Source organism: Salmo salar, chromosome ssa06, assembly GCF_905237065.1.
Source record: "Salmo salar chromosome ssa06, Ssal_v3.1, whole genome shotgun sequence".
NCBI lineage: Eukaryota > Metazoa > Chordata > Actinopteri > Salmoniformes > Salmonidae > Salmo > Salmo salar.
In genome coordinates, this window is record NC_059447.1 from 30,340,251 (window position 1) to 30,411,924 (window position 71,674).

Below are 71,674 nucleotides of genomic sequence, written 5' to 3' on the forward strand. Positions count from 1 at the left end.
ACTACATCTGAGTTTGAATCAGAAATGGCATTATTTGATTATAATACCATGGATTGCTCTTTAAAGGTTCCACCAGAGTACACAGATCATATTAAATTAAGGGACATAAGTGGAGTTGTCTCCAATGTCAGATTGTACAGTGACCATTTCCTGGTAAACCGTGTAAGCTTACAATACACAGTTTCCTGTTCAGAGGAGATTTCACAGTATCAGAAGTGACCCATGTGACCCATAATGCAGTCATTATTGGGCTGTCCTTCCATAAAACAAGATTTTCACTATGATGCTACAAAAACAAGCAGAATCAGACACAAACCCCCTCCCTGTATTACTTAATACCTCTGCCTGGAGATTATCCTGGTTGTATTACCAACGCTTCCTATTACGTCATGATGCCTATGTACAGGGCTTTCTGTCTGTGGATGCAAAGAACAATATTCAATCATTGCAAAACAATAATGTGTGGTAAGTCATGCAAGGAACCCCCCCAAAAATCTGCATGATCAGCTGTTCCCATATATGCCTCAAACTGTAATATGAATTGCAAAAAAAATCTCTTTAACAAGTATCCTACTTTATTCACGCATAAATAAATATTTATTGAGGAAATTGTGACCTGAAAATGATGTCAAAGCTGAAATGAGTTGCCTTGTGGTGTTATTTCCCTCCTGACCAACATAATACCATAGCCTGAGGAAGGAAAGGAAATTGCCTGTCTAATGCAAACATTGAGAAAGAAAGTTATCCTAAAGCTGCTGTTACTGGATCATGGCTCAACAGTTTAAATTTGAGCAGTGAAACCCGCCTTCTCTACCATCCCTCCAATCAAGGTAGAGCAGCACTGAAAGATGCGCACAGCATCTCCAGATGATGGTTAATATAGCAGTGTCAGATGAGCAAGAACATACTATACTAGCTGTGTGTGGAAACATTACACCGTCGTTTATGTCCAAAAAAATATTGTTATTATAGAGAGAAGGAACAATTTATTGCGTTGAAGTGTTTAGAGATCAACAACGTGTCAGTATGGGATGACAAGCGTATTTGGCACTTCGCTTGGAACAGCCGGCGCACCATGTTTTTGGGCATGGAATTATGATTATGTGCTTTTGCTTACAATAATACCATATGTACCGAAAGAAGAGATGTGTTGTTCATAGAATGGCCTCAATTTGTTTGTGGGAGAAGGTATGGCTGGTTCTCATCACCTTCAACAAGACGTTCCGCGATTCCTGCATAAACTTCTCTTCATGTTCTCCCTTGCTGTGGTTTGCGCGTCGCTGTACTTCATTCTCTCCGGCTGCTGTGATTTTATTTTAGTGGATTCTGCGAAACATTTGAAGCAAACCTCTCAACTTTTACCGTTGACTGAGCTGTTTCAAAGGAAGAATGCCTCATTTGAGAAGAGGGCTACAGATGTCGGTGCGCGCTCAGCATCCCCCGTCGGCAGCACAGGTGCGACAGGTGCAGTTGGTGCGCAATCAGCCAATGTTGGTAAGGACTGGACCGCAACAAGGAGACTACCCCAAGCAATCATCATAGGGGTGAAAAAGGGCGGAACACGAGCTCTTTTGGAATTCCTACGACTTCATCCTGACATTCGAGCACTTGGCTCTGAACCCCACTTTTTCGACAGACATTACTCACGTGGGTTGAATTGGTACAGGTATGTACCTACCTACCTATCGATGATGATGATGATGATAATGGTGATGATGATGATGATGATGATTAGAATGATTATGATGATTAAAATGATTAGAATGATAATGCTGAAACACACATTTGTGTTTGGTTGATATTTGTTTATATATATGTGATTGAAAGGAGGGTTTCATTGTTTGCGTTCTGATTATGTTTACAACTTGCAAAAGGTGAAGAATGATGCACATTCCTCCTTGGAATTGCTGCTTGCGCATGGTCAGCCGTGTGTATTGCAAGTTAAAGGGGTTATTTAATGGCTGGGAGAATTTCTCTATGGGCTGTCCTACATTTACTTATTTTTTTTAAATGTATTTAACCTTTATTTAACTAGGCAAGTCAGTTAAGAACAAATTATTATTTACAATGACGGCCTAGCCTCGTAAAACCCTAACCCGGATGACACTGGGCCAATTGTGCACCGCCCTATGGGACCCCCAATCACAGCCGGTTGTGATACAGCCTGGAATCGAACCAGAGTCTGTAGTGACACCTCTAGCACTGAGATGCAGTGCCTTAGACCGCTGCACCACTCGGGAGCCCTACATGGCCCATACATACACTCCGAAGAACAACTGTAAAATCAGTAACACAAATATTATGGAGCAATGTTCTCTATGCCATTATGATTTTATCATTTTGACTGTTCTCCAAAAACAAATAAATGTACCAAACATTCCCCCAACTCCTGAACCTAACATCTACATGATCAATCAATCAAACTTTATTTATATAGCACATTTCTTACAACAAATGCATTTCAAGGTACTTGGGAACAGTGCCCCACAATATGGACCTTGTTTGATGTCTTGTGGTGAGCGGTTATTTTTCGTTTTTTTTTAAACAACTAATTGACCAACTTTGGTTCAATTATTTGAATTCCATTTTGTTCAGTTTTCTTGTGTGCGCTCAATGCGCTCATTGTACAGTTTCTATAGAGATGCATCAGATCCAGCCTCAGCTGTGCGATGTAGTAAGAAGTTGTAGTTTCCAACAGGCCAATATTCTATTGTTTAGTGCGTAAAACGTGAGAATTAACTACAATGACCACAATCCCTTGCGCATCTACTGTCCGGTCTTTGTTTCTTTTACGCCTGCTATGGAAGAGACAGAAGAATGTGCGATCATGAGGTGCTATAGAGCAGCTGTTGCTTCACGAGGGTTTATCTCTACCTGAAAATACTGTACATGATTGATATTTGGCATTCAGCAGTCATAAAAGTATGCCTTATTTACGTTGAAGGACTACAAAATTGTGATTTTGTCAGACTGCATAGACAGCAGCTCAATAGAGATGAGATGATGACTTAGAATTAAATATTAAAGTTATTAAATAAAACATATGTAATATACACAACTGAAATATTTTATTAAAGTAATGTGAATAAATTATGGTTGATAAGGGATAAGCAGTAATGGACAGTCACTACCATCATGTGACTTTTATTAATTGTTTTATTCTGTCTTGTTACAGCATTCAGGCCACACAATGCATAGTGCATTCAATGTTTCAAAAAATTATTGAAACTTGAAATTGAAAACCGTGATTATTTTTTTTATAATCGGACCGAACTGACCTCAAAAAGCACTAATCGTCAAAAACCATTAATCGCTCAGCACTGTTGATGTCTGAAATATCATACTGTCTGTTCCCAAAATGGAAATATTCATCAAGCTGCTTGATCAAAGTATAGCACCACATTGTCTAATGAGAATATGCACTGCAGTATGCATTGTTTCTGCTGAGAGGAAAATAATCAAGGCTCTTTATTGAAACACTACCCATGGAATTGAACTCGATCTTGATAATGGTTAGATAACAGTTCCAAGGGAGAGAAGCTGAGTGCAAATGCCAAGCGAGTCAATGCAACACAAAAGCTACATATTCTGACAGTGCCAAAATCTGTCTCCAAGGAAAATCTAAAGTGGGCTCACTAATGGAGTTTGCTTGTATTTGTGTGCTCCCTCCCTCCTCCTTTCTCCCAGTCTCTCTTTCTTTCTTCCTTCCTTTCTTTCTCTCTTGTCCTTCATTTGGATTTCTATTCTATTCTATTCAGGCAGATAGCCGAGTGTCTCTCCCTGGTAGCACATGCTCTTACAAGGGGTGTGTACGAGTTTCAGTGCCCCTCAGCCCTCGTTTAGTTGAATGGGAGTGTATTAACATCCGGCAGGGAGGAAGAGCTGAGTGAGGCTGGAGAGCACACTGGGGAAAACTATATAACACCATGTAAATTATTAAGAACCAGCAGGCCTGTTGGCTTCATTGGCACAGGATGACATAGAGATCTGTGGGGAGTGAGCATGACCAGATAGGTCATGGTGTTAAGGGATTATTCAATCCCTTTATTTGGCTATAGGATTCAATCAATAGTACCTTGATTGGTTGATGGTTATTCAAAGAATTAACCCTCTCTTCGGTCTAAAACAAATGGATATGGTTATATTCTATTTTGGCTGTATTTTGTGTATTTGATATAAGATTGAACAGCCTCATTGTCCCTCTCAGGAACCTGATGCCCAAAGCTCTGGAGGGCCAGGTGGTCCTGGAGAAGACACCCAGGTACTTTGTGACGGCGGATAGCCCCGGCCGGATCCACGCCATGTCCCAGGAGGTCAAACTGATCGTGGTGGTGCGTGACCCTGTGACCCGCGCCATCTCTGACTACACCCAGATCATATCCAAGACTCCGGGCGTTCCCAGCTTTGAGACCCTGACGTTCCATAACGGGACGGAGGAGGCGTTGAAGGTGGACTCCCTGTGGAGCCCCATCTGGATTGGCCTGTATGCTCTGCACCTGGAGAGGTGGCTGGCCCACTTCCCCTTGGAGCAGATCCACTTTGTCCATGGGGAGAGGCTGGTGAGCGACCCTGCAGGAGAGCTGGGCAGAGTCCAAGACTTTCTGGGACTTCAGAGGATCATCACAGACAAACACTTCTACTTCAACAAGACAAAGGGTTTCCCCTGCCTGAAGAAGCCAGAGGGCAGCAGCAAGCCCCACTGCCTGGGCAGAACCAAGGGCAGGCCACATGCTGACATCCACCCTCAGGTCATCCTCAGGTTACGTCAGTTCTACCAGCCACACAACCTGCGCTTCTACCAGATGACAGGGCAGGACTTTGGCTGGTAGGATGGGAGCCTACAATGAGGTGGAAAATAGATGGTACCATTGTTACCATTCAAAACACAGGCTGCATGAAGAGGATGCAGGACAAAGCTTGAATTGGTGTATTTTGTGACGGTCCTGATGTCATCTGGAGTAACTCAAGTCCTCATGAAACCTGTATTGGCAAACAAATCAAAACAGACACACTTTATTTTGATCCACGGTCGGAAAGCAGGTCCTCAGAACTCATGTGAACTTACCCTTTACTCCACTAGATGGCAGTCCTTCACCAACAGAGGCTTAGACGTATTGTCGAAGTACTGTAAACGACTTGGGAAAATGTGGATATTTAAATATTCCCAAGTTATGAGGGGCATTTAAACCCATTTCCTCAATATTACCAAGAATCATAGGCAGATTCACAGTCTGTATTGTCCTTAATTTCTGACAAAGTTTGTGTTCAATACATTTCCTGTGTATGTTTATGGGTGCTGCCTTTTTCTTCATTACATTCTGAAGCAAATATTAAGATCCAACTTTCTCTCAAACACAAACTTACATACAGAACACATAAACATAAGCACCATATTGTAACCTACTGTACGTGTTGGAAATAGCCGTCTGTACACCAAGCATCCATATGGCAACTAGACTTGGCTGATATTTGCAGCTCCATGCCGAATGTGGCAACAAAACTACTAACATAGCTTGTAAAAACAGCTTTACCATCTGCTCCAGAATAACAGTCATGATAAGAATAGTCATGGCCTTGGCTCTAGAAACATACAGGAGGAAGTTGAGGACAAGTGTTGTTTATTCAGGCAGCTCCATGTTCCTTTAGCCATAATATTAGTAATGATCTTCTCAATGGGATCCATTATGCCCTATATAGTCCAGTGAGTTTGGGATCCTGTATATGAGCGCCAATTTATGGTCATTTTAATGAAGAGGTCACCAAGCCTGGTCCTGTAAAGCCTTATAGATCTCGTAGGCCCTGTTCTGATACTGTGAAAATGCATCCTTTCTTCCTCCCCTTTGTGTTTTGAATTGGAACCTATCCAATCATGTTGGAGCAGTCATAACCTCAATGAAGGGAGGATGGAAGGTACATTCTAACAGTATTGGAATGGGGCCCTGCAGGCCCAGGGTTGGTGACCACTGTCTTAGCAGTAAGCCTCTCCCTGTGGTTCTGTCATGCTGTCCAGGCCCACTACATTGGCTGCTCCAGTGGAGGGGTTGTGCCCATTGACAGGGAGGTCCAGATGCCCAGCATTTCCTTCTCTACTTGCAGGCACAGCCGTCAGGTACATGTCCCACATCTGCTCTTGCAGGTCCATCTCCAGCAGCTTCTGCTTGATCCTCAGCTTCTTCTCAATGTTCCGCCGCTTGTACTTGAACTCTACGATGGTCTTGGTGTACCTGTTCAGTGCTGTCACCGCAGAAGCCATGCAGGTGGCGAAGGAGCCCCATGCTAAGCTGGGGAGGGGGAAGAAGAAGTACAGAGGGTGTGAATAACCTCAGCATACATGCTCTCTCCATCATGACTGTGCTACTATACATGGCCTCAGAATGCTAGCGTCGCTTAAAATTGCACGAGTATCACATAGCTGGGTATTAGAGTTTAATCAGAGACAACTCCTATTGTTCAGCACCTAGTGTAATGGTAAGTGACCTAGTCAGTACATACATGTAGGACCAGCTGTAGTCCCAGGTCTTGGGCCTCCAGTCCTCCGGACCCATAGCCACAGCCAGCTGAAAGGCCGTGGTGAACATCATGTGGGCAACCATCCCCAAAAGGCCTGGATCCCGAGGGACACAACACAATACAAAACGCAAATAAAGTTGGTGAATGAAAACCTGAGATAATATATGAAACTATATATATTTTTTGTATAATGGTTGTACCTTTCAAAAGCACTGGTATAAGTACAGCAAAAAAATTGTATCTGCAATTGATATTAGTAGCCACACATGGCAGTATTGTACACATTATGAATTGAGGGCTATCAGTTTGGATACCTTTCACTTATTTTAAAAACCCTGCATGAGGACAGGTGTTGGTGTGAACAACATTGAGTGCAGTCCATTCATTTTCACCATGATCATGCTTCCTTATTCACTGGATATTCAGTTTATAGTATTACTGGGGAAGCTGATAGATTACATTAATACAGTTGCAGCCATTCCCCTTCATAACAATGACAGATAGAAGAGCGAATGATGAAGAATCAAAGCTCACCACATCACAGTGTTCCCTCTACTCTCGCTTTCTCTGCTGCCTCTTGGCCATCTCTCTGCCAACATTCTGCTCGTCTACAGCTGCTTTACTTGGGATTAATGCCCTAACAACCAGAGGAGGGGGTCAGGGGAAGGTGGGAGGGGAGGGGTGGGGGTATTCCTCTGGGTAGGCCTTGTCTTGGCCCAAAGCCACTGCCCCATCTCCAATCCGATTAGTCCAGAAACCAGCAAATCCCCAGAGGTATTGGATACACAGACCATAGACCACTGCTCTACGCGCTATGTTAGCACTTAGCTAGGCTAGCTTCCCTACAACTGTACCTCCCTGAGCAAGGCTCCCATCCCACCCTGCTACTATTATTGCTCTGCTTTTCTGCTAACAAAATCATATTCATATTCACATTCATATTTGTACCACAGACCCAAGGAGAGTTAGCTGTAGGGATTCCACAAATTCTGTGGTGCTAAACCCCATTTTAAATGTGTATATTCACTCCTACTTACCCCTACAATACAGTTTGACAGATGGATAGCAACACAATAACTATTATTGACAATACAGTGAGTGAATCTAAATGAACATGACTCCTGATTGACATACATTTTCTCAACAACATCTTGATTTCCCTCCTATCAGCTTTGGAAATGGTCTTTGAAAGGATGAAAACTGTAGATTCAGCAGTGCACTGAATATCGTATCTGTAAAATTTAAGTAATCCATTTAGGATATGGACTAGCCACAGTCACTCTGGCCGGTCTCTGCCTGCCTGGGATGGTTAGTGGGTTGCTTGCATGGTATTAGATGATGTAATCCCCTTGGTGGGTAGTGTTACACACAGACACGCTGGCCTCTGCTCTACTGTGGAGCTGGGACTCCCAAAGCCTGTCTACTGTAGGCTTTCTATCGAATTTGACCAGCCCAGTGCCAGCCTTAGTGTGATAGCGTGGCATGGAGGTTGACATGGCCTCTGGTCATTGAGAAACAGAGTCAGGGGATGTCCACTCACTAGTGTGCCCCCTCTGTGAAGCCGACTTCATAGTTAAGGATGCAGGGAGATAATCAACTCCTCAATGGCTGGTGATCAGCTTTGAGTGACTGTATGAAAGTATTCTTTGATGACTTGTTCATTTGACAAATGGTGAACGTCACATTTTTTAAAATAAATATGACTGTGTACATCATTCCCAGGCACAGATGTGTTACCTGACAGTGCGGTGAACATAGCAGCAAAGGCGTTGAGCTTCAGCTTGTTCATGATGCTGAGGCAAGGACACAGCTCTAACCACATGAGCACACCGCCCGTGAACAGCAGGATGAGGTAGAGACACTCAGCTGTGATGCACAGCCACAGGACCCCTGGGAATAGAAGGAAGAGAGGAGTCAGTCAGAGTGAGTACTACTGTCGCCTCTAGAATCCACTTCCCTCTACTAAATAATCCCACCTATAGGAAGGGAGACATCAACTCCACAGACCCAGACAGGAAGAGACCCCTGAGCTCTCTGTAATGAGGTGCGTACTGGCGGCAGAGAAGTCAGGCGCAGGAGAGCGAAAACTGATTTACAACGGTGTCGTTTAATAAACATAAACCACCGTCAACAGAACAATACATGAAAGGGGTCAAACAAAACCCAGTAAACCAGCATATCGTGCACAAGCACTACAAGAAACAATTACAGACAAGGACATGGGAGGGAACAGAGGGTTAAATACACAACATATAATTGATGGAATTGGAACCAGGTGTGATGGAAGACAAGACAAAACCAATGGAAAATGAAAAGTGGATCGGCGATGGCTAGAAGGTTGGTGACGCCGAACGCCGAACGCCGCCCAAACAAGGAGAGGGACCAACTTTGGCAGAAGTTGTGACACTCTCTGTAGGCCTGCTCTGGTGGGACTTGGATAGAGACGACAGGTGCCACTGATAATAAGATGAAAGCTGCTTCTAATGTAAAACTACTACAACAGCTTTACTTTTGTTTTTAGACTGTTGTTGTGGATTTCCTATGGAAGCCCCGATTGCACGGTAGATTATGTTCCAGTAAAAAGCAAGAGTTGACGGACATTCTAAAAAAAGTTGCAGAGGAATAGTACACTTATGAAAAAAATGAAATAAAGTCTATATATACTACCAATAACTTAATGGGTTGTGGGGTAGTGTCGCGTTAACCCATTTAATTATTGGGAGCACATATAGAGTGTATGACTGTCTTTATTTCTTTTCACAGTAGATTATGAACAATTGTTGATGCTTCATATAGATTTTGTTAAGAGAGTGAAAAAGGGGACACTTGCAAATGGCATCATCCTATAAAATCACTGTCTTGATATATTTTTGATGACTGGACTTATATAAAGTTGTGGTCAAGAGGACAATATAGATTTATCAGGGCTTTACACTACTAGACTGAAAGATAATCGTTTTACAAATGGGTTTTACCTACCTTTTTCATGGTCAGGTGCAATGTCTTTAAAGTCTCTGCAGTTAAATCCTGGAAGCAAAGAAGCATTCATTTAGTTCATGTTGTCTTGTTCTTTTTCTTATCTTCTTATGTAAATTGTAGTTGTAGAAATAGGTAATGCAATCAAAACTAATTTTACCCTTCTTCGTTATTTTCTATAGATGAAATATAAATGTGTTAGTATGCACAGAAGCATCAGCTAAATGGTTATGATCAGGATTTTCACCTTCATGTTGTTTGACCGATTACTCCCCAAGATAAATCTCCAGTCCTCATGTCTTCAGTCCTTTTTCTATCCCACTAAGCTGTTTGTAATGTCACACCTCAGGACTGGCTACTGCTGACTCTCACAGCTGTTTGTTCTGTCACACCTCAGGACTGGCTACTGCTGACTCTCACAGCTGTTTGTTCTGTCACACCTCAGGACTGGCTACTGCTGACTCTCACAGCTGTTTGTTCTGTCACACCTCAGGACTGGCTACTGCTGACTCTCACAGCTGTTTGTTCTGCCACACCTCAGGACTGGCTACTGCTGACTCTCACAGCTGTTTGTTCTGTCACACCTCAGGACTGGCTACTGCTGACTCTCACAGCAATCATAGCAAATCAATGTTGGGTCACAGAGTTCTGCAAGCATTTCAATTCTTGCACTCAATGATCTCCATACTGTAAAACTCCTACTAAAACTGATGCATCGTTATAACATCAGTCCATTTCAGTAAAGTCAACACAAGTAACCTGATACCAAATAGAACATTACTTTTTGCTTATTTTATCAAATCTCAAAGACTAAAAAAAGACAAAACAACATGATGATGTAATTGTGCAAGTAAATAGTAGACTGTCAAATCATTTGCATCTTGATCTTATTTTAGTCTCTCCCAATGTACTTCCTCCTTCACTTCCTGTTGTAACGTACCCAAACCACATCAGGTTTAGAGAGCATGGTCACACAGGACCAGCTGCTGAGCGGCCAACATAGTCGCATGTTCTATTTCAACATTTCTGCAAGTTGTACATGAAAGTTATTTACCATTCATGTCAGCAGCCTGCTCACAGGAGAAGAAGATGCCGGTGTGGAACTTCCTCATCAGGAACTTCTCTTCTCCCGACTCCCAGATGTACTGCACCAGCCTGCTGTCATTGATGTTACTGCTGTTGAAGCGAATGCAGTACGACTGCCTGGTCGTCACCGGCCCCGTGCAGAAAGGCTTGACCACCTTCCTGGTCCCCTCGCACCAGAAGCTAGTGGTCACTGCTGACAGGGCACACGTAAATGCTACAATGTTGAGGGTGAGCGCCAGGGACCCCCGCCTACTACACTCTGTCCCCATGCTGGAGGTTGGGCAAAATGAAATAAAATGAAAAAGCAACTAATCCAGGCTTTCGATATGTCGCTGCCGTGTTTCGCCTCTCAAATATATCTCAAATCTTCATAATCTTGTGGCATTTGAGGTTCCTTGAGTGATGCTGTATGTACATCTCTCCTGTGGCTCTAAGGATGTGCTGCCTGCTACCTTTATTGAAGGATTTGTTCTCTTCCTTGCTTGCGCTCCCTTATACTCCAATCCTCCAATCACTCTTTTTGTCTCTCCCTTGTATATTTGAACTCTCTCTCTCTTTTCTCTTCTGCTTGCTGTGGTCTCTTTTTCTCCCATCTTTCTCCACCCACTCACCAAATGCGTAATTTATTACTCAGGACAAATTATATTCTAGACCTCCATTTTATTGTCATATCTAAACCTAGGCATTTTTTTTTAGCATAGTAATAAAAAATATTAATTTGGGCTTACTCTTTAATCTGGAACAAGGCTCTCGCCAATGCAACATTGGACTGGACATGTTCTGGCATAGTTGGGCATTACTGATGCATGTTTTCACAAACTACAGTGAGTGTACAAAACATTAAGGACACCTGCTCTTTCCATGACATAGACTGACCAGGTGAATCCAGGTGAAAGCTATGATTCCTGATTGATGTTACTGGTTAAATCCACTTCAATCAGTGTAGATGAAGGGAAGGAGACAGGTTAAATAAGGATTGTAAAGCCTTGAGACAATTGAGACATGGATTGTGTATGTGTGCCATTCAGAGGGTCAACGGGCAAGACAAAATATTTCAGTGCCTTTGAAAGGGGTATGGTAGTAGATGCCAGGCGCACCGGTTTGACGGTGTCAAGAACTGCAACGCTAATGGGTTTTTTACGCTCAACATTTTCTCGTTTGTATCAAGAATGGTCCACCACCCAAAGGACATCCAGTCAACTTGACACAACTGTGGGATGCATTGGAGTCGACATGGGCCAGAATCCCTGTGGAACGCTTCCGACACCTTGTGGAGTCCATGCACCGACAAGTTGATGCTGTTCTGAGGGCAAAAGGGTGTACAACTCAATATTAGTTTTGTACACTCAGTGTATAATTTCATCATACTGTACCTGCTATCATAAAGGTCAGATCAACTCAAAGTGTGACAGTGACTTTAGGTTGTGAAACACACATTATTGCATGAGGCTGCAGATCAAGCATCAACATGTGTGCATGCAAAGTAAATCTGTTCCTATTTGATAACCTGGTGATTGGCTTATGCAGGATGTTACATGCAAATGTAGGAAAACTGCTTTGGGAAATAGGCTTAAGAGATGACAGATGTTGGGAGAAAGGATCCTGCATTTTCTTCAACTGATTTGTCTTGTCCATAACTACTCTCCACTAGGCCAAGGAATACCAAGAGGGCAGCAAGTGCCACTTCCTTCACTGATCAGCAGTTGTGACCTACCTATTGGAGTTCAGTGCATGGAGCTGACTTGAGTGACACAGAATGGACACAGGGTCACAGGTATCTAAACATCTCCACTGTGTTGGTGAGGTGCAGTAATTCTTGACATGGAGCTAACATCCAACAACACTGAATGATTGTTTCTATTTTGATACTGACATTTGTACTCAGCTTCCTGAGAGACCAAACGTTTCTGCACAGACCGTAAAAACAAAGGACCCAGAAGGATTGTTAGATCAGGGAATGCGGAATGAATTCCTCATGGCAGAAGTTACACACTACACTGTGGATCTACCATGATAATGCTTAGTAATGATATTACATCTTATGTAATACCAAGCTTTAAATGTACTCTCTTGTGACTTAATGTGGCAGTGTCACTTAATAGATCCAACAGAAAACAGAGATGACAGAGATGACTCTGCAGATTCAAGTGGTGGGGAAAACAGGGCAATAAAACGGATGTATAATCAATCAATATTTGACATAATATTGGACACCTATTGGAAAGTAAGGCAAACCCAGTGAGCTGAGAGTATACGATTGAGCACAACAATGTTTTGTCATAAATTCTGTAAACATAATCCATATGTTTGTATATTGCCTTCCATGTGCTATTTGCCTTAAAAAGGCACAAATACCAAAACATTACTTTCAAGTGAGTGGAACCAGACCAAGGGTCTGAGACATTTTTCTTTGTATTCTTGTAGTCATCTTTCAATTCTGTAGTATGTTGAGGGTTGGGTAATATTTTCCCTAGGAAATATAGTCTACCCTTGATTATGGAGCCATCTTAGTTGATTTACAATATTATGTGCAATGATATGCTAATGACCCAATTATTTTGAGTCCATACTGTTTGAGGGGATTTTGATATATAATTTTGGAATGTACACTTGCCAAATGCCCACAGTCTATATCTTCACCAGCTTCAGAGTAGTGCTGAAAAACATTCACCAACAACTATCTACTTCCAATTCCTCCTATTCTTATATAACAACCAATAAAAAAATGAACATGATTTCCCCTCTCAACTATGCCTGTATTGTTTTTGTTTTTTGGCCAGAATCCACAATTTACAGAATCAGAAATGACCAGCAGTAGATGAAACATGCAACCTTAAAACTAAAAGCTTACAAAGGTATTCCAGCAAAAATCATGATTATCCTCAATCTGAATCCTTTCATGTTTGCCAGGCAAACTGAGCACCATTGATGGATGAGGACATTGACCTTGTTCAACCCCATGTAGATACACGCTGCTCTGAACACGTCAGCACGCTCAGCTGTTGTCCAGGCTCCTGGATGTCATGAGAAACATGCATACACTGGGCTGTACAGAAGCAAGAAAACAGAATACAGGAATACATTTGGACCTGATATACTTGTGAGAGTTTAGATGCCAATGTAAGAAATGTTCATTTTGGCATCATGATGGTACTGTAGGCTGCTATGTCCTGAGGCTCTACAGAAAACACCACTCAGTGTGTTGTTATGGATTTAGATGTCCACTTCTTTCTTTTGCTGTAAATAGCCAGGAAGTTATTATAACTGGAACTCAACTTACACTATTATATCCTGACCATTATAAAGATATAAACATCAGTAAAGACTAAAACATCAATCTAATTTCCCACCAACACATTTTTTACAGTAGTATTTCTTAATGCTGCTTACATATATTTGAGATACTGTGATTGGGTTAACTTGCCATCTGATAATGCCCGAGAAATTCCAGATTGATGGCATAGGAGTGCTTTGAGTGCTTAATCCATTAAAATGTTCAGTACATAAATATGAGTTAGGAATCCATCTGGCTGAACATTGTGCTCAGCAGTTATGATTTGCACAACTATGTTTGTGTCCCCTGTGTCACACTGCCATCACGTCAGACATAAGCTGGTTACACTAGCTTCATTCCCTCTATGACGTCAGTTGGTTTTACTAGGTAACACATTAAATCAAGACCTAAGCTGATATGAGCTCTACTGGCGCTGCCAAAACTAAAATGAGATGCAGTTAAATTAATAAAACATTCACACACACCATCCCACCAAAATACCCTGAAAACCCTGAAAGTTATTTAGGTACGGTATAAAGTTCTAAAGATATACGGTATAAAGTTATAAAGATGCTGACATTAACATCAATACCATTTCCCCCATTGTGTCATAGATGATCAGACGTACAGTACTGTAAACGGGTTGCTTAGACTTCACTCTCTTGTAACAAGAGGGCAACGCAAATACCTTGAGCTGAGCTCAGCACAGTGACATCTTAGCCTGGTACCTACACAACATACCACTAACACCATAACACACATAATGCTAATTGTCTCACTATCATTTACAGTTTTTATGCTGTTAATACCATTGCCAGTCATAACAATTTACTTGAAGATGGTATTATAGGCTTCCATATTATTGATCATTCAAATAATAATTCTGAATTTCAAATCAAGTACTCCAGAGAACGCGCTTCCACTGCTCCAGAGTCCAATGGCAGCGAGCTTTACACCACTCCAGCCGACGCTTGGCACTGCGCGTGCTGATCTTAGGCTTGTGTGCAACTGCTCAGCCATGGAAACTCATTTCATGAAGGTCCAGAAGAACAGTTCTTGTGTTGATGTTGCTTCCAGAGGCAGTTTGGAACTCGGTAGTGAGTGTTGCAACTGAGGACATACGATTTTTACGTTCTACGTGCTCCAGCATTCGGCGGTCCCATTCTGTGAGCCGTTGTTGCTCCTAGACGTTTCCACTTCACAATAACAGCACATACAGTTGACCGGGGCAGCTCTAGCAGGGCAGAAATTTGACAAACTGATTTGTTGGAAAGGTGGCATCCTATGACGGTGCCACATTGAAAGTCACAGAGCTCTTCAGTAAGGCCATTCTACTACCAATGTTTTGTCTATAGGGATTGCATGGCTCTGTACTCGATTTTATACACCTGTCAGCAATGGATGTGGCTGAAATAGCTCAATCAACAAATTTGAAAGGGTGTCCAAATACTTTGAGGATGTAGTGTATAACAAAGTTTCCTTGTTTAAATCACTACCTTCTGTAACCAATACTGAAATAAAAATGAAGACTTGCTTTACAACACTACGTAAAAAACTTCACATCTGTCAATGACATGGCAATGTTGACATGGTCTGAGCAGGGTCATCTAATATGGGTGTCAATATTGGCAAAGACTCTGTGGAAACATTCATCATTTTCAGGAATTTAATCTAAATTAGCCAACTTTTCTAATTCCGCTGAGCATAAGCCAGTTCTAGTAGAGGAGTGTATGATGCTGTGACAGAGCTGTCAGAGTAAAGCCATCACTCTCACAGCACAGCACTTACTCAGCTCAATTACTGATTTCATTGAGGTCCAATTACTAAAACAGCAGATGGTCCAGTAATCTGCCATGAGACTGTTACAATGGAGAGACAATTCATCTCATCTCCCTATGCTAGCTACAGGGACAGCCCCGAGCTGCTTCACAGACACGAATACCCTGCTCTACAGGTGGGCTGAAACTTGCACACCTTTCACCCTGCTCATTCACATATCTTGTTAACCACAAACCAGGTAGCCGGCAGGTAGCCTAGTGGTTAGAGCGTTGGACTAGTAACAATAAAGGTTGCAAGATTGAATCCCCAAGCTGACAAGATAAAAATCTGTCGTTCGGCCCCTGAACAAGGCAGTTAACCCACTGTTCCTAGTCTGTCATTGAAAATAAGAATTTGTTCTTAACTGACTTGCCTAGTTAAATAAAGGTAAAATAAAAGTTAAGTCAGTGAACATCACTGTAGTGTCAACTACAATAGGTGAAATAGGACGGTAGTATCAGTATTTTTTTTATGGAAATCATGTAACATCGTTATTTTGGCAACAATGGACATATTACATCCAGAAAGCTCAATCTAATCCTTGGCTAATCTTAAACTGTATCAACCTGTATTATGCAAAGCTTGATGTCATTGTGCCTGTATGATGCACACACTACTACCTCATTGGACCCTAGAAAATATGTCAACCTCGTATGACGTAGTTATCCTCTTTATCTTCAAGACAGCTTGTCTGGTATTTAAGTAGCGATGACCATAATCCTGTTCAGCACATTGTGAAGTGGTCAGGGTGAGAAGGAGAGTCAGACCAAGTCAGGAAGAAGCCAACAGGAGGTTTCCTCCAAGTCAGGTGAGAGAGGTAGTACACACAAAACAAGAAAAATAACAATATTATCCCTTCACCATAGTGTTTCTTTGCAGCATGGGGAATTCTAAGAGTGGGGCACTGTCCAAGGAACTTCTGGAGGACCTGAAGTCCAATACTAAGTACAACGAGGCCGAGCTGTGTGTCTGGTACCAGTCCTTCCTCAAGGAATGCCCCACAGGCAGGATCACCAAGGAGCAATTTGAGGGCATCTATGCCAGCTTCTTCCCTAACGCAGACCCTACTGAGTACGCAAGGCATGTCTTTAGGAGCTTTGATACCAACGCAGATGGTCAACTGGACTTTAAGGAGTACATTGTGGCCCTGCACCTTACCTCCGGAGGCAAGACCCTGCAGAAGCTCGAGTGGGCCTTCGCACTCTACGACGTGGATGGAAACGGAACCATCAGCAAAAATGAGATCCAAGAGATTGTTAAGGTACAAAAACAAACAATTTCTCTGCCTCTAGTGTGTAGACACAGTAGCGGTGGTGGTAGTTACTGAACCACACAGTATACAAAATGGACATAAACAAATATTTTAGTTACAACCAAAAAGTGCAACAAGATGAATCAAATTAAAAGCAGAACATATATTATTTCATACATTTGTGAAATGATAAGGTGAATTGTTTAATATTCTACGTATTCAGTCATCCTGTAAAAATATGATGGGAGAACAATCTTCATGGAGTCTGCATTTCATGAACTGTGCTATTATAGAACATGTGCTGAATTCAGTATTTAATCTACATTTGAAAGTTACATGTTTTTCCTTATTGTTTGATTGCTTTACAGTCAATATTTAACATGATCCCCGAGGAAGACCAAAACGACCTGCCAGAAGATGAGAACACACCTGATAAGAGAGCAGACAAAGTCTGGGACTTTTTTGGAAAGAAAGAAGATGGTAATTTTGATTGTGAAGAATTTTCTAAATCTGATAGGATGAGAAGTTCTGGCATGACAGACTTCTTATGAGTTTTGCACAATTAGACACATTAAATAAACAACCATAATAATGTTGATTCAGTAATGACATTTTCTATGTTTCCTTTCCAGACAAGATTGCAGAGAGGGAATTCATTCAAGGAGTGATGGACAACAAGGACATCCTACGGTTGATTCAGTATGATGAGCCCCAAAAAATCAAGGACAAACTGAAGGAGAAGAAACAATAGCTTTCCGACAAAATCATTCTTTTGAATTCTATAAGACTGTTCAGAGCTTTACTGTTTACAAACCCAACTCTCCTGCCAGACCTGGGCTCTTTGTGCGCTAGACAACATTGGCATACACATTGAAGTACCGCACATTGTGGTGGATGACCTGTTTGTCTATGAGCCACCTGGACTTTTCTTCCCACTCAAATAACTGTTCCGTGCTCTAGAATTATGGGTATTCTTTTCTATTTCGTATTGAAATAATGGTTTCCAAGATTCTGTTGCCTGCTGCTGTGTTCACTTGCGTTCATTAGTTTAATAAAGAGAAAGCCACCAGGAAAGGACCCACTGGGCACACACTGGTTGAATCAATGTTGTTTCCAAGATATTTATATGAAATTATGTCGAACCAACATTGAACTGACATCTGTGCCCAGTGGGGAGCTTCTTATGAAGGGAATTAGGATGAAGTTAACAATCCCTGTCTTACTATCAATCCTATTAGTATGTGAAGGTCAGTTTAGAAACATCCTGGCAGAGGTTTCTTATTAAGGTAATCATGTCTATAGAATGTGTCTTATAATGTGCTTAGCAGGACTGAAACCTCATACAATGTACAGTATTCAACTGGTAGAACAAAGGAAAAGGAGTATTTTTCTTGAATATTGTTGACATTTTGTTGACGCTGTCAGAGACTGCTGGAAACTATAATACAAAACACTGTGAAAAAAGACATTATAAAGCGGTTCTAAAAAACGTTTAAATGAATAAATATATATACTGCTTTGAGTGAACATGCAGATTGGTCACTTCAGGTAGCTATGTTTTTAAAGGGATTTAGGTAGAGAAAACTAGTAAATGTGATATGTAATATTCATTTTTGGTTGAAAGATTCAATGCATTCTAAAAAGAGCAATACAGATGTGCTTTCAAACATTGTCTGCCTGGTCCTGAGGGAATGAGATTTCTCTCTTGTTTGCATTTTTATTGACCTTCAATAAGCGTGTATTTAAGTGTGTAGAGTTGTTACTTTGTTTAGAAATGGTATCATCGTGAATTTGATCATATAAAACACCCTATGTTGGTTTATATTGTTAAAGAGACATACTATAGTATCAAATACAATAACTGTCTTTGTTTACAAGAACAATAGTAAACATAACTAAATTACCATAATTGCAATCTAAGAGAATGGCTCAATAGTGTTAATGAGATTGAGGAGCAGCCTCAAACTATGAGAATAGAAAGGTTCAGAACTTTTAGTGAAAAATATATGGCAAGTAGAAATCAAAACTAGAGCTAGATGGGAGGGACTAAAGGGTAGCTGAAGGGTGGGACTAAAGGAAGAGGGATAACTAAGGTATAATGTACTGTGTCTGTAAAATGTATTGTATAAGCAGGAAGTATAAGTCTAAGTATTGTTGTCCATTAGTTTACTCCAATTAGGAGAGGGGTGGTAGGGTTAGGGGAAAATAATAAAGAAGAAAAAAATATATATTGGATATGATGCAAACAATTACATTGATAGAACCCACAATCTATCTGCAATATTAAAGATGATCTAGATTGAGGAGCAGCCCGCTCCATACATTACACACGTCAAATAATTCATTACAGAACATGTGCTTTAACTCCAATCATGTCATCTTGGCACTGAACTTGTCCAAGCTGTAAGGTCAGAATTACAGGGCTTGACTCGTTCTCTCTCTAAAGCCTGATTTGGCTCCCAGTAATGCATGGCCTGGTTTCATGTCAATATTCCCCCACCTGGCCTATCTCCCTGGATCTCCCTGGCCAATCCACAGACAGTCAGAGGGAAGGGGATTGACTGTAAAAGCCGGAGGCAAAAAACTGAATTTCATCTGCTTATTGGGATGAATCCAATTCATTTAAACATGTCCCAGAACTTGAAGTAAGCCAAACTGTATGTAAGCCAGTATATGATAATGAAGCAAAACCCTTTTAAGTCTTGTCAAATCGTATTTCAAAGGAAATGATTTATTGTAGACACAGCATTCTACAGTATATTGTCTGGACAAAGGTCACCAATGATTTGACATTTCTTTAAAGATTGGAAACATTTCAATTGATGTACATGAGAAATGGAAATCAGTTAACAAAAGGCAATTAAATCAACATTAACATTACTACAAAATGACTGGTTAAGTTAAGTACATTAACTTCTAATGTAAGAACTTTACCATAACGCATATAACATTGACACATACTGTAGCAGGATAACTTATACAATAAGTACAACATTTCAATCTGTATTAGTTTGGGGTAGAATAATGCAAATCATTTCAGTGGTATTTTCATATTTTCTCATCGAGAAACAATGTGGATAAGGCATGTATATACTGAATAGATGTATTCTCTGTATGCATGTCTTGGCATAGTGAATGTATTATCCACATTTGAATATGAAAGGGATGATAGTTTGAGGAGATGGTCCATAAACACAATAAATCCCTGCTTTGTTACACTTCGAGAATAACTAACAGACGGCAAAATACAGACTGACAGACAGACACACAAACATGCAGTATTTTATATTATGTACGCTTGTTTAGGTGGATATGTTGGCTAAAGGCTATGCTATTATCTGTTAATAGGATACTGTATGAAATGTATGGACAAGTACAGGTTCCAGTGCAAGTAACACTGACCACTTTTTCTGATGAGCTTTGCGAGTCATTAAAATGTGACTTGGAGCTTCCAACTGAGCACTCCTCTTGGATATACAAAGTGTACTGTATTTAGGATAAATGCAAAATAGCAATTCCCAACTGTAAGCAATGGTTGACTCACAAAGTGCCCGTGCAAAATAAATGAATGATTTTAGAATCTGTTGACTATTATCCTGTTATAGTTAATTGACAAACAACAAGTTACAAACATTTAGTTGACCGAAAGTGCAAGGCCACAAACAGTTAACAGCAAAATACATCTAGCTTGTATCTACAAATATACACTGATGCAGAATAGAATATATCAAGAACATTCCAGGTACTGTTTATAACCTTGAGGCACTAAAAGGTGTTCATTGTAACATGGATCGTCGTCATCATTGTCTCACCACTGATCCAAAATAGACTGTTCCAATCTGCCACATGAGGTGACTTGTGACAAACATGCTGTTTCACAATCCTAAACATCTTACCCTATTCATCTTTGAGAGGTTGTTGTACATAAATTCATGTTCATGACAAACCTTAATGAGTTGATTCACTCTTGTTCATTGAGTGCAGTAACTTGGAGTATATACTTTCTGTAAACACATCCCATATACATTGTACTACAGTGCCAAGACAGCCATCATACTTCACATATTTCACAAATATGCACTTAACCATATACAGTAAATGTTAGATATTTTCCCAAAACATGCATATCTTGACAGGTAAAATGAATGGGCGTAAATATGAAAATATATCATATTTAATCTAGGATATCACATAATGTTTCATATTCCAGTATCTAAAATAAAGTGAAATGTTAATAATTAGTTGTTCAATTTATATGCCAAAATTCTAAGGTTTTACAATGCATCCAATCTATTCCTCAAATACATACAAATGTATCCTTCTTAATCGTGTAAACTTCTAATTTTACAACAGATAAAAAACAAAATTATTGTTTAAGCTTGTTTAGTGGCATTCATTATACAGAGTAAAACTATCAAACATTGTATTACTGTAACATGCTGGTATTTGGACTGTTGATCTATCTCGTTTTTCCATTGTAGGTTCAAAAGCACTGCATTGGGAATGCTAACTTTTCTCCAGTTATCACAGTGATAACATTGTGCTATTCTGATGTCATCATAGACAGAATGTACAGGCCTCACCTTATCCTGAACATACATGCACCTGTAGCTGTAGTTGGAATGTTCTGTGAGAGGCCTGGGATTCTGACAGTATGGAGGTGGAGGTGTTGCCTCTGGCTGCTTGAGGTACGTCAGTGTAATTGACTATATGTCCATGTCCACAGGGCGGAGCTCCCCGGTCTTGTGCTCCTGCACCCACAGCTCTCGGTCTTTGGCTGGGTCCACACTCTGAAGCAGCTGATCCACTGGCTCCACCGTCTGCCAACACACACACACACACACACACACACACACACACACACACACACACACACACACACACACACACACACACACACACACACACACACACACACACACACACACACACACACACACACACACAGGCTCATATGGACCTTCATCACACATGAAGCCAACACTGACACATCTCATAGACAATGTAAATGCTTAGAGAACTCATAGATGCTCATACAGAACACAGTACAATGAGGGGAGAGACAGACACTTCTATCCATAGTGGACAGGGTTAAGCTTACTATTTTTGGAGACACATCAAGCTGCCTTCTGCTAATACAACTGGAGGCAAAGAAGTGTGCCAGCAGGTATCAGCTGAGCTTGTTCTAGTGGCCTTCTAAAGGACAACCTCCTTATTAGGCTGATCAGTAGTGTGCCACCTGTAATTGGCCTTCACCATCACCCAAAGTGGCACTACCCTTGGTACGGGACCCTAAACGTCTCGTTAGATCTGCAGGTGTTCGCACCTCCTAAATGAGGAGAGCACCTGGGTTCATTCTCCCTGTTCAAGTATGGCCCAGTGAAGCAGCCAGCAGGGGATGAGAACAGCTGGTGAAGGGGTGACAGAGGTATGGTGATCGAGTTTGGAGGCGGTGAAATCCTTTTAACTGTTTGTCCAGCATTTTCACAACAAACATGCTTGCCAAAACGTTGATCTGAGTATATTGCACAAATCCTTTGTATTGGGATACTTGATCTAGAATTGTTTACTAAAAGGATCTGCTTTAAAAAGACAAATCAACATACACCACACACTCCAAATGACCTATTTCACTGATGACCAATTTGTTTTACTGTAGCACTATGCTCTCCAAAAGAAGGTCATCATCACAAAGTGCAACCTATGTTGTATATTTCATTATTTAACATAACAGTTAAAAACTGCTCATCAATTAACTAGGCTGACCATGGCCAGGCTGGTCTTACAGACTAGACGTAACATAGTAAATGTAAATACGGGACACTCAAATGAGTATGATATGTTACGTTTGGCATGGTTACATAAGACAGAAGGTTAAGGGTATAACGCGAACGTCTAGCAATCCAAAGTTTGCGTAATCGAATCTCATCACAGACAACATTAGCAACTTTGCAACTACTTACTACTTTTGAGATACTTTGAAACGACTAAGCACAGGGGTCTCCAACAATTCTGAAAGTACATGCATTTTTCACGTTCCACCGCAAACTGAGAAACAAATCTCACAAGTATCAGAGACCGCAAGCTCCCAACTACAATCTAATCAACGCAGCATTGACATTATCCCACCATTGGTTAGCCACTATTCGCTTAAAAAGCCAAACCTAACACGATATCTGCCAATGAATTTCTTACCTGACAGAAGTACTCTATATGATGAGTAAGTATATCATTTGTGTCTATTATTTGCAAACGTTACCATTAAATAAGCATCAGTAGTACAGAACCATTGCTAGACCGGCAAAATCGATGTCACATTGCCTCACTCTCTAGATGCGCAATTAAAGGGCCAGATGCACAATTAAAGGGGAATTATACTCAAAAATCTAAACGTGTAGTTTTCTTCCAGACCAAAAAAATGAGTCTTCTGATGTGATTTAAGCATTGACATGGACTCAGAACATCCAATGTCGTTGTTTCTCTATGAACAAGTGTCATTTTGAAATTAAAAAACCAAAACAATCTTAAACCAGGAAAAATAAAACTGAAAAAACATAATTTGGGAAAATATAAAACAATTAGGATTTTATAGAGCCCCCCCCCCCCTTTAGATTTGTTTATTAACCATTTTTTTTACCAGGTTTATTGACAGAAAACATAATGCACTACTTTCTCCTGTACACTAAGGTCCCAGGGAAGAGCTGGAGGGGAGAGAAAAATAGCTGAAAATAGGATTTTATTACCGGCATAAGGCTTGTTTTTTTTTTTGAGGCAAGGAAGGAGCTGGTACGATGTACATTACTGTCGGTTTTAGATTTTAGTGATGTTATATATATGCAGGCCTCAGCCACTACCCTGAGAGCACTTGATTCAGTGTATCATGCAGCCCTCAGGTTCATTACAAATCAGAAACGTCTAACACATCATTGTGATCTCTACAGCGCTGTTGGCTGGTCGTCATTGACCTTGCGTAGGCTTAAACACTGGTATACACTGATTTATAAGGCCATATTGGGTAAAATGCTATTTTATCTCTGTTCTTTTTTAGTCAGGTCAGTAAATAAGTATCAATTACGGTCCCATTCTGATTTGCTTCTAACAGTACCAAAAATTAGAACAGGTCATGGTAGAAATAGTTTTAGTTACTTAGCACCGTGGTCCTGGAATTCTCTTTTGAACATTTTAAAATGTGATGATCTAGTTTCGTTGGCGGAGTTCAAACACTTGATCGATGTATATATTATAGAAGAGTGTAATTGTTTTTAGGCCAGCTGTTTTTAGTCAAGATGTTTGTGTTTTTAAATGTAATATGTTTTTGTTGTACTGTATGTGTGTTTATAGTTTTGTTTAATGTTGTGTGAGTGTATGTCATTTGGTTTGTGTGAAACGTTGTTCCCCTTGCTGCTATTGGACCAGATCTCTCTTGGAAAAGTGATATTTATCTCAATGAGAATAAACCTGTATAAATAAAGGTAAAATAAAATAATAAAAAAGGAGAAGAGAAGAAAGTGACTATTTTAAAGCTAGAAAAAAATGAGTAGCTCGTGACATGTTTCATTTTTTAAAAGTAGTTCTCATGTCAGAAAATGTTGGAGACCCCTGATTTAGCATGTTAGCTAAACCTTCCCCTAACCTTAATCTAACCCTTAACCTAACTCCTAAAACTAACCTTAACCATAACCTTAAGCCCTAACCCTAACCCCTAGCCTTAGCCACCTAGCTCACATTACAATTCATAATTCGTAACATATCATACGTTTGGCAAATTCGTAACATATTGTACAAATTGCAATTCATCACATATTATACGAATTGTAATTTGTAACATATCATACAAAATAGATGATGGACATCTACAAATTAACACATACCATACGAAACGTTACATTTCATGCTAATTGGGGTGTCCCAGATGTACTTTTACTATGTTACGTCTAGGTCTGTTACGGTGACCGTATTCTACCCTTGAGTCCAGGCTGTCATGACTGACAGATTGGTTGTCTGACTCCAGCAAACAGCTACATGTTCTGTAAAGCTGACTCAAGGGAACAGCCACTTGTACTGTAAGTGAAATGGACACATGGCTCACACTTTGGTTGAACATGTCAGTTTCATGTCGCAGCGTTGTGTACTGGCGTAAATTTTGTTGTATCATCTCCACCCTCTCAACCTCAAGTCTCTCCAGCTCCTGAAGAACAGAGGGAAATAAATAGACAAGGAATCAACCTCACTGTCAAAACAAAGATAACAATGAACATGATCAGCTTTTATTGTTTGTTATCAACAATGAGACTATGAAGAGTTAGTTCAATTGTTTTACCAGGCTTGTGGTGACCATCTCCTCAAACCACTTGGACTGGGCCCGGTTGTACAGGTCCACATTGTGCATGAGGTCATCACCTGTAGAGAACAGATTCAGTGTGGTCATTCAACACAGTGTATTTGACAAGGAGGTAATACTCAACAAATCAACATTAAGTTTCTGGTATACCTGTGCAGTTAAATTGAGGTAGTTAAAGATGAAGTACTACGGCTTTGAAGTATTTACTACATTAAATGTAGGCCCTAAATTAACTTATGCATGAGGAAAAGTGTGCATGAACTCAGTCCCTATGTCTCCAGCAAAGGTCACTCAGTAACCATGCCTGTTGCAGTGTGGGACATCTCTATCAATGCAACGTAATGCAAAGGCTAACCTCTGATGCTAACCTCCAATGCTAACTTCAGAAGCTAACCTCCGAAGCTAACCTCCGAAGCTAACTTCCGATGCTAACCTCCGATGCTAACCTCCGATGCTAACCTCCGATGCTAAGTCTATAAAAGCTTGGTTCAATAGGGTTGAAGAAAAGTGCAGAGCAAATGTGACCTAGAAACGTTCTTCTACATTTCAGCCTAATTTATTGGACATATATTACAAAGGCCTACTGTAGAAAGGGTGTAAGAAACAACCTAAAACAAAACTACAGAGGAAGTTATTTTACAATCCAGCCTCTCCAATAATAGCACATCTCAATCTATATGGAAATGAGGCCATGGTTTTTAATGATATTTGCCCCTGGAAAAAGTGAAAGACACAAGGCAGACATCATCTAAAGCGTGCCTAACGGGATCTATTGATTAGAGCTGTGAACTGAGACTAATTACCTGAGTGGAGAGAGAATGAACAAGATGCCGGCTTTTATTTATTTATTTTTTCGTGCTGGCTTTTTCCTCTAAAGTGTCTGCATAGATATGTAAGGAAAAAGCAATTACGTGGCACCAGAACTATTTGTACCAACATACTATCTGGAATACAGAGAAATGGGAGCCCCAGGCATTGTACTGCATGGCTGATCATAGGCTCATGTTATCTGAATTAAGCATATTCACTATGATTCCACATTCAAATATAAATGCAAAGCAAGATGTGTTTGTCTCCTAAGCACATGATAATGCAATGTTTTTGAGATCCACAGTACAACACAAAACACTGGAAAATAGACTTGCAGTATAACAGATGGTTTTAAGTATAAATGAAGAGACATTGCTCAATATTTTGACTAAGCTAATTGCTTAGTATCATTACATTACTATTGGCTGCTGTTGGCAGTGAGCTTTAGTGTTGTCGGCCTCCTGTCTGAGCTCTCAAACCCCATCCATGTCTGACTGAACTCCCCCAAATTCCCTATCTGACTGCAGCACAGCCCCACCTCACCCCCTCTGCCTCCTGCTGGGGAAAACATAGTCTTCTTAGGCAACACAGTCTGGGAATCCACCCCCAAGTCTGAACCCTGAGCGTGTGAAACATATCTGCACTGTCCGCACCCTTGTCTCTGCTCCATTTACACAACAGGCCTGGCCATGTGATCCATGTTGCCAGATCTGACTGTTTGGGATGCCTGGCTGGTCTGGATGGGACAAGTCCTCCATTGATACCCTTGTTCACTGCGACCAAAAGATTAGCCCTGGGGATTGTGGGTAATGGTCCTCTCCCAGCCGACTTATTATCCCACCACAAAAATAGATCATTAAACTTGTTTCCATGTTGAAATACTACTGGCTCTCTTTTGCAATGTTTTCTGGTGTTGTGCCAGGGGGTGCTTCCCTCAACAGAGTTCTCACTCTGTCGGCTATGCCTCTTGCTGTTGAAAACACCACCACAACTTTACACAATGGCAGCACAACATCACAAGGTTAGGCAATTTGCGTGCAACGCAAGAGTGGCCTCAAAAGCGGCTAACGCAAAATAAAAGTGGCTGCTCAGCGATACAGGGCTGATTTATCAAGAAACACAGCTGTGGGTGAATTGAACGGCTCAGATTTGAAAGGAGGCAATTTGTCGCGTTTAGAAGTACACTGTGGTAAGATGCAGCATGCTTTGGGTGCATGTTCTCTCTTCTCTGGGGGTAGAATCGGCACTGCTATGCTGGTGTTTTATGGAACTGTGACGTGCGGCTGCTCTACACATACACATACACATACACATACACATACACATACACATACACATACACTGTGTGTTTAACCCCTGACCTGCTTGTGTGGATTTCCGCCGGGCCTTCTTGATGTCCTCCTCGTGTTTGTTCATGTGCTTGATGTCCAGCTGCTGGGTCTTCACCTCCAGATCTTTCTGCCGGTCTGCCAGGGCTTTACGGGCCTACAGCAACCCAAGTAGCAGTGTGAATACAGAAACAATATGAGTAATTTCATGCTAATCCCCAGATCTACTGAACCTACAGCTATTACCACAGCCATTGCAGCCCTTTCATGTCGGCTACCTATTTCCCCACTCAAATCCCGCCCTCAGCCCTTAATCTATTCTTATTTCACGTCACAGGATCTTCCTTCATCTTCGTCTGTTGAGGCAATTCTCCAATGTCATGATGTAACACTGTTGGAAATGTAAACACAGCACTTGGCAGGCACGAACCGTAAACCCACAAAATCTCCTGTGTTTAATGGATGCCAACTAAAATAAAACGAACAGGACGTTATGATCGTATGAAGTCAATCGATTGATTAATCTAGTCTATATGATTACGATGGGGAGAAAGATAGGCAACAAAAAGCAACAGTTTTTTCCTGAGCAAAAAAACAGTTCATCTTATAATAGGTTGAATGGTTTCCATAGTCCAACAGAATAATGCTGTGGTGTAGTCAGATCATCCCTAAAGCACTTCTTCTGACATACACTTTGGATCGTTTAAAGCTTCTCTGGGAAAACCTGAATTGTAGGACAAGGATTATAGGATGCTTTGGTTTAGAATGGTCCATACCTTCTCCACACCTGCATAGCGGCTGGCCAGCTGCTTCCTGAGGTCTATGATGTGGTGATCGTACTTCTTCAACTCCTTCTTGAAGTTGTCTCTGAATGTCAGCAGGGGCTTCTCCACCTCACACTGGAGCTGAAGAGGTACAGTCATTACAGTTGTAATTGATATGTAATCATGTGTAACTACACTGTACCTGCCTATCTAACTACTATATAAATACACCGATTTAGAGTCCTGGTAGGCCTATACAGGATATATGTGACCTAGCTGCATAAAGCATGGATACAAATAGTCATGAAAAGTGCCCTTAGGCCACTATATTTTCAAGAGGATTTCTCACTCTTCCGCACGTTACCTAACCCCATCCCATCAGCCGGGGTGTCTCCGAGCTCAGAGGAGAGAGGATCATGGCGTGCTGCATGTCCGCAGCCTGGGGCTCATCAGAAGACACCACTAATTAGTCAGACAATGGAGGCTATATAAAGCTTCAAGCCTACCTCTGCTTTATTTTAAGCATTCTGAAGACCCAGTAGAGTTTTTTCTTCTCTGGTAATTGCTGCTGTAAGCTCCCCCCCCTTTGTTCTTTGCCCATGTCAGAGCAGAGTGAGGTAAACAAACACCCCAGGACGTGGCCATAGAGACCTTGGATTGACCAAAGGAACACATAAATAAACTGATTGCCAACTAAGCCTTCTCTAAGGGCTCATAGAAAATACATCTTATAATGTTATTGAGGGTATGAGTGAAGCAAGGATGTTGTCCACTTCTGTCGGGTTCACATCGAGATTTTAGAATTTTCTTGGTCTGTTACAGTACATGCAATCTATAACATCCACAGTATCTTCTAGCAAGACAGTAGGCTACCTTGTTGGAGAACTTGAGGTGGACTTCAGCCTCGTCATGACAACTCCTCTTCAGCTGGGCCCAAGCTTCCCCAAGGGTTCTGGAATGGGCTCAAACAAGAGACATCAACCAAACTGGATAGAATGGATGGGAAAACACCCAGGTAGCAAACAGGTATATGGTGAAGAATATAGAACCAATAGAAATCTATTCTGTTAACTCACTCACCCTTCCTCCTGAGCAGCCAAGGGGCTCTGGGAGAGCTTGGAGAGGTTCTTAGAGTATTCATCTTCAATCTTTATCCTGCAACAGACAAAGACAGCCATGGGGCTCGAAAGTATGGGACTCCAGGGAAGACCAATAGAGGATAATTTTTTAAAAAGCTGACAGAGTTTCAGAGGAGCATTGGGGCATGGAGACACTGTCCTCCAGTATATCACCGACACCCAAAGACATAGTGGCACTGTGGCCACTATGATGTTCAAAGGCAGAAGCGTATTATTCTGTGCTGAGAAGATATCAAACAATATCCTGTGACAACAGCCTGGATATGAGTTAATGCACTTTCCTGTGGAAAGGCCAGAGATGGGCATGATGTGAGGCTATTTACTCATTGCCACCCTGAGGGCGACTCAGAAAGGCCAGCCATATTTCTGTGACATTCAATTATCCCACAAATACCCATTAACCATACACATCTGAGTAAACCTGTCCTCTACGGGAGGTCACTAAGGCCATTCCAAAGAAATGGATATGGCCAGAATCTGACATCAGGTCAGCTGTCTCACTGAACCAATGAAGAAAGGTCAGCCCTGAATTAGAATGTTGGGGAATTGGGGCCTTTAAATGAATTGTGTGAATACAGTCAGGGGAAAAAGTGAAAGTCCACTTAATTCTCAATTCTATTGAGTCAATGGGAACTTTTGTTGTGGGCGCAAAATGGGGCCTCTTGCTACGCTGAAGCCTATGAAAGCATATGTTTAGGATGTCCACTTTATGTACGTCTACAACTTAACGTTATAAATCTAGTACGGTACAACACATTTATCTGAATTCAAATGTGCATGGGGATGATATACCTGGGGCGGCAGCTAGCCTGGCGGTCAAGAGTGTTAGGCCAGTCCCCAAGTCGACTAGGTGAAAAATCTGTCGATGTGCCCTTGAGCAAGGCACTTTGTAACGGCCGTCGTCGCAATGAGACCAAGGTGCAGCGGAGGATGTGTATTCATATTCAAGATTTAATAAACCGAAATAGAACACTATACAAATAAACCAAAATGACAGCCGACAGTTCTGTCAGGTACTCACAACGAAACAGAAAGCAATCACCCACAAACCCCAAAGGAAAAACAGGCTGCCTATGTATGACTCTCAATCAGCAACAACGAACTACAGCTGTTCCTGATTGAGAGCCATACACGGCCGAAAACAAAGAAAACCACCAACATAGAAAAAGAAACCTAGAACGCCCACCCATGTCACACCCTGGCCTAACCAAAAATAGATAACAAAAACCCCTCTCTATGGCCAGGGCGTTACACACTTAACCCTAATTGCTCCTGCAAGTCGCACCGGAGAAGAGCGTCTGCTAAATAAATATAATGTAAATATATGAATAGATTCTATAGAGTGGAGCCAAGTTGTCAAGGACAAAATAACTCATGCTCTACAATAACATAATGATAAAGACTAGAGAACCCTGTTTCACCCTGATAAGACACGACAAACAGTCCAAATAAGATTACGATCAAAAAGATGCGATAAAGAAAATCAATAACATTTCCCAACACACAAAATACACAGTACCACTGACCCCTTCCAAGCTGACTATGTTGTGTTACCTCTCCCGGACGAACTCAGCCATCTCTTTCTGCATCTGTTTGCCCTTGAGCTGTTTCTGCAACAGCACCTCAAAGCCGCCCACAGAGGGGGTCCCCTGGGGGTCCTTCTTGTCAGTCTGAGGGAGAGGATGGAGCATCAATCACACACGCAGACCAATACAGCCACAGACTTCATTTCATGGAGAAAATGACATTGTTTACATTGAGTGTGTGTGAGTGGTTAGGGGTGTTTGGGAGTGTGTGTGTGTGTGTGTGTGGATGAGTGTATGAGTCAGAGAACTACAAATGTATGTGTCAAGACGTGCATGCGCACATGGGTGTGTTCGTCATTTGCCTGTGTGTGTGTGTGTGTGTGTGTGTGTGTGTGTGTGTGTGTGTGTGTGTGTGTGTGTGTGTGTGTGTGTGTGTGTGTGTGTGTGTGTGTGTGTGTGTGTGTGCTGTGTGTGTGTGTGTGTGTGTCTGCTGTCTGTCTGTCTGTCTGTCTGTCTGTCTGTCTAAGGGTTGAACAAGGAGCAGCACATCCCACTATGTGAAACAGGATGTGGATAGGACAGGGAGTGATGTGGTAGCCCCACGTGAACCAGAGGTGACAGATTCATTTCACACAATGGGCTTGAGCTTTGGCTGAGTGGAGCACATAATGCCACAGAAATACAGACAGCCACTGAGAACATGACTCAGTGGAACAAGAACAACCATCCAAATCACAGTTCAGTGAAAAGAGGGTTCTGTTACAATCATGTTTGTAGACACATGAGTTGGCGTTAATATGACAGACAAAATCTACCCTATTGGATTCAAAGTCATATGTAACAGGGCTGAGATTCCTATAAACATAGGAAGTAGGGATCTTATTCTATGAGCTGGATAGTGGTTTAGAGGTGTCAGGCGCTATCTTACCCAGAAGTAGTCACAGTAGCTCCACTCATTGGGCTTCAGTAGCTGCTGCTCTGGCTGATCTGGCGTCACACTGGGCAGCGGGAAGGTGACGCAGTTGATCTGAATGCAAAAAAATAGTGAGACGAATTCAAGAGAGTGAGAGACAAGTGAGAGAGGTTTCTGTGAGACATCAGAGGGAGAGGAAGAAAGAAAGGAGGAGGAGGAGGATAAGAGACTAATTGCCTTCAACTCTCAGGAATTAATGTGGGAGAAAAGCGATGGTTAGAGCAGACATCAAAGGTGTCATTTGTGGGAGATGTGCATAGAAGCTTCTCATTTGGAGACGGGACATGGAGGCTCGGTTTGTGTCTGTCATGAGGATGGGAGTAAAGGTCAGGAATGAGTAAATACTCTCAGGGGGTGTTGGTCATCAAGATGATGATCCAGAGAACCCTCGGTGGTGGAGATGGAGGGAGAGGGAGGGGAGAAATGGAGGGGACAGATAGAGGGGAGAGGGACAGAGAAAGAGGGAGAGAAAAGAGGGGGGGGAAGAGAGAGCACAAACTGTCCAGTCCTGGCCTTATGATCCTTACACTTATTTGTGATAAACTAAAACAACATCATAACGTAGAGAAAGACCTACAATTAGTGATACAGAGGAAACAACCAACAACAACCCAAACCACTGTAGAGTGGAGTCACAGCTAAACACACCCAGCACTCAGACTGAATACACACTCTGGTCCACAGCGTCTTCAATTACCCTTAGAAGACTGCAATTATGTAATGTTCACCATCTGTAACCTCTCCCTGCTGGCACAACAACCTGTCCTCTATCTATGCCATACTGCCAATGATGTCCCAGAAGACTACATGAACATCCAGACATGCTGAATCTCAGATGCACAAATATGTATTACATGTTCACTGCTTGGCTAAAGCACACGACGAGGAAAAACACACCGCAGATTTCTACTAGCTGATTACCATATTTGCTTATGTAACTATGACATTGTTTGAAGCTTTGTGTTGCAAATCATTGAGCCTATTGGGAGTTGAAACTATTTCGAATTAGGGAGAGATTTAGAGAAGTCAAACAGTGGAAGCAAGCCCTTAAAGCTATTCTGTAATAAATATTAACACGAGCTCCATTCTTTCCTAAAGGCAACCAGCCGTCTGCAGAGATCTCCAACTCCTGCTTGAAACCAGTTCTATCAATGACCCCTGGACATCTAATATGTACACACTAACACCCACATAGAGACAGGCAAGAGAAAGGAGGTGCATCAATCACACACACACACACACACACACACACACACACACACACACACACACACACACACACACACACACACACACACACACACACACACACACACACACACACACACACACACACACACACACACACACACACACACACACACGTCTGCATAATATGCATGCTTCCACACACCACATGAGATGCAGTAGTAGAAACACACACATAGAAGTGTCGTAGACTCTTTCTAACACTACGCAACCGGATTTACATAGTTGGTGGAGCCCAGTCACTATGTTCATTTTCTGCCTGAGAGATCAGACTGATTGTCACGGACACCAGATTTTCCATCACACTGACCCGCCATCTATCACTGCTGTTGTTTATCTCCTGCTCACATCCTCCAGAAAATGAGACCATTTATCTGCAGCATGGCTGTCTCTATAGCTCACTACTCTTTTATGGGCTCTTAGTGGGGTGCTACACTGTTAGGACTCAGAGAATCATATTCATTACCTCTGGGAAAATCAGGGAGAATTGTATGGCACTGTTGGCACTCTGTGTGGTTTAGAGTAGTTTATGTTTTTGGACAGTCAGCAAATCAAGGGTGTTATGGTTCAGCCTGACAGTGTTATAGAGATTCTAAGAGAGGCAGGCAGGGTCATAGCTTATGAATGATTCACATGATGTATGGTCATTCCTGTAGTTTAGAACAGACTAATTACACTTACCCCCAACAGCAGACAGTGTTGACAAGTGCCAGTTTGCCTAGTTAACCAGAGGGACATTCTGTCCTCTGCCTGCATTCATTATACAGTCATTTCTACCCTAAATGCTGAGGCAAATGTAGAAAGGTTCATTTATTACCTGGACGTTTAAAAATTGTGAGCTGGACCTCACACATTGGAATGGTTTAGCTCTGCTGAATAGACACAAATATCACTAACAGCATGGAAAATAACCCATGCTTAAAGACATAAAACACAGAAAATAACCCATGCTTAACCTGTCTGGGATAGGGGGCAGTATTTTCACGGCCGGATAAAAAACGTACCCGATTTAAACTGGTTACTACTCTTGCCCAGAAACAAGAATATGCATATTATTAGTAGATTTGGGTAGAAAACACTCTAAAGTTTCTAAAACTGTTTGAATGGTGTCTGTGAGTATAACAGAACTCATATGGCAGGCAAAAACCTGAGAAGATTCCAAGCAGGAAGTGGCGTGTCTGCGAATTTGTAGTCCTTCTGTTGCTTCTCTATCGAAACTACAGTATCTGAGCTGTTTCGTGACACTTTGTAAGGCTTCCATTGGCTCTCTAAAGCCTTCAGAAACCGGATTGAGGCGTCTCCTGTCTATGGGCAGATAATAGCAGCTCAGTTTGTGGACTGCCTGGTGACAAAGAGATTGGAGATGCGCGTTCACGAGACCTCGCCATTTTTTCTCTTCCTTTTTGAATGAATTCAGCATTGTCCGGTTGGAATATTATCGCTATTTTACGAGAAAAATAGCATAAAAATAGATTTTAAACAGCGTTTGACATGCTTCTAAGTACGGTAATGGAACATTTTGAATTTTTTTATCTGGAAATGCGCTCGCGCGTTACCCTTTGGATAGTAACCTGAACGCACAAACAAAACGGGGGTATTTGGACATAACTATAGTTTATTTGGAACAAAAACGACATTTGTTGTGGAAGTAGCAGTCCTGGGAGTGCATTCTGACGAAGAACAGCAAAGGTAATATGCCCCGAAGTTGGCGGGTGTCTGAATCGCTAGACTGTGATGGCTGAGCTATGTACTCCAAATTTTGAAAAATCTGCTTTCGCCGAAAAGCTATTTTAAAATCTGACATAGCGATTGCATAAAGGAGTTCTGTATCTATAATTCTTAAAATAATTGTTATGTATTTTGTCAACGTTTATGATGAGTAATTTAGTAAATTCACTGGAAGTTTTGGGTGGGAATGCTAGTTCTGAACATCACATGCTAATGTAAAAAGCTGTTTTTTGATATAAATATGAACTTGATTGAACAAAACATGCATGTATTGTATAACATAATGTCCTAGGAGTGTCATCTGATGAAGATCATCAAAGGTTAGTGCTGCATTTAGCTGTGTTTTGGGTTTTTGTGACATATATGCTTGCTTTGAAAATGGCTGTGTGATTATTTTTGGCTGTGTACTCTCCTAACATAATCTAATGTTTTGCTTTCGCTGTAAAGCCTTTTTGAAATCGGACAATGTGGTTGGATTAACGAGAGTCTTATCTTTCAAATAGTGTAAAATAGTCGTATGGTTGAAAAATTGAAATTATTGCATTTTTGAGGTATTTGTATTTCGCGCCACGTTCTTCCATTGGATATTTGGCGAGGCGTTCCGCTAGCGGAACGTCTAGATGCAAGAGGTTTTAAAGACATAAAACACATAAATATAACCCATGCTTAATGTCACGACTTCTGCCGAAGTCAGTCCCTCTCCTTGTTCGGGCGGTGTTCAGCGGTCGACGTCACCGGCCTTCTAGCCATCGCCGATCCACTTTTCATTTTCCATTTGTTTTGTCCTTCCTTGTTTTACACACCTGGTTTCAATCCCCCAATTACTTGTTCATTATTTAACCCTCTGTTCCCCCATGGTTGTTTGTGAGTGATTGTTTGTTTGTAATGGTCTGTTATTGTGGGCTCGATTTATTGTGTTGTATTTGTGAATATTTGAGTAAATTACGTTTATTACTCATAGCCAGCTACACCAGCTACACACAGGCCCTCTTACACTTAAAGACATAAAACACAGAATATAACTCATGCTTAAAGACATAAAACACAGAAAATAACCCATGCTTAAAGACATAAAATACAGAAAATAACCCATGCTTAAAGACATAAAACACAGAAAATAACCCATGCTTAAAGACATACACAGGGTGTCAACACATAAATCTCTTGCCACCTTAGCTAACCCTATCAGAAAATAACTCTTCCCCCGGCACGCACACACACACACACACACACACACACACACACACACACACACACACACACACACACACACACACACACACACACACACACACACTGAGACTGTAGGGTGCTCAGCCACTGTTGCTAAGCGACAAATTACTTTTGCTGTAAAGGCACAATCCCCATAATGTCTCTAATGGAGGGGCCATGATCCATCCCATATGGGATCTGAGACATGCTCCAGTGGTGGACGTTAAAGTTGTTCATCTGTCCATGACAGCTGGAAGACAGGACGCGTGACGCAACATGCACCATGGCACAACAGAAAAACACCCTCCTGGACTGGCACCATGATGAACACCATATTCAGCATCAACGACTACAACCTCCCATTATTCCATCAGGCTACCTGGGGCGGCAGGTAGCCTAGTGGTTAGAGCGTTGGACTAGTAACCGAAAGTATGCAAGATCAAATCCCCGAGCTGACAAGGTAAAAATCTGTTGTTCTGCCCCTGAACAAGTCAGTTAACCCACTGTTCCTAGGGTGTCATTGAAAATAAGAATTTGTTCTTAACTGACTTGCCTAGTTAAATAAAGGTAATAAATAATAATTACACAACATCACTTCTTCTATGCAACAAATGAGTCACTGAACAAAGCCATGCATATCAATTATCACAGACCAATTACCCATTCATGCGATTTCTCTTTACACCGCAAAGTATAAAACTGCATTATAATGGAATGAATGTAGCCTAATCTAGTGGTCTCCTTTTCTGAGATATTCAGTGCTTCATCCATTCATATTTCAACAGAAGACATGACATCATGGTTAAATGTTGAGGATGTGTACAGACTAGTAAAGCACAGTAACCATCATGGCTTATGTAGGATTGGATAGTACACTGAGGATTGAGGTGAACAACAGCAGATCTACATATAAAAAAAAAAAATGTTTTCTATTTTTCCACAATATCAATTCAATTCGTTTTCTGAATGGCTCCAGTGTTTCCTATGGCAGTGTTTTCCATTTCAGCACCATTAATCAGTGTGCTATTGCTTTTGTAACCATGGAAACTGGCCTTGCTGCATCTCTCTGTGCAGGTTGGTGGGGCTTCACAATAGGCAGACTGACGGCTCCCGTGGCTGGAGCAGGTCAGCGAGCCCACCGAGCAGAACCAACACTGGGCACACACAGAACTGTCTGTCAGCCCTCAGCCCAGCACTCACCATCTCCTCCTACATTCCTCATTATAGACCCATAGGTTACATAACCACGAGGTCCAGTGTCAGAACAACTTAAACACTCTGAGGGATGTTTTATATAAATCTGGTTACATGTGGTCCACACAAATCCCTAATTTGCTAGAAATGAGTTTATATATTTCTGAGTATAATGACTTTAATGAATGCTAGTTATGGATACGTGGGAGTAGGAATTCAAGCTGCTTGTGTGATGTAAATGTTTTCATTAGCTGTTGTTGATGGAGAGTAGAACGGAATTATAATCATGGCTGTAATGTGGAAGTGCTGATGTTGTGTTCTGGTGAATGCAGTCCTGGGTGAACGGTATTGTCTTGCAGCTAGATGTCGGGTCCATTGGGGGATGGGAGGGATGCAGCATTACGCTCATATAATATATTTCTATGTCTTCTAGAGAAGAAGACTCAGAGGGCTCGTCAGATTCTGGACCTGTCAGAGAGAAATATACTCTAAATATACCCAGAGATGTCAACTGCCAGCTACAAAGGTCTTGTGCTTTTCAAGAGAAAATCAAAGCCCATCATACATTTAAAGAGTATGATAAAATAAAAAAAATACTTTGCTGCATGGGATACCTATTCTTACTCAAAGTCTGCGGCAGCTTCTGTGAACTGAGAGAAATCTGAAACTCTTCATTTCTTGAGGACGCATCTCCTGTGTGTAAATGCAGCTTGTGCAAGCCTCAGTCCCAAACACACAAGACTGATAGAAGGGAGTAGACACAGTACAGTCCATGAGAAAAAGATTAGCAGTTGACCTGTGGAAACCCCACTGATTAAGACTGATGTTCTATCCAATAGGCTGTTTGGTGTGGTGGCAGTGTTCCTGCACTGTGGGTTCCCCCATTACTCCACAGAGATCTGCAGCCAAACACAGAGACTACACTGCTACACGGACACACTGTAGCATAGTGGGTAGATGCAGTACATTTTAACGTTGGCCGATGGTCGGATGAAATACACAAACATCTAGCCTATTGTCAGGTAAAACATTATCTTCTTTCTTCTGTTCAATTATCTCGAAAGGGAATAATCCTAGCTAAAAATAAACATTCTGTCACGTCTGCTGTTTCTCCCTGGTGATATTGGTGCACAAGATCTGTATCCTAAACACAGTCTGAGGCTTCTGCTGCTCTGGGAAAGAAAGGAAACAATAGAGACAGACAGAGAGAGAGAGAGAGAGAAACAGAGAGAGATAGAGAGTGAGAACAACACAGAGAGAAAGAGAGAGTGAGGGAGACACAGAGAGAGATGGGTAGTGAGATGGAGAGGTTCTGGGTTTGGAGCTCCAGGGTACTCACTGTTATCTTGGTCTCCTTGATCTCCTTGTTCTGCCTCTTGGCTGGTGAATTGTTCCCCGGGTTCTGTTGGGAGAGACAGGAGGCATCGTCAACGTCAAAGCTCTCCTCGGTGTCAAAGCTGGCCGCCTCCATCATCACACAACACCTCTTCTCCTCCTGCTCCTCTCTCTGCTCCTCACGGGGAAACCCTGCTCCTGCAACTGAGGCTGCCTCTCACAGCCTGCCTGACGTGGTGAGTCGAGTGGAGACGCGTCACGGGGGTGGGGGGTGAGTAGGGGGCTGGGGAGAACGGAGGGGGAGGTGTGGAGTGGGGGGAGGGGGTGGAGGCAGTTGGTCGTAGTCCTAGCAGCGTGACGAGGCTAGCCTCCGGTTAAACTGCTGTCACCCGAGTCTGGAGGTTGACGGCAGGGGGAGGATGCAGCGAGGAGCCGTGTGTCTCCTTACTGTCCATACTGAAAACTACTGAGACAACACATGGATGGAGCCAGCGGAAGACAGCGAGAGAGCAATGTCAACATATGTTCCCCATGCCAATAAAGCCCCCTTGAATTCAGTTGAGAGATGGAAGACTGAAGGAGAGGTGGGGATTTATTTACACATTCGATCACCATTCCTCCCTCTTCCCTCTTCAGAGATAGAAAGAGACAGAGAGAGAGAGGGAGGTTGAGAGAGAGAGAGAGAGAGGGAGAGAAAGAGGGTTTTGAATGAGGGAGGAGAGGATAAAGAGAGAGGAGAGGGGGCAGGGTCTGAGGGAAATGGCTTAGTAATGATAACTAGAAGGCTAATTATTATTAGGAGGAAAGTTGGAGGAAAAGAAGAGGAGGAGGGAGAAAAACACAACCAATGAACAGCCTCTCTAGCCCCACATGTGTGTTTATGAGCTTTAGAGCTTTGGTCTGTGTGTGTGTGTGTGTGTGTGTGTGTGTGTGTGTGTGTGTGTGTGTGTGTGTGTGTGTGTGTGTGTGTGTGTGTGTGTGTGTGTTAGCGTAATGACAATTCAGAGCGGTGTGGGTACAGGATAATAGTGTGTGGGTACAGGATGTCTGATAATAGTGTGTGGGTACAGGATGTCTGATAATAGTGTGTGGGTACAGGATGTCTGATAATAGTGTGTGGGTACAGGATGTCTGATAATAGTGTGTGGGTACAGGATGTCTGATAATAGTGTGTGGGTACAGGATGTCTGATAATAGTGTGTGGGTACAGGACGTCTGATAATAGTGTGTGGGTACAGGATGTCTGATAATAGTGTGTGGGTACAGGACGTCTGATAATAGTGTGTGGGTACAGGATGTCTGATAATAGTGTGTGGGTACAGGATGTCTGATAATAGTGTGTGGGTACAGGATGTCTGATAATAGTGTGTGGGTACAGGATGTCTGATAATAGTGTGTGGGTACAGGATGTCTGATAATAGTGTGTGGGTACAGGATGTCTGATAATAGTGTGTGGGTACAGGATGTCTGATAATAGTGTGTGGGTACAGGATGTCTGATAATAGTGTGTGGGTACAGGGTGTCTGATAATAGTGTGTTGGTACAGGGTGTCTGATAATAGTGTGTGGGTACAGGATGTCTGATAATAGTGTGTGGGTACAGGGTGTCTGATAATAGTGTGTTGGTACAGGGTGTCTGATAATAGTGTGTGGGTACAGGATGTCTGATAATAGTGTGTGGGTACAGGGTGCCTGATAATAGTGTGTGGGTGTTTGTGGAGGTGTGTTCGGCAGGTGTGTTTGTGGAGGGCTGATGCATCTTTGGATGTTTTTCAGGGGTTGGGGTCCAGAGGGTGGATGAGTGGAAGAATTGATGTACACATGTGTGAGTGCATCGTATGTGAGTGCGGAGGGAGCCGAAGGGTGGGTGTGTGTTTACCCACGCGCGTGTGGTGGTGTTATCTGTGTGGGCAGGGCTGTAGCCACACTTATCCTCTCTCTCTCTCTCTCTCCTCTCTCTCTCTCTCTCTCTCTCTCTCTCTCTCTCTCTCTCTCTCTCTCTCTTTCTCTAATGATAGCGTTCCACCAGAGGCAGCAGCATGTTTGCAGCAAAAAGCAGAGCTGCCACCATATGTACACGTGATCGCCCCGAGGACACCACCCCACTGTGTCCTCCTCTCCACCCCTGCTTATAACACCCCCCTGCAGAGGCCAACACAACAACACAGTCAGCTGTAGTAACCCAGTGAAAGCCTCATGCTTCGCATCGACGCACTCTCACCTTCCTCCTCCGAAACATGGCGCCGTTGACCAGCACCTACCGATGTGTCCGGGCTGCTCAGAGCGCGGCGATCCAGCCAGCGGACTTTCCCAGAAACCCAGGACGCCCAGTTCTCCCAGTTTGAGCTATAAAGATTCTCTTGCTGGTGTCCTTTCAAAAGCTGACAACAAACCCTGCGGCGTGGTCCAAATCTCAGCTGCCCATATGGCCCAAATCTGTCCATCTATTCTCCCGTTAGCTGATGACGGGCTACTCACTAACGGTGAGTAATTAGTCACGTGGGTTGGCGTGTAACACTTCTTGGCCCGGGTTCATAGCTGCTCAAAGCAGGACCATAGAGGACAATTTTGTCCTGAAGAATGTTTGATGTGTGCAATGGATTTCAAGCATACCATATCAAGAATAAACAGTGAATTATTGCATTCAAATAGTAAAAGTGTTAATTAGCTTGCCTGCAACATGTTATAGGTGTTACAGGAACCATTATTGAGTTTGAGCTGCTTAATGTTGATGTGAAATCAAAATCAGACAACTATTTCACTCCGATCAATATGTTGAGCTGATTGCAATGTTCCAACCGTAATAGACTTAACGGGTTGGACAAAATATAGGTGTATCAGGTGAAGTCCCTTTTAAAAAGGGTATTGCAGACTGCAGGGCTGAGTTGAAAGTCTCACCTGTTTGTCCATAGTGGCTCTCCGTAGGGGCACGCCAGGGGGGTCCGTGGGATGCATAGCACTTCCTGTGGTGTAACGTGTTCCATTGACTACAGGGGAAAAGATCATAAATGTCATTGAGATGATTGACAGATTAAACCCGCTCATTACTGAATCAGTTCAGAACGATAAACAGATGAGGGAACATACAACTCCTTCATGTGAAGGACTGTGTATCAATCCATTATAGTAAAACGGTCAGGTTTTGCTTGTCTTAAAGTGGCATCTTAATGTTATGGAGTCGTTTGCATCCTAACAGTAGGGAATAATACATCCCCATTCATCATCCAGACAGAAAGCAGTTTGCACTCCCTTATATCCCTCCTTTGTCCCAGCTCCAGTCCATCTCACTGGGCTACGGCTCAGTACACAGCATATCTCATAGGTGTTTTTATCTTCTTCTCCCTCTGGCCCATAAGAAAACAATGGCCTTAAAATAATGCCAACAGCCTAAAGGGAGATGCTCCTGTGTGTCTGTACGTGTGTGTGTGTGTGTGTCTGGGTTTGTGTGTATCACAGCCCTGCATACGTCTATGGTAATTTCCCTACTCACATCCTCCAGGGTTCTAATGGTTCCTCATCAGCCGTGATTCATGGCCTGTCGCTGCATATCAAGGCAGCCCATCTCAAAATGAGCTAGAGTATTATTACAGTTGAAGTCGGAAGTTTACATACACCTTAGCCAAATACATTTAAACTCAGTGTTTCACAATTCCTGACATTTAATCCTAGTACAAATTCCCTGTCTTAGGTCAGTAAGGATCACCACTTTATTTTAAGAATGTGACATGTCAGAATAATAGTAGAGAGAATGATTTATTTCAGCTTTTATTTCTTTCATCACATTCCCAGCGGGTCAGAAGTTTACATACACTCAATTAGTATTTGGTAGCATTGCCTTGAAATTGTTTAACTTGGGTCAAATGTTTCAGGTAGCCTTCCACAATAAGTTGGGTGGATTTTGGCCCATTCCTCCTGACAGAGCTGGTGTAACTGAGTCAGGTGTGTAGGCATCCTTGCTCACACACGCTTTTTCAGTTCTGCCCACAAATGTTCTATGGGATTGAGGTCAGGGCTTTGTGATGGCCACTAAAATACCTTGACTTTGTTGTCCTGTTCTATTTTTGTTTCATCAGACCAGAGGACATTTCTCCAAAAAGTACGATCTTCGTCACCATGTGCAGTTACAAACTGTAGTCTGGCTTTTTTATGGCGGTTTTGGAGCAGTGGCTTCTTCCTTGCTGAGCGGCCTTTCAGGTTATGTTGATATAGGACTCGTTTTACTGTGGATATAGTTACTTTTGTACCTGTTTCCTCCAGCATCTTCACAAGGTCCTTTGCTGTTGTTCTGGGATTGATTTGCACTTTTCGCACCAAAGTACGTTCATCTCTAGGAGACAGAACGCATCTCCTTCCTGAGCGGTATGACGGCTGCGTGGTCCCATGGTGTTTATACTTGCGTACTATTGTTTGTACAGATGAACGGGGTACCTTCAGGCATTTGGAAATTGCTCCCAAGGATGAACCAGACTTTTGGAGGTCTACCATTTTTTTCTGAGGTCTTGGCTGATTTCTTTTGATTTTCCCATGACGTCAAGCAAAGAGGCACTGAGTTTGAAGGTAGGCCTTGAAATACATCCACAGGTACACCTCCAATTGACTCAAATGATGTCAATTAGCCTATCAGAAGCTTCTAAAGCCATGACATCATTTTCTGGAATTTTTCAAGCTGTTTAAAGGCACAGTCAAGTTAGTGTATGTAAACTTCTGACCCACTGGAATTGTGATGCAGTGAATTATAAGTGAAATAATCTGTCTGTAAACAATTGTTGGAAAAATGACTTGTGTCATGCACAAAGTAGATGTCCTAACCGACTTCCCAAAACTATAGTTTGTTAACAAGAAATTTGTGAAGTGGTTGAAAAACGAGTTTTAATGACGCCAACCTAAGTGTATGTAAACTACCGACTTCAACTGTACATCAGCATGACTCCTGAGGGAAGCTGAGCACCACAGCCATGTAAAGACCCAACATAATGGCCCCTGAGGGAGGCTGAGCACCACAGCCATGTAAAGACCCAACATAATGGCCCCTGAGGGAGGCTGAGCACCACAGCCATGTAAAGACCAAACATAATGATCCCTGAGGGAGGCTGAGCACCACAGCCATGTAAAGACCCAACATAATGACCCCTGAGGGAGGCTGAGCACCACAGCCATGTAAAGACCCAACATAATGGCCCCTGAGGGAGGCTGAGCACCACAGCCATGTAAAGACCCAACATAATGGCCCCTGAGGGAGGCTGAGCACCACAGCCATGTAAAGACCCAACATAATGGCCCCTGAGGGAGGCTGAGCACCACAGCCATGTAAAGACCCAACATAATGACCCCTGAGGGAGGCTGAGCACCACAGCCATATAAAGACATGACATAATGACCCAGCTCTCACACATAATGGAGCAGAGACCAGGCGAATAGGGATCAGAGGGGGATGGATACTCTGTTAGAGAGACATATACCGAAATATATAGGGATCAAGCTATTTTACGAGGTCTCAGAACAACAGTGTGCTGAAATGTAACGGTATGAAGTCTCACTAGGTGGGTATCTGCTGTTTCATCAACAGAATGCTCTTCCACAGATAGGGAGCCCATGGCGGTGCCGTCATACTTATTCTAGAGCCCATGGCTGTCTCCATGAATGCTTTGCATTATCCAAGCAGACTGAGTTATGGACTCAGATACAGGCAGTGCAATCTGAGCCCACTTCCTGTTCAACACTACTTCACCCTCTCTAACCTTACCCCCAATCCACCCAATCCCTAACTTCCTAGGGCTCATCTCCAGTGCCGAGCCGGGGCATCCGGAGCCCAGGGAGGATCCGGGCTGGACTAGCCAGGCAGAGAGATCCCTCAACCTGGGCTTCATTACTGCCTGCCTCCCCTGGGAGGATTAGCCTTGTCTGGTCTGACAAATCCCTACAGCTGGCTGTTCTCTCCCTGGTTGTTCTCCCAGTGTGTGGAGAGAACATGCCAGCAGTGGAATACCATCTACTGGCCTGGGATGGTGTTCCTCAGACATACAGTAATGAGAGGCAAAACCTGAAATGCCCCTAAATAAGCCAACAAGGGTTTCAGCTAGCCAGGTCAAGTTAGATTGCTAATGCTTCAGTTGTACAGCTACTACACAGTGAAGAAGAGGAATTGCTATATCGATGCAAGCAACACTTTTAACACTTATTTAACTCAATAGATATGGTAGATTTGTCAGAAGAGGCTTGATGTTACCTTCTGGTAAGGAGTTCCTTTGTGCCGGTGGTCCAACTGGGGTTCCATAAGCAGCGGAGGGCCGTTCCCATGTTGTTTCTGGAAGGGCACATAAATGGTTAAAGCCAAATGAGGAGTAAGGCACAATGGACACACAGTTCCACAGTTTCCCTGAACGCTGAATGAAACTCTAAAGAACACAGGTGGAGAGCACAACCATTCAGAAATGTTGAAAAAGTATTGTCGAGGACATGGTCACACAGGACTAAAGCGGGCGACTACAGTGTTCTGATAATCAGTGTTCTCTTTCAGTTGAGAACAGAGAAACAGGAAGAGAATACTTGAAATGAAAAGTATTCAAATGAATGATTCACTTGCAGAAAAAACTATTGAGATTCTTGACATTCTCTCAGAATGTTCCTGGGGCATCAAACAAAAATCATTCCAGTTAGTGGAGCAAGAAGTCCTTTGTCATCTGGACAGTGTTAGAGATGCTCTCTGACTATCAGGCAGAGACACTGTATATACAATGATCTGATAACGTCGGTACTTTACAGCCTCTTGAGTAATAAAAGTGTTAGATTTGCTTGAAAATACAACTGAGTGCCCATTAAAAATAGCATCTATAATCAGTGTAATTCAAAAACACATTCTAATCATTATGCAGTTGAATTAAAGTGCATAATAGAATTCAGTATAATAATGAGTGTTACAGCATATGGTTTTATGAAATAGCCCCTGGGTCTTTATCTCTACTACAGTGTGTGGTGTGCCAAGGTGCAGTGTTCTGCCAGGGTATTGGAGCTGCCGTGGGTGAAGCCTGGCTTTGTCCTGTGGGAAACAGTCTTTTTCTCTGTCTCCTATTCCATTCACACACACACACACACACTCACACACACACACACACACACACACACACACACACACACACACACACACACACACACACACACACACACACACACACACACACACACACACACACACACACACACACACACACACACACACACACACACACACACACACACACACACAGGGGTTGTTTAAATGTCATTACACAGGACGGCTTTGTGGAACACATGGGTTGAGCTGCTGAGGTACCTGCAGCAGTGGCTGCCATCACCACACATTTGGGCTAATCAGATGAAAGTGGATGAGATGTTAAGCCCTCCTTCAGATGAATGGGATGGAGAGATGTTGATGATGGGGAATGGTAATGAGCTCTCTGAGACGGCAGCATTTCACAGCAGAATTGGAAACTATGGTTACCAAACAAACACTGACAAATGGAATGGTTTCTGATTTAAAAAGATGTGAACCTACACACTGGAGAAGGCTGTTAAGGAAACATTTGTGTTTGCTAACCTGACGCAGTAAAAAAATGCCCCAAAAAATGAAGTAAGCTTTATGTGTGTGGACGCATCCCACTTTTTTGGCTCGTGAAATGATGAAATATGTATTGGTTCCAGCATAATCGGGCAGATTATATAGCTACAGTAATAATGCAGATATATACATTACAGTGAGGGGAAAAAGTATTTGACCCCCTGCTGATTTTGTATGTTTGCCCACTGACAAAGAAATTATCAGTCTATAATTTTAATGGTAGGTTTATTTGAACAGTGAGACAACAAAAAAATCCAGAAAAATGCATGTCAAAATTTTTTATAAATTGATTTGAATTTTAATGAGGGAAATAAGTATTTAACCCCCTCTCAATTAGAAAGATTTCTGGCTCCCAGGTGTCTTTTATACAGGTAACGAGCTGAGATTAGGAGTACACTCTTAAAGGGAGACACCTGTCCACAGAAGCAATCAATCAATCAAATTCCAAACTCTCCACCATGGCCAAGACCGAAGAGCTCTCCAAGGATGTCAGAGACAAGATTGTAGACCTACACAATGCTGGAATGGGCTACAAGACTATCGCCAAGCAGCTTGGTGAGAAGGTGACAACAGTTGGTGCGATTATTCGCAAATGGAAGAAACACAAAAGAACTGTCAATCTCTCTCGGCCTGGGGCTCCATACAAGATCTCACCTCGTGGAGTTGCAATGATCATGAGAACAGTGAGGAATCAGCCCAGAACTACACAGGAGGATCTTGTCAATGATCTCAAGGCAGCTGGGACCATAGTCACCAAGAAAACAATTGTTAACACACTACGCCGTGAAGGACTGAAATCCTGCAGCGCCCGCAATGTCCCCCTGCTCAAGAAAACACATATACATGCCCGTCTGAAGTTTGCCAATGAACATCTGAATGATTCAGAGGACAACTGGGTGAAAGTGTTGTGGTCAGATGAGACCAAAATGGAGCTCTTTGGCATCAACTCAACTCACTGTGTTTGGAGTGGGAGGAATGCTGCCTATGGCCCCAAGAACACCATCCCCACCGTCAAACATGAAGGTGGAAACATTATGCTTTGGGGGTGTTTTTCTGCTAAGGGGACAGGACAACTTCACCGCATCAAAGGGACGATGGACGGGGCCATGTACCATCAAATCTTGGGTGAGAACCTCCTTCCCTCAGCCAGGGCATTGAAAATGGGTCGTGGATGGGTATTCCAGCATGCCAATGACCCAAAACACACGGCCAAGGCAACAAAGGAGTGGCTCAGGAAGAAGCACATTAAGGTCCTGGAGTGGCCTAGCCAGTCTCCAGACCTTAATCCCATAGAAAATCTGTGGAGTGAGCTGAAGGTTCGAGTTGCCAAACGTCAGCCTCGAAACCTTAATGACTTGGAGAAGATCTGCAAAGAGGAGTGGGACAAAATCCCTCCTGAGATGTGTGCAAACCTGGTGGCCAACTACAAGAAACGTCTGACCTCTGTGATTGCCAACAAGGGTTTTGCCAGCAAGTACTAAGTCATGTTTTGACATGCGTTTTTCTGGATTTTTTGTTGTTGTTATTCTGTCTCTCACTGTTCAAATAAACCTACCATTAAAATTATAGACTGATAATTTCTTTGTCAGTGGGCAAATGTACAAAATCAGCAGGGGATCAAATACTTTTTTCCCTCACTGTATATATACATAGTCAGAGGGGTATTGTAGAAATCTATGGCGCTGTGAATCACAGCCAATAGGAATGGAGGATCTGCCAGATTTCTTCCACCCTCCTCATAATATTGATCCTCCTCTCACATGAGTGAGCATGTCAGTAGGGTTGTGGTGGAGCTGTGTGCCTGGCTTACCTTTGCTGCCGGTGTTGACGTAGTACCTGCATCCCTCGGGTGACATGTAACATCTCCAGCCTTGGGGAAGAGGGACACTCTTGGTCTCATCCCCCGGTGCAGGGCTGGTGGCCGCTGGCTTCTGTTACAAACATACCACTCGTTTCACTACCAGATAGTTCATATAAGCTGGGACTGTTTCCCAGTCTTGCTCATATAAATGGTGAGTACAAATATTAACTATTCATTGACAAATGTTGATTTTGTTCTGTTTTTTTTTTACTGTAATTGATTTGCGCACTTGATTAATATACATAATATTCCATACTACGTATCTGCATATCAAGGAGGGGTTGCATCAGCCTCTAATGTTCCCAATTAGCAGTGTCTGCTAATTTCTACCCAGTTACAGTACAAAGTACTCCCACATTTCTAAAGCAGGCTGATTGCAGGCGCAGACACAGTTGTGTATGAAAGATCTGTTTTAATTAGGAACAATGTCATTAATAATGATTCATTCAGGAAATATTGAACTGTGGCAAGGACTGGGAAAGCTTGTTTGATTGTTGGAAGGGTGTTCTTTTCTTTGAACCCTTCATGTGGTTGATGGTAAACTGAGAAGACCCCACTGCTGAAAGAGACAAAAGAAGGCCCCATTGCACTCTGAAACCCCCACCTAAACCAGCCTAATGGAACATAATTAGAGCTCTTTGACAACACAGATCAGCCTTATGTTTATCGATGAGCAAATGAAGCAAACAAAGAAAAGAACACCCTCCCTACAATTAAACATGGGCAGGTTTGATAATGCTGTGGATTTGCTTTGCTGCCTCTGGTACTGGGGGCTTTGAACGTGTGCAAGACATCATGAAATCAGCAGACTATCAAGATGTTCTGGAGTGCAATGTTCAACCCAGTGTCCAAAAACTGTGTCTCTGTCAGTGATGTAAAGTACTTAAGTAAAAATATTTTAAAGTACTATTTAAGTCGTTTTTTAGGGCATCTGTACTTTACTTTACTATTTATATTTGTGACAACTTTTACTTCACTACATTCCTAAAGAAAATTATGTACTTTTTCTCCATAAATTTTCCCTGACATAGTACTCATTACATTTTGAATGCTGAAGCAGGACAGAAAATGGTCCAATTCACACACTTATCAAGAGAACATCCCTGGTCATCTCTACTGCCTCTGATCTGGCGGACTCAGTAAACACAAATGCTTTGTTTGTAAAGGATGTCTGAGTGTTGAAGTGTGACCCTTGCTATCCGTAAATAAAAAAAAACAGAAAATTGTATCATATGGTTTGCTTAATATAAGGAGTTTGAAATTATTCATACTTTTACTTTTGATACTTAAGTATATTTAAAACCAAATACTTTTAGACTTTTACTCAAGTAGTATTTTACTGGGTGACTTTCACTTTTACTTTTTTCTATTAAGGTATCTTCACTTTTACTCCAGTATGACAATTGGGTACTTTTTCCTCCACTGGTCTCTGTTGAAGGTTGTGGGGCTTCCAGCAGAACAACAACCCAAACACACATGAGAAAGCACCCAGGAATGGTTCAAGAATAAACACTGGACTCTTCTGCAGTGGCCAGCAATGAGTCCAGATCTGAATCCCATCATAAACCTATGGTGAGATCAGAAAACAGCAGTTGGTGAAAGGCATCACTCAAACATGGAAAAATTGGAACAGTTTGCAGCTGAAAAATGGGCCAAATTCCCATGTGCAGCAACCCCATTGATGATTACAATAAGTGTTTTTTTGCAGTTATGTTCGCCAAAGGCTGTTTAACCAAGTATTAGCTCCTGGGTGCCATTTATTTTGTCCATGCCATTTGTTGAAATTTTCTTAAATAACATTGTAAACTTAAGTGTCCCCCCCAAAAAATGGTTCTGCAATGTTGACAATCCAATAAAAGAATGGTTCCATTTGAACTTATTTCAGAAGTTCAAAGGGTCCAATATATTTGTCCACCACTGTACATGTTTCCTTGAAATGTGCAAACAACATCCGTTCCGATGTGCTGTTATTATTTAGAAGCTATTCTTTTCGGCTCACAGTGCTTTCTTCAGGGCTTTCACAGTGCTTTCCCTTGGTTAGAGGGTGTTATTCACAATGATCCACTATCTGGATAAATAACAATAACAGCTTCTTGGACCTTATCAGCAGTTCCCAGAAGGCTCATACACACCCATAAAGCTCCTGGTCACATTGCGACTACAGAATTTACTGCAGTGTACTTTACAAGGCAAAAGTCCTCTTTAATCTACAGGGATGGCCTTACCGACGATTCATTGTCATTAGCAACAGTGTGTTGCTGTCACGACTTCCGCCGGAGTCGGTCCCTCTCCTTGTTCGGGCGGCGTTCGGCGGTTGACGTCACCGGCTTTCTAGCCACCACCGATCCACTTTTCATTTTCCATTTGTTCTGTCTTTTCCATTTGTTCTGTCTTTCATTTCCTGAGTTTTCCCCGCATTCCCAGCATAAGGCGCTAGTAGATTCAGGCGCAGCTGGGAATTTTATTGACCGTTCATTTGCTCATAGTTTAGGGATTCCCCTTGTTCCTGTGGATATGCCCTTCCCTGTGCATGCCTTAGATAGTCGACCATTAGGGTCAGGGCTGATTAGGGAGGCCACCGCTCCACTGGACATGGTTACGCAGGAGGGTCATGAGGAGAGAATCAGTCTCTTCCTTATTGATTCTCCTGCGTTTCCTGTGGTGCTGGGCTTACCCTGGTTGGCCTGTCATGACCCCACTATTTCATGGCAACAGATGGCTCTCAAGGGCTGGTCACGAGAGTGCTCAGGGAGGTGTGTGGGGGTTTCCATCAGTGCGACTACGGTGGAAAGTCCAGACCAGGTCTCCACCATGCGCATTCCTTCAGAATATGCCGATTTGGCTCTCGTCTTCTGTAAGAAGAGGGCGACTAAATTACCACCTCATCGACGGGGGACTGTGCGATAAATCTCCTGGTAGACGCAGCACTTCCCAGGAGTCACATGTGTCCTCTGTCACAGGAGGAGACGGTGGCTATGGAAACATATGTCTCAGAATCCCTGGGGCAGGGATACATTCGGCCCTCCACTTCACCTGCCTCCTTGACTTTCTTTTTTGTGAAGAAGAAGGATGGGGGTCTGCACCCATGTATTAAGTATCGAGGGAACAATCAGATCACTGTGAGGTACAGCTACCCGCTGCCTCTCATCGCCAGTGCGATCGAGTCAATGCACGGGGCGTGCTTCTTCACAAAATTGGATCTCAGGAGCGCTTACAACCTGGTGCGTATCCGGGAGGGGGACAAGTGGAAGACGGCATTTAGTACCACCTCAGGGCACTATGAGTACCTCGTCATGCCGTACGGGTTGATGAATGCTCCATCAGTCTTCCAGGCTTTGGTTGACGACATTTTCCGGGACCTGCACGAGCAGGGTGTAGTGGTGTATATCGACGACATTCTGATATACTCCGCTACACGCGCCGAGCATGTGTCCCTGGTGTGCAGTTGCTTGGTCGACTGTTGGAGCATGACCTGTACGTCAAGGCTGAGAAATGTCTGTTCTTCCAACAGTCCGTCTCCTTCCTAGGGTACCGCATTTCCACGTCAGGGGTGGAGATGGAGAGTGACAGCATTTCAGCCGTATGTAATTGGCCGACTCCCACCACGGTAAAGGAAGTGCAGCGGTTTCTGGGGTTTGCCAACTACTACCGGAGGTTTATCCAGGGTTTTGGTCAGGTAGCAGCTCCCATTACCTCACTGCTGAAGGGGGGACCAGTGCGGCTGTAGTGGTCGGCTGAGGAGGACAGGGCTTTCGGTTATCTGAAGGCTCTGTTTACCTCGGCTCCCGTGCTGGCTCATCCGGATCCCTCTTTGGCGTTCATAGGGGAGGTGGATGCGTCCGAGGCTGGGATAGGAGCCGTGCTCTCTCAGCGCTCGGTCATGCCACCGAAGCTCCGCCCCTGTGCTTTCTTTTCAGAGAAGCTCAGCACGGCGGAGTGAAACTATGATGTGGGGGACCAGGAGCTGTTGGCTGTTGTCAAGGCTCTGAAGGCGTGGAGACATTGGCTAGAGGGGGCTAAACACCCTTTTCTCATCTGGACTGACCACCGCAATCTGGAGTACATCCGGGCAGCGAGGAGACTGAACCCTCGCCAGGCAAGGTGGGCTATGTTCTTTACCCGTTTTGTTTTCACTCTATCCTACAGACCAGGTTCCCAGATCGCTAAGGCAGACGCACCGTCCCGGATGTATGACACAGAGCGGTCCATGGATCACACTCCCATACTTCCGGCCTCTGGTGGCACCGGTGGTGTGGGAGCTGGATGCGGACATCGAGCGGATGTTACGCACAGAGCCCACTCCCCCCCAGTATCCAGCTGGGCGTTCCGTCTGCTGTCCGCGACCGTCTGGTCTATTGGGCCCATATGTCACCCTCCTCTGGTCATCCTGGCATCGGTCGGACGGTGCATTGCCTTAGTGGGAAGTACTGGTGGCCCACCTTGGCCAAGGACATGAGGGTTTATGTTTCCTCCTGCTCGGTGTCCGCCCAGTGCAAGTCTCCCAGGCACCTACACAGAGGGAAATTACAACCCCTACTTGTTCCACAACGGCCGTGGTCGCACCTGTCGGTGGACTTCCTGGCGGATCTTCCTCCCTCACAGGGCAACACCACAATCCTGGTCGTTGTGGATCAGTTTTCTAAGTCCTGCTGTCTCCTCCCTTTGCCCAGTCTCCCTACGGCCCTACAGACTGTGAAGGCCCTGTTCACTCACGTCTTCCGGCACTACGGGGTGCCTGAGGACATAGTCTCTGATCGGGGTCCCCAGTTCACGTCCAGGGTCTGGAGAGTGTTCATGGAACGTCTGGGGGTCTCGGTCAGCCTTACCTCAGGTTTTCACCCCGAGAGTAACGGGCAGGTGGAGAGAGTAAATCAGGATGTGGGTAGGTTTCTGAGGTCATATTGCCAGGACTGGCCGGGTGAGTAGGCGACGTTCATCCCCTGGGCAGAGATGGCCCAAAACTCACTCCGCCACTCCTCCACTAACCTCTCTCCTTTCCAGTGCGTACTGGGGTATCAGCCGGTTCTGGCACCTTGGCATCAGAGCCAGATCGAGGCTCCTGCGGTGGACAAATGGTTCAAGCGCTCGGAGGAGACCTGGGACGCCGCCCATGTGCACCTACAACGGGCCGTGAGGCGGCAAAAAGCGAGCGCCGACCGTCACCGCAGCAAGGCCCCGGTGTTCGCACCGGGGAACAGGGTCTGGCTCTTGACCCGAAACCTACCCCTCCGCCTGCCCTGCCGGAAGCTGGGTCCGCGGTTTGTGGGGCCATTTAAAGTCCTGAGGAGACTGAACGAGGTATGCTATAGATTACAGCTTCCCCCAGATTATCGCATTAATCCCTCGTTCCATGTGTCTCTCCTCAGGCCGGTGTTGGCTGGTCCACTCCAGGAAGCTGAGGTGCGGGATGTTCCTCCGCCCCCTTTGGACATCGAGGGGGCCCCGGCGTATGCTGTTCGAGCCATCCTGGACTCGAGGCGTCGGGCGAGGGGCCTTCAGTACCTCGTGGACTGGGAGGGGTACGGTCCGGAGGAGAGATGCTGGGTGCCGGTGGATGACGTCCTGGACCCTTCGTTGCTGCGGGATTTCCACCGTCTCCATCCAGATCACCCTGCGCCTCGTCCTCCGGGTCGTCCCCGAGGTCGGTGTCGGCGCGCCGCTGGAGCCGCGCATCAAGGGGGGGTACAGTCATGACTTCCGCCGAAGTCGGTCCCTCTCCTTGTTCGGGCGGCGTTCGGCGTTCGGCAGTCGACGTCACCGGCTTTCTAGCCACTGCCGATCCACTTTTCATTTTCCATTTGTTCTGTCTTTGTCTTATCACACCTGGCTTCACTCAACAATCACTTGTTTATTATTTAACCCTCTGTTCCCCATGTTGCATTTGTGAGTGACTGTTATTTGTTACGTGGATTATTTATCAGGCGTTGCACTTTTGTTTTAGACCGTGTTTTGGCACTTGTATGTGTTATGTGCTGTCATTTGGTAACCGGTATTAAAGTGCGCCTGGTTATTATACTCCGCTCTCCTGCACTTAACTTCGCCTCCCATATACACGCATTACAGTTGCCAAAGCTGTCTGCTGTATCCGACAGAGGGCCTGCTGAAGTCTGCCTGTACCTCTTCTAACATGGTGACTGGCTGCTAGTCACGACCCTACCCCAGATCCACTGAGGAGTGTGGGGACAGAGGGGGAGGAGAGGGGGAAAGGGAGGAGAAGAAGGGAAGGATATTAATGGAATGATAAAGCAGAGAGATCCTGCGGATATCTACATTTACATTTAAGTCATTTAGCAGACGCTCTTATCCAGAGCGACTTACAAATTGGTGCATTCACCTTATGATATCCAGTGGAACAACCACTTTACAATAGTGCATCTAAATCTTTTTGGGGGGGGGGGGGGTTAGAAGGATTACTTTATCCTATCCTAGGTATTCCTTAAAGAGGTGGGGTTTCAGGTGTCTCCGGAAGGTGGTGATTGACTCCGCTGTCCTGGCGTCGTGAGGGAGCTTGTTCCACCATTGGGGTGCCAGAGCAGCGAACAGTTTTGACTGGGCTGAGCGGGAACTGTGCTTCCTCAGAGGTAGGGAGGCGAGCAGGCCAGAAGTGGATGAACGCAGTGGATGAACGCAGTGCCCTTGTTTGGGTGTAGGGCCTGATCAGAGCCTGAAGGTACGGTGGTGCCGTTCCCCTCTCAGCTCCGTAGGCAAGCACCATGGTCTTGTAGCAGATGCGAGCTTCAACTGGAAGCCAGTGGAGAGAGCGGAGGAGCGGGGTGACGTGAGAGAACTTGGGAACTCGTTTGATGTACAAGATAAAAGAGATTCCTTTCTGTCTCTCTTTCTGATATAAAGCACTGGGCTTACAGTGAGCAGTTTGCAGTGAGTACAATACAAAACGCCTCGTCTTCATTGACGAGCCATGCTGTGCTGCAGGAAACTGTCCTCAGTCATTTATCATGAGCTCATAAAATGCATTATCCTTCCTCAAGCTCCCAATAAGGACATACTGTATGTGATTACACTATGTCAGACAAATCATGAACATACTGTATCACCAAGGAGCACAATGTCCATTAGCTTAACGTAAATCAGACGGCAGCATACAATCCTCTGAACCATGGAATAGTAGTGAACTGTTACTTTTTGCCAGAGACATGAATCGTTAACTAATTAATCCTCCCAGAGAGATGTAAATGACAGATTCTTATCTTGAGATTTGTATCATTTGTGATTTATCTCACTTCCCTGAGCTGTAGCGATTTCACATGTCCCCTGGCAAAAAACTGTTGAATAAAGCGTAACGGCGTCCAAGCTTTCAAAGAATTTAAAAGGACAAAATCCTCTGATATCTCCTGCCAAATCCCACAATCCTCTGGGGTGGTGCTCCCACTGCAACCCCTGGGAGGAGACTCTTTATAGAGTATACTCCCCTCCAGTTTCCTCAGTTCCCATTGAATACCAACAAATCAACAGGACAGGCCCTCTCCCATCACTACAGAGGAGAGTCTGGGCTCTTGCTGTTAGCATGCCCTTCTGTGGCTTCATTGGTATGACTGGGAATGAATGAGAGCATTAACCCCACTTTGTGCTACCTGCAATAGGGGGATTATTATAGTGCAGCACCTGAAGCTGGTTGGAGACAGGGGTACTAAATGAAGAGCCTGGCCTAGTGTTAAATCCTCACCGCTGACTGATTTTCTCTACACTCGGCTCTGCATGTCAATGTATCTCTCTGCCTATTGTATCCTACTTAGGGCCTATCTCGCTCACTCAGTGGTGTGGCCCGGTGGGCAAAGCCCTTTCACTGTCACTCCAGGAAGTCTTGGTGGTGCACCGAGTGCCAGAGTAACAGTTTTAAACTCCAAATTGCTTTCAACAGCAAATTACCATTCGCTAAGCTCTGCCCCAGAATTTTTAGCAACCAATCGCAGTGCAACAACTGTCGAGTCCGACACATTGGACAAGCTCACTTTTCAATTGCATTTGCCAGTGAGGGCTATGGCCCCAAACAATAAAAAAAAAAAAAAATGAAATAGCTTAATAATTGAACAGTGCAAAGGGAGTACTGTGATTCCTGAAGTGCAGAGTCTGTTGATGGAGTATTTTTCGATTCCGAAATTATACTTTGTTACATTGTATAACTTGTTTTCAAAAAATGTATGTTAGCTAGCTACGTTAGCAATGTTATGAATACAACTCTCATCTGCTGTCGACATCAGGATACGATTTGAGAGCACTAGTTAGCTCCAGAAGTGGATATTATAGCTTTGACTGCATGCTGAGTGAATTCAGCACCATTCAGTGGTTAGCTACACTACAAACATTACCAGGTTCCCTTGAAGCAATTGAAATGACAGTCCACCACAACATAACCAAGAGTTAGTAAGGCGTAGTCTGTGTAAGGCGGAGTCTGTGTTTAACCCACTGAGGTAGGGTTTAATTTCATTATATATTATAAACAGTTTGAGATCATTGGGAAATGTTCCAGAGTACGAGAGTGGGAGGAACAGATGAAATCCCACTGCAAATGTGGTACTTGTGCTAGCTTTGAGTCATCAGTCAATCGAGTTGATTGTCATTGTATGACCCTTTGTTTAGAATGTCTACATACTGAGGTGATTTCAAAAACACTGCATCTGCATTGATTCAACCTGCTACCTCAGGTTCTGCTATGCACATAATATCTTCCATTCTGTCCAATCAAATCAATTAAAATGAAGGCACTGTGGTGCTTGTTGTCAGTCACCCACATTTGTGTACATGTCAAATAATATATTGCAACAAAATGTTGCAAGTTCAGTAAGGTAAGTGACTCTTTATCTGAAACACTCACAAAACAGTAGACTAAATGTAATTCATTTTTACATGATTTTCTCTGTGGCTCCAGGGCATGTACAGTACTAACTGTACTGTAAGTTTCAGTAATTATGAGAAAAGTCTTGTAAAACAACATACTGTAACTCCACACATGATAATGATAAAAAGGGGCGAACATGGACAAATCAGTGAGCCCTGTTTCTTACACAGGCCAATGAACGTGACAATAAACATTCCAGACTTCATTTAACAGGTTCTGTTTTTATCTTTCAAGGGAAACAGAGCCTTCCTGAAGACACAGAAGAAGAGGGACTTTGACTGAGCTAGGAGAGCAGGGTGGCTGAGGGACAGTTAAAACCAACAGTGAAGATCAAAGTGTTTTGGCAGGCCCCGCCACAGGGCACACATTGTGCCGCAGAAGAAGCGGGATATGAGAGCTATATCTGGACAGAGACAGACAGACCATGTCTTAGCAGAATAAACATCCACCAAACTCAAAAGGATGAGAAATAAAATACAACTACATCCGACACAAAGGCTTGAACAGAGCCAATGAATCTCCTGTACCCATTCTGTCTGACTACCACAATTGTTCCACTGAAGCAACTCCCAATTCTGTCAAAAAATGTAACACCACACATAAAGTACTGTCAAAAATGTCATTGATAACAGAGACTGATAATAATAGCATTAAAAACAAAGCCTTACCATGTTGGGCTGAGACTACGTCGTAAGGAAGCAAACAGCCAAATGAGAGAAGTGTCCGTTAACTAGTCACAGTGAACATTGAGTGGGACAAGGCTCTTTTAGAACCAGGAGGAGGAAACATTTGTCACACATATGGGTTCTCATTACTGGCCAGAGTGACCCGGCACCCAGGGTCAAAGCTAAGACATGGAAGGAATGGACAGACACTAAACATCTTTCTACTCCGCCTCTTTTCTTTATTTACAAGACAAAGAATAAAACGGTCCAGGAAGAACCATCTTGTGGTATGAGACGTTTTCTATGAGTCTTTGTTAGTGTCCAGCAGATGTAAGGGTCTGGAAGCCCGGTCTCAGATGCAGCCAGGGGCCTGCTCCATGGCAGGCCACACAATGGCCAACACTGTGAGACAGAGCTGTGAGGCACTCGCAGGCAACAAGGCCCGTTTTGTGTTGGTCCGTCCCTCCATTTCTTATAAATCAAATTGACCCTGTGTGAAGTGTGTTCGAGCTGCCACACTCCCCTCTGATACAGACTGATTGTGACTGACTATCTCTAAGAAGGCATGCAGCCGGCCAGGCTACATCATCTGGCAGCTGGCTAGACAGAGATCTAAATGAAAAAGCGATAAGAACCAGTGAAGACAGCAGACACATTTTCAATCTTTAGAAACCCAACTTTCAAGCGAAGTCGTCCTGTTCAACATCAAGTTAATTTACAGCCAGGATGTCTGACATGTCCTTAAGAACTCATCAAGGCCATGGGGGACTATTTGTGTGGAATATGTTTATATGGCCTATTTATTTTGTCCTTCTCACAATCACTCAGCTTAATGCAAATCAGAACAAAGGCTTACATTACCTATAAGACACTGAACTCGTACTCAGCATTAAGTTATCAAAGCCTGTTACAGTAGTATATCTGGTACGCAATGTGGACTATAGGGACGGCTTCATGATGAGATTCTTGAGATGTTGATGATTGACAACACATGATAATGTCTGAAATGAACACGTTGTCCTCTTGCGTTTTGAATATGAGTTAGAAGAACACATAAGCTCACACTAAACGTTCCATAAATGAGGACACAGTGTTTCTTGTTGACTGAACTTGTTGACAAGTGGCAAAGCACCGTTTATTAGCTCCAGAGCATACTGGAGCATCATTGACCGACTTCAATGGAGTATTTCATGTTAGCAAACAATCTTCACTGAAGGAGCAGCAAGAATTCAATGTTGGTTCTCTCGTCTGATATGAGGAGTATAAAAGACAAACATGCGCCTACAGCAGCTGTGGAGTATCTGTATCTGATCAGTTAATGAGTGGATCAGACTGATCAGTTAATGAGTTCATGAGTTGATCAGACTGCAGAGCATAATAGTCCCTTTTCAGATTGCTCAACTTTCAAATACACTTCATATACTGTACCTTTGATCACTATTGTAAAGTGTACTGTATATACATATAGGTACAGCGTGTGTGTGTGTGTGTCTGTGTGTGTGCATGCATGCTATTACTGTGCATTATGACATGAAAGATGACAGGTTTGAAAGGCTTGCTTATTGTCATCGATATCTTGTACTAGAAAAGCTTTTCACACCAGAACGTGATTGATGTAGCTACGTTAAGAACAAGGAGTTGCTTAAGCTCAGTAAGTAAGCACCCTCTTATGGAAGATAACGGTGAAACAAGCAGTGTGATGCTTTCACTCATACAGAATGAAAAGGAATAGCCTTTAGAATATTTGATTTGACAATTTAAAATCCATAAAATGTTACACCAAGCAACAGATACATAAATAAACACAGTATCTGACATCTCAATACATGATCTGTAATTCTTCAAATTGAATTACGTTTGTCACCCCAATGCACAATATTCAGTGTCCAACAACTTGAACTACAATGTCTTATTTGATCGTTCTCAGTTTATGTATGTATTTATTCATTTGTTATCCCATCCATTCATTGTGTAAGGACACCTTGTGTGTGAATATTACGTTCCAAGCCCTTGCAGACTAGGCTATCCTGCTGTCCATGACATATCAAATGTTCAATCAAAGTGAAATACAAATCCTGCTTTGTAAATTTCTAGTTGGCATACACTTGGATGTCACTATGTGAGTACACTGTCCTATCGCTCACCATGCTGTGACATTGCACTCTACAGTCACATGGTATAATAACGTTCTGATAAAGCCTTGTCTTAAAGGGGACTTCCCCAGAGTGAGATGAACTTGTGGACACCAAATGTATGTCTCTGCATGCAGTTTGAATGAAGTTGCTAACAAGTGCAATTGCAAACTAGCGTTAGCTCAATGACTAGCAGTCTATGAATATCTGCTAGCATGCTAGTAGATACCCATAGACTTCCAGTCAGGGGCGGCAGGTAGCCTATTGGTTAGCGCTTTGGGCCAGTAATGGAAAGGTTGCTGGATCGAATCCCTGAGCTGACAAGGTAAAAATCTGTTGTTCTGCCCCTGAGCAAGGCAGTTAACCCACTGTTCCCCAGGTGCCATGGATGATGATTATGGCATCCACAAATTCATTTGACTCTGGGGAAGTAGATAAAATCCCGAAGTATCCCCTTAACAATGAACAAAAGGTCACATGAATATGATTAACTTTACTTCTTTGTGAATATTATGGTCAGTAGAGTGGACATATAAGTTATGCCGGTTAATTCTGCCATTCTGATGAACAGGAGAAGAACAGGGTTCATACTGTAACTGCTGTTTGGATTGGACTGTGGCCATGTACTTATTGTTAAAACAGCTGTATCCAAGTCCGGGGCTATGTTCGCCAGTATTTTAATCCCAATTAACCTGAATTATCCTTTAAAAAGAAGGGAAACAATCCTTGTCAAATCTGCTTGAACGTGTCTGAGTAATCATGCTACTTTTCTACAATCACTGAAATAGCAACCACACTAAGACAGTCATTAAACAAGCTGCTGGTTGTCAGATGTCTCTGTTATATCACATTTCCTGGGGTAGAGGAAAAAGGGACAAATCTATTAGCCCATAATTTATATAGTTTGCTCATACTGTAACTATGGTACGTAAAGTTGTCTTTGGCCAATGTTAAGTCTGATATGGAATATTTAGTAGAGTACCCCTACTTTATTTTAAATGTAGCCGAGTCTATGAAATTGGATCTTGATTAATGCAACAACCTGGATGAATGAATAGGGAGTGTGTCCAAAGTGCCTACTAAGCACAACTCATATTTATAGCTTTGGGGTCATTTTCAAATGCTCTTCTCAACAACAGCAGATGAATGCTTTGACAGATATTACTGGCGCAAATGTTTCCCCCCTATCGTTTGGCTTGCATTGTTACTATATCATCTTTATATGTAAGTTACAGTATTTCAGCTAGTTTTTCATCTGTGAAATATTGGGAGTATCATGTAATATTGTCATTACTATCCATGGCTCTATATATTATTATATGTATGTATAGAGAGAGAAACTTATGACCAGATCACTGAGCATAGAGCTAAACAGTCACAGTTCGTTGCAATTGATGTCAGGTTCTTTATTGAATGGAAATGTGACATATTATAGTGTGCGAATGGTAGGCCTAAATATAACCATAGAGTACCTTGTGCTTAATGGAGTTATCTATGGGCAACAGGTTCAGCAGCTCAAACAATGCATGCCCATGTAAAGGAAGGAGGATTCTCACCAAGGACAATAGCCCAGTATAAAAGAGGCTTCTGCAGCAGGCTATGCTTACCCCCTAGCATCAGCAACAAGGTAAGTCTCCCCCCCGCTTGACAAGAATAGCTGAATTCTTTTAACTTCATGTTAAAAAGCAGATTTCCATGTTATGTGGTTGCATTCTCAGACAGGCTTCTGGACCGTTCAAGCGCACAGCTTTTTTGGTGTCAAGGGATTCAGTGATTGCAGTAAGCTGCAAGAAATAGGTAGGTAGAATGACAAATTCCAATTTAATCTTTGACTTTCAAGGAAGAAAAAGCCTGAGATTAAATGTGTTATGTTATACTGTATTCTTAGAGGTCAAAATGAGCGGGGATGGAGAAATGTCCATCTTCGGGCCAGCTTCCCAGTACCTGAGGAAGTCAGAGAAGGAGAGGATCGAGGCTCAGTCTACGCCCTTTGACGCCAAAACAGCCTGTTACGTCAGTGATAACAAAGAGCTCTATGTGAAGGGGCTCGTCCAGAACAAAGACGGAGACAAAGTTACCGTCCAGACCCTGGATGACAGAGTAGGTCCACGGTGGAACCAATGTTGTAGCAGTCAGTGGCAACATGGGCTCATTTCCATTCAATGTGCCAGATTGGAGGCTTGCCTTCAGCAGCTTTCAGAACCCTGCTGTATTTTGTTTCTATTTTCCAGACTGTAACAGTCAAGGAGGACCAAGTCTTTCCAATGAACCCTCCCAAGTTCGATAAAATGAAGGACATGGTTATGATGACCCACCTCAATGAGCCCTCTGTGCTGTATAACCTCAAAGAGCGTTACGCAGCATGGATGATCTATGCAAGTCTTTTACACTGATACACATTTTTTTAAATTGATAATCTCATTGTTAAATGTATCTAACAAGGGCATATATGTTTCTTTTGTATTGACAGACCTACTCTGGGCTGTTCTGTGTGACTGTGAACCCCTATACGTGGCTCCCGGTCTACAACCCAGAGGTGGTGAGTGCCTACAGAGGGAAGAAGAGGATGGAGGTCCCACATCACATCTTCGCCCTCTCTGATAATGCCTATCAGCTCATGCTAACGGGTATGTCACCCACTGCTTTAAATGTCTTTTCATTACATATTGTGATTTTGAACATCCAACCTATTGTGCTTATTTTTCTTTAGATCGGGAACATCAGTCTATCCTAATCACGTGAGTATCATGTGTTTTTCTTTTTTTAATTGATGCAGCTATAGTAGTTGCCAATTAAGTGTATTCGAATTACACAATAATCTGATATTTTTCTTCAACAGGGGAGAATCCGGTGCAGGCAAGACTGTAAACACCAAACGTGTCATCCAGTACTTTGCAACAATTGCAGTGTCTGCGGACCAGAAAAAAGAACCAGTCAGCAAGATGAAGGTAAGTTTATACCTTTTGTAGTGCAGTGGCTTTGACCGGTGCTGTACAGAAATGGGCTTTAACTGGTGCTGGTCAGGAATGGGCTTTGACTGGTGCTGTACAGGAATGGGCTTTGACTGGTGATGTACAGGAATGGATGTCAGATACATTTCCTTTCTTGTGGCAGGGAACCCTGGAGGATCAAATCATCCAGGCCAATCCTCTGCTGGAGGCTTTTGGGAATGCCAAGACAGTGAGGAACGACAACTCCTCTCGCTTTGTGAGTGAAACCAGAATCCAACAGAATAGTTTTTTTTACGCAGAAGCGTAGCAATAAGAGCTGAACAATGTTAAACTTACAGTAAAACATTTTTTTTTTTCTCAAAAAGGGCAAATTCATTAGAATACACTTTGGTACAACGGGTAAACTGGCCTCAGCAGATATTGAAGTGTGTAAGTACAACATTTGTTTTGTTGCTAAAATGCATTTCCTGACTTTATCCATATACTGTATGAGTGATGTTGAATTAATTCTGCTTTGTTACTGAAAGATCTGCTGGAAAAATCTCGAGTGACATTTCAATTGGATGCTGAGAGGAGCTACCATATATTCTACCAGCTTACTTTCAACAAAAAGCCAGAGCTTATTGGTACATAGAATCTTGACATACTGCAGTATCTCTCTTACTAAGCCTCTCTCTCTCTCTCTCTCTCACACACACACACACACACACACACACACACACACACACACACACACTAGCAAATAATATGGGACCCCCATCATATGTGACCCCCATCAAGTGTGACCCCCATCATATGTGACCCCCATCATACGGAACCCCCATCATACGGGACCCCCATCATACGGAACCCCCATCATACGGGACCCCCATCATACGGGACCCCCATCATACGGAACCCCCATCATACGGAACCCCCATCATACGTTAGCATGTCTTGTCATCAGGTGAATCATAACTCCAACACATTTTTGCTAAGAGCAGCTTTTATATACAGTATATATATTTCACACTCCATGGTGACATCATTTATTCATTAATAAACCAATAAGAAAGAGAGTTCCAAACCTCTCTGCCAATAACAGCAAATTTTCCATTTTCCCCTCCCCACTCAGACATCTCCCAGACAGTCCTAGCAAAATTCTTGCTTGAGAAATTGCTCTTTGCAAAGAAGCTATTTTTGTTTCTTTTTGACCATTTTAATTGAAAACAAATAACGGTAAGGTACTTAATTGTTACATAGAAATTATTTGATATTGAGATAAAAATGCACAGGTACACTGTTTGTGGGTGCTTTTTCAAAGTCTACATATGTCAGATACTCCAGTTAGTGTAACTGGCTCCGGTGAGTGTAATTTGCTCAATATTAGGAGTTGAGAAATAAAGTTAGAATGAAGATATTGTCCTCTTTTCTACTGTAGGTACTGTATGTCATTCTAAACTTGTCTATTCTGTTGCTGCTAGCGATATTCATAAAAACATTGGGAAAAATTTACTTAAAAACAAAATAAAAAATTGGGGACCCCAGTCTAATTGAATTTCCCCCTTTCAGATATGCTTCTCATCACCACCAACCCCTATGACTTTGCCTTTATAAGTCAAGGAGAAATCACTGTGAAGAGCATAGACGATGCAGATGAATTGATAGCTACTGATGTGTTGAGTTAAGGGGATCAAATATGCATGGTTTCTTTTCAGATAGCTTTCATTTGATGTCCCTCTTTTATGGCACAGGAAGATATTGATATCCTGGGTTTTACTGCTGATGAAAAGGTTGGCATCTACAAGCTGACTGGAGCCATCAATGGGAACATGAAGTTCAAGCAGAAGCAGCGTGAGGAACAGGCAGAACCTGATGGCACCGAGGGTGAGGTGGGAACACTCTAAAAACCCTTCATCACACGATTGTGTATATCATAACTGAATCAAATACAATTAATCAGGTAGTCATCAATCTTTGTCATAGAGAACAGGTATTAACAAAACAAAAGTTGTAATGTCATAAATTGACGGTTGTCTGCTCTGTTTGTAAAGTATTGTTGTGTTCTCTATACAGAAGCTGATAAAGCAGCTTACCTGATGGGCTTGAACTCTGCTGACCTGCTCAAAAATCTCTGCTATCCCAGAGTAAAGGTTGGGAATGAGTATGTCACCAAAGTACAAAGCGTTCAGCAAGTAAGGCAATAAGACATGGACAATATGTGTCCTTAGACTAAGCAATGGTCAACTAAGAGGATATTTTCTATACATTATAGGTGTACAACTCCATTGGAGCCCTTGCCAAATCAGTCTATGAGAAGATGTTCTTTTGGATGGTCTTAAGGATCAACCAACAACTGGATACAAAGCAGTCCAGACAACATTTCATTGGTGTTCTGGATATTGCTGGATTTGAGATCTTTGAAGTATGGTTCCAACATATTGATATCTTTCATTACTAATGTTTTGTGAAATGAAACAAGCATACATTGATCCTCAGGCATTCATTTGCATGATACGTTCATATTCCCTCAGTACAACACACTGGAACAGCTCTGCATCTTCTTCACTAATGAGAAACTGCATCAGTTTTTCAATCACCACATGTTTGTGTTGGAACAAGAGGAATACAAGAAGGAAGGAATAGACTGGGAGTTCATTGACTTTGGTATGGACTTGGCTGCCTGCATTGAACTTATTGAGAAGGTATTGTCAAAAACCATATACATTGATTTAATCATGTTGAATGCCCTGCATTTGACTAGTTATTCTCAGTAATTAATAATCTCTTGTCCACCAGCCAATGGGCATCTTCTCCATCCTTGAAGAGGAGTGTATGTTTCCTAAGTCAACAGACACTTCTTTCAAGAACAAACTCTACGACCAACATCTTGGAAAGAACCAAGCTTTCCAAAAGCCAAAGTTTGTCAAAGGCAAACCTGAGGCCCATTTCTCCCTGGTGCACTATGCTGGTACTGTGGACTACAGTAGCACTGGCTGGCTAGAGAAGAACAAGGACCCGTTGAATGAGTGTGTTCTGCAGCTGTACCAGAAGTCATCTGTCAAAATACTGTGTATGCTTTATGCAACCTTCTCTGCAACAGACGGTAACCATGCATTTTTTGTTTATATTACCTGATCAAATTAGATCAACTGACCACGAAGACCATCTTAATTCATCTCACATAGCTAAAATAACAGGCCATGCAGTATTGATAATTATTTCAACATTGTTTCTTCAGAGCCTGCGGCAGGTGGTGCGGCCAAGAAAGTTGCTAAGAAGAAGGGAGCATCGTTCCAAACAGTTTCCGCTCTGTTCAGAGTAAGGTGTTGATCAACGTGCAGAGCTGCATAGACAAAATAAGACATAATTCTCTCCCCACATGAGCTATTGTATATAGTCTATATACCTACACTTCCTGATACATTTTTACGTTACATATTTTCAGGAGAACCTTGGCAAGCTCATGACAAACTTGAGAACAACCCATCCTCACTTTGTGCGGTGTTTGATTCCAAATGAGACCAAAACACCAGGTACTCAGGATAATCTGCTCAATTTCAACTCCATTGAACTTTACTGCCTTGAGATACTGCTAAATGTCATTTTATGCTTTCATCATAGGTACAATGGAAAACCAATTGGTTATCCACCAGCTGCGCTGCAATGGTGTGTTGGAGGGTATCAGAATCTGCAGGAAGAGATTCCCAAGCAGAATCCTTTATGGGGACTTCAAGCAGAGGTAAATTGGGGGACACATGTTAATGTAACGGAGTTAAGAACGTGCCTTAAGCTCACTCCACAGCTGGCTTGAAATGTCGCCGATGGAGCTATTCAATTGGTACCTTTTGTATAGCTCAAATGGTTGGTAAGTTGTCAAGGAGGGACGGCTGTGTATTTGTGAGCAGAGGATCACTGGTTCGAGATCGGTATGGGGACAGGGACAGTGGAGGAAGCTAAACTGTCAGCAGCACACTGACATCGGTTTCATTAGGGACTACTTGATATGCGGTTTCTAGTGTATTCAGTACTAATGCTTGGTCCCATGTGTTTCAGGTACAGGATCCTGAATGCCAGTGCTATCCCAGAGGGACAGTTCATGGACAACAAGAAGGCTGTGGAGAAACTGCTAGGCTCCATTGATGTGGATCATACTCAGTACAAGTTCGGCCACACCAAGGTGCACTTTTCACACTGCATACAACATTCACACTGTAATAGTAATGCACAAACCCTATATTGATAGTAAACCAAACTCCTCTTTTTCAGGTGTTTTTTAAAGCTGGTCTCCTGGGTGCTCTGGAAGAGATGAGAGATGAGCGCCTAGCCCATGTTGTGACATCCACTCAGGCACTGTGTCGAGGAAATGTTGTCAGACTGGAGTACCAGAACATGATGGCCAGAAGATATGGAAACACGGGTATTTTGCAATATCAACACTGAACTCTGGGATATCATTTAAGTCAATTTTGAATGTAAACGAACAGAATAATCTTGACTTTACTTTGATAGGGAGTCCATTTACACCATACAATATAATTTCCGCTCATTCATGAACGTAAAACACTGGCCATGGATGAAACTATATTTCAAACTCAAGCCTCTTCTGAAGAGTTCAGAATCGGAAAAAGAGAAGGCCCAAATAAAGGTGGACTTCACTAAGTGCAAGGAGGATCTGGCCAAATCAGAAAGCAGGAGAAAGGAGCTTGAGGAGAAGATGGTCTCCATTGTCCAAGAGAAGAATGACCTTCTCCTTCAAGTTCAGGGTGTAAGTACTCCCAAAATAGTTGAATAAATAGTGAAATACATCTGCAACTAACATTATAACACTTTAGTAGTTGTTATTACATCAACAAAATGTTATTATTTCTGACTAATTAGGAATCAGATCATCTGCTGGATGCTGAAGAGAGATGTGAGGGCCTGATCAAAAGCAAGATCCAGATGGAACAAAACCTTAAGGAGGTAACAGAAAGACTGGAGGACGAGGAGGATGGGAATGCTGAGCTGACTGCAAAGAAGAGGAAGCTGGAGGATGAGTGCTCTGAGCTCAAGATAGACATGGATGACTTAGAACTCACCTTAGCCAAAGTGGAGAAGGAGAAACATGCCATAGAGAACAAGGTAATCCACCTACTCCTATTAGGCTTCCTCAGGGTTTAAACCATTTAAACAGTTTCACAACAACACTTCATTATTATTTCAGATGAAAAATCTTACGGAAGAGATCATGTCCCAAGGTGAGAATGTCGCTAAACTGACCAAAGAGAAGAAAACCCTCCAAGAGGCCCACCAACAAACACTAGATGACCTGCAATCAGAGGAGGACAAAGTCAACACTTTGAACAAAGCCAAATCCAAGCTGGAACAGCAAGTTGATGATGTGAGTTAGTTTATTAAATGAACATGGGTGTGATGATGTGTGAAATGTAAAATAAGGTACATGTACAGTACTCAGTATTTTATTTGTATGAATGTAGCTTGAAGGTTCCCTGGAACAAGAGAAGAAGGTTCGTATGGACCTCGAGAGAGCCAAGAGAAAGCTGGAGGGTGACCTGAAGCTGTCTCAGGAGACCTTAATGGACCTGGAGAATGAGAAGCAGAAGAGGAATGAGAAGCTCAAGAAGTATGATTACTTTTTCCCCCAAACACATGCACAAAACAGGATTAAACCTTTAACATAAAACTACACCAATATTGTATGAACCTCACAGTACTTTGACATTGTCTAATGTTGCATTGAACAGGAAAGACTTTGAGGTGTCACAGCTGCTGGGTAAGGTTGAGGAGGAACAGTCTCTTTCTGCACAACTTCAGAAGAAAATCAAAGAGCTTCAGGTGAAGAAAATCTTCCTGTATTTGTCTAATGGGTTAATTAACTTGAGGATCTGTTATCTGTTATGGATAAATGCACTATGGGTGTGCTAGGCAAACTGAACATAGTTTGTCAACCTGTAGGGTCGTATTGAGGAACTTGAGGAGGAAACTGAGGCTGATCGTGCTGTTCGGGCCAAGCTAGAGAAGCAGAGGGCTGACCTCTCCAGGGAACTTGAGGAGATCAGTGAGAGACTTGAGGAGGCTGGTGGAGCCACTGCTACTCAGGTTGAGATGAACAAGAAGCGTGAGGCTGAGTTTCAGAAGCTGCGTCGAGACCTGGAGGAGTCCTCTCTACAGCATGATGCTACCTCTTCTACTCTGCGTAAAAAACATGCAGACAGTGTGGCAGAACTGGGAGAGCAGATTGACAACCTCCAAAGAGTTAAGCAGAATCTGGAAAAAGAGAAAAGTGAGCTAAAACTGGAGGTGGATGACCTGTCAAGCAACATGGAGGCTATTGCTAAAGCAAAGGTAAGTTAACAAATATTTCTTCATGTTTGTTTTTGGTTTTGAAATATATATTGAAATAGCTACAGTTTTTAAATTTGTGAAATCTACAATTTTGCAGATCAATTTGGAAAAACTGTGCCGTTCTCTTGAAGATCATCTAAGTGAAGTGAAAACTAAAGAGGAAGAGCATCAGAGATTGATCAATGACCTTTCAAGCCAGAAGGCTCGACTCGAGACAGAAAATGGTGAAAACTTCAAGTCCAAATAGTCAAAGCCAATGTTCACATCTACATATTTCTGAACTTCTATTTTGATCATTTTCAGGGGAGATGTCACGACAGCTTGAGGAGAAGGATTCCTTAATGTCACACCTAACTCGTGGCAAACAAGCCTATGTCCAACAAATTGAAGAGCTGAAAAGGCAGAATGAGGAGGATGTTAAGGTCAACATAATATATGCTACTAAAATGTTATGTTTGTGAATAAAAAGCCCATGACATTTGCTTTCCATATTAGGCTAAGAATGCCCTGGCCCATGGTTTACAATCAACCCGCCATGACTGTGACATGCTCCGGGAGCAGTATGAGGAGGAGCAGGAGTCCACGGCTGAGCTGCAGCGGAGCATGTCCAAGGCCAACAGTGAGGTAGCTCTGTGGAGAACCAAGTATGAGTCTGATGCCATCCAGCGCACTGTTGGATGGCATCAGCGCACTGATCTATTTTCTCCATGTTATCGCTTCAACCAAAGGGAAAGGTATTATGGAATTCCATGTTTCTCACTACAGGAAGAAGCTAGCCCTACGTCTTCAGGAAGCAGAGGAAGCTGTTGAGGCAACCAACTCCAAGTGCTCCTCATTGGAGAAGACCAAGCAGAGGCTGCAAGGGGAGGTGGAGTATCTGATGATGGACGTTGAGAGAGCCAACTCTGCTGCTGTCTCTTTGGACAACAAGCAAAGAAATGTTGATAAGGTGCAAGATGGCATACCTACTATTTTAGAAATAAATGTTTATGATGCTTTAACATGTGTTTATTTATATGACAAATATAGCCTGTCTATAATAAGTAATATTTTGAAATTTGCAGATCTTGGTAGAGTGGAATCAGAAATTTGAGGAGAGTCAGGCAGAGCTGGAGGCATCGTTGAAAGAGGTTCGCTCCATGGGCACTGAGAACCTCAAAATGAAGAATCTCTTGAACATCTCGAAACACTCAAACACGAAAACAAAAACCTGCAACGTATGTCAAGGTTCTTTATTAAGTAAATGCTCTCATGCCACACCCAATCTTTAAGTATAGAAAAAATTATGCTTGCTGAAAATATTGTTATTTTCTAGAGGAAATTATGGATCTTACTGAAAAGCTAGGGGAAACAGGAAAAACCATTCATGAGCTTGAAAAGTCAAAGAAACAGTCTGAACAGGAGAAGACAGAGGTTCAGACTGCCCTGGAGGAGGCAGAGGTAATAGTAAAATGTGTAAAGATGGGTACCTCATATTTATCCTGATTCCCAACTACAATACCTTCCTGTCTATTCTGACTGTACGTTAACTCCCATTCAGGCATCTCTGGAGCATAAGGAATCTAAGCTCCCCCGTGTACAGCTGGAGTTAAACCAGGTGAAGTCTGAAGTGGACAGAAAGATTTATGAAAAGGATGAGGAGATTGACCAGCTGAAGAGAAACAGCCAGAGAGTTATTGATTCCATGCAGACCAATCTGGACTCTGAGGTCAGGAGCAGGAATGATGCCCTGCGAGTTAAGAAGAAGATGGAGGGCGACCTCAATGAGATAGAGATTCAGCTGAGCCATGCTAATAGACAGGCCAGTGAGTCACAGAAACAGCTGAGATATATACAAGTTCAGCTCAAGGTTAGCTGATGGAAACATACGTACTGTACATGGAATATACTGTTTGTCTTGCAGTTATAGGAGAGACTTCACCATTTCCTCTTACTTTGATCAATTCATTCCCCCATAGGAAGCACAACTCCACCTTGATGATGCTATTAGAGGACAGGAGGATATGAAGGAGCAGGTTGCCATGTCTGAGAGCAGGAGCAACCTGTTGCAGGATGAAATTGAGGAGATGAGGGGTACTCTGGAGCATACTGAGAGAAGCCGTAAAACATCTGAGCAAGAACTAGTGGGTGCTAGTGAGAGAGCGCAGCTATTGCACTCACAGGTACAGTACTCCACTTTCTTAATCACCTCTGCCCTAAAGCAACAACTAATTTAATCTAAAAATACAAAATGTCCCCATTGTAATTTGCTGAATTACATATTTTACAGAATACAAGCCTGATCAACAGTTTCAAGAAACTTGAGGCTGATCTCACCTCAATTCAGGGTGAGATGGAAGACAGTATTCAGGAGGCCAGAAATGCTGAGGAGAAGGCCAAAAAGGCTATCACTGATGTAAGTTTATATTCCGCCTTATTTACCGTCACTGTCCCTTTTATGGTTATCAATGTGATAAACTGTTTTTATGGTTATCAATGTGCTAAACTGTTTTTATGGTTATCAATGTGCTAAACTGTTTTTATGGTTATCAATGTGCTAAACTGTTTTTATGGTTATCAATGTGCTAAACTGTTTTTATGGTTATCAATGTGCTAAACTGTTTTTATGGTTATCAATGTGCTAAACTGTTTTTATGGTTATCAATGTGCCAAACTGTTTTTATGGTTATCAATGTGCTAAACTGTTTTTATGGTTATCAATGTGCTAAACTGTTTTTATGGTTATCAATGTGCTAAACTGTTTTTATTGCATGTTCAGGCTGCCATGATGGCAG

The 71,674-nt window shown here is 42.8% G+C and overlaps 4 protein-coding genes and 1 pseudogene across 8 annotated transcripts; 3 read left to right on the forward strand and 2 right to left on the reverse strand.

Moving 5' to 3' along the window:
- The first annotated feature begins 895 nt into the window (after window positions 1-895).
- LOC106601451 (heparan sulfate glucosamine 3-O-sulfotransferase 6) lies at window positions 896-5,010 on the forward strand. Its single transcript, XM_014193667.2, has 2 exons — window positions 896-1,666; window positions 4,208-5,010. The coding sequence occupies exons 1-2, from the start codon at window positions 1,191-1,193 to the stop codon at window positions 4,827-4,829; spliced, it is 1,098 nt and encodes a 365-aa protein (XP_014049142.1). The 5' UTR covers window positions 896-1,190; the 3' UTR covers window positions 4,830-5,010.
- A 350-nt stretch (window positions 5,011-5,360) lies between these two features.
- Window positions 5,361-10,980, reverse strand: LOC106601449 (germ cell-specific gene 1-like protein). The gene is made up of 5 exons (XM_014193665.2): window positions 10,541-10,980; window positions 9,490-9,537; window positions 8,248-8,400; window positions 6,493-6,604; window positions 5,361-6,281 (listed from the first exon to the last, which is right to left on the reverse strand). Exons 1-5 carry the CDS (start codon window positions 10,839-10,841, stop codon window positions 5,969-5,971), a joined length of 927 nt encoding a protein of 308 aa, XP_014049140.1. The 5' UTR covers window positions 10,842-10,980; the 3' UTR covers window positions 5,361-5,968.
- Window positions 10,981-16,379: 5,399 nt separating this feature from the next.
- rcvrna (recoverin a) lies at window positions 16,380-19,908 on the forward strand. 3 transcript variants are annotated; one of them, XM_045719476.1, is made up of 4 exons: window positions 16,381-16,472; window positions 16,531-16,925; window positions 17,285-17,396; window positions 17,549-19,908. In XM_045719476.1, the coding sequence occupies exons 2-4, from the start codon at window positions 16,545-16,547 to the stop codon at window positions 17,665-17,667; spliced, it is 612 nt and encodes a 203-aa protein (XP_045575432.1). In that variant the 5' UTR covers window positions 16,381-16,472; window positions 16,531-16,544; the 3' UTR covers window positions 17,668-19,908. The 3 variants fall into 3 exon arrangements, with proteins under 3 accessions (NP_001135354.1, XP_045575432.1, XP_045575433.1); XM_045719477.1 differs by having other exon boundaries at window positions 16,386-16,472; window positions 16,544-16,925; NM_001141882.1 differs by having other exon boundaries at window positions 16,380-16,925; window positions 17,549-18,374.
- On the reverse strand, window positions 19,627-57,607 carry LOC106606940 (growth arrest-specific protein 7). 3 transcript variants are annotated; one of them, XM_045720247.1, is made up of 14 exons: window positions 57,494-57,607; window positions 47,918-48,038; window positions 44,740-44,817; window positions 41,412-41,500; window positions 38,519-38,581; window positions 31,753-31,851; window positions 30,853-30,968; window positions 29,240-29,314; window positions 29,033-29,111; window positions 28,172-28,300; window positions 27,429-27,552; window positions 25,237-25,316; window positions 25,006-25,104; window positions 19,627-21,736 (listed from the first exon to the last, which is right to left on the reverse strand). In XM_045720247.1, exons 1-14 carry the CDS (start codon window positions 57,494-57,496, stop codon window positions 21,623-21,625), a joined length of 1,269 nt encoding a protein of 422 aa, XP_045576203.1. In that variant the 5' UTR covers window positions 57,497-57,607; the 3' UTR covers window positions 19,627-21,622. The 3 variants fall into 3 exon arrangements, with proteins under 3 accessions (XP_045576203.1, XP_045576205.1, XP_045576204.1); XM_045720249.1 differs by lacking the exons at window positions 41,412-41,500; window positions 44,740-44,817; window positions 47,918-48,038; window positions 57,494-57,607 and adding an exon at window positions 40,735-41,329; XM_045720248.1 differs by lacking the exons at window positions 41,412-41,500; window positions 44,740-44,817; window positions 47,918-48,038; window positions 57,494-57,607 and having other exon boundaries at window positions 38,519-38,746.
- Window positions 57,608-61,518: 3,911 nt separating this feature from the next.
- The window catches only part of LOC106606932 (myosin heavy chain, fast skeletal muscle-like), an 11,147-nt pseudogene continuing 991 nt past the window's right edge, over window positions 61,519-71,674 (forward strand).

What these genes read in the sequence shown, in the direction of transcription:
- LOC106601451 (XM_014193667.2), top strand. Translation starts at nt 1,191, where the DNA reads ATGGCTGGTTCTCATCACCTTCAACAAGACGTTCCGCGATTCCTGCAT. An exon ending in CGTGGGTTGAATTGGTACAG is followed by an intron (nt 1,667 to 4,207) that starts GTATGTACCTAC and finishes TGTCCCTCTCAG; the next exon opens with GAACCTGATGCCCAAAGCTC.
- LOC106601449 (XM_014193665.2), bottom strand. Translation starts at nt 10,841, where the DNA reads ATGGGGACAGAGTGTAGTAGGCGGGGGTCCCTGGCGCTCACCCTCAAC. An exon ending in TGCACCTGACCATGAAAAAG is followed by an intron (nt 8,401 to 9,489) that starts GTAGGTAAAACC and finishes TTCTATTCCCAG; the next exon opens with GGGTCCTGTGGCTGTGCATC. An exon ending in GACTACAGCTGGTCCTACAT is followed by an intron (nt 6,282 to 6,492) that starts GTATGTACTGAC and finishes CCCCCTCCCCAG; the next exon opens with CTTAGCATGGGGCTCCTTCG.
- rcvrna (NM_001141882.1), top strand. Translation starts at nt 16,545, where the DNA reads ATGGGGAATTCTAAGAGTGGGGCACTGTCCAAGGAACTTCTGGAGGAC. An exon ending in AGATCCAAGAGATTGTTAAG is followed by an intron (nt 16,926 to 17,284) that starts GTACAAAAACAA and finishes ATTGCTTTACAG; the next exon opens with TCAATATTTAACATGATCCC. An exon ending in TTTTGGAAAGAAAGAAGATG is followed by an intron (nt 17,397 to 17,548) that starts GTAATTTTGATT and finishes TTTCCTTTCCAG; the next exon opens with ACAAGATTGCAGAGAGGGAA.
- LOC106606940 (XM_045720247.1), bottom strand. An exon ending in TCAAGGAGACCAAGATAACA is followed by an intron (nt 31,852 to 38,518) that starts GTGAGTACCCTG and finishes TTTTGCATTCAG; the next exon opens with ATCAACTGCGTCACCTTCCC. An exon ending in TTGGCTGCTCAGGAGGAAGG is followed by an intron (nt 29,112 to 29,239) that starts GTGAGTGAGTTA and finishes AGCCCATTCCAG; the next exon opens with AACCCTTGGGGAAGCTTGGG.